At 45.9% G+C, this 72,089-nt stretch overlaps 1 protein-coding gene across 1 annotated transcript; it reads right to left on the bottom strand.

Moving 5' to 3' along the window:
• Window positions 1-18,049: 18,049 nt before the first annotated feature.
• Window positions 18,050-42,604, bottom strand: moxd1 (monooxygenase, DBH-like 1). Its single transcript, XM_077016394.1, has 12 exons — window positions 41,982-42,604; window positions 39,294-39,440; window positions 38,478-38,645; window positions 38,096-38,179; window positions 35,403-35,579; window positions 35,184-35,286; window positions 34,305-34,471; window positions 33,529-33,720; window positions 31,125-31,184; window positions 24,145-24,287; window positions 19,409-19,577; window positions 18,050-19,182 (listed from the first exon to the last, which is right to left on the bottom strand). Exons 1-12 carry the CDS (start codon window positions 42,447-42,449, stop codon window positions 19,030-19,032), a joined length of 2,031 nt encoding a protein of 676 aa, XP_076872509.1. The 5' UTR covers window positions 42,450-42,604; the 3' UTR covers window positions 18,050-19,029.
• Between the last annotated feature and the right edge of the window lie 29,485 nt (window positions 42,605-72,089).

Consider the following 72,089-nt stretch of genomic DNA (forward strand, 5'->3'; position numbering starts at 1 on the left):
ACTGGAGGAATTTCCTCTCTAGCGAAGATCGTACAACCACACTCCCCCCTGGTCACTCGTCACATAGCCCCCCCATGTCCCCCATGCTTGGGCTTATAGGAACACGTAGGATCTCACATTTAATTCAGGGTCAGAGGTCAGGAGTACACACACCTGGAGTCCACGGATGGACATATATTTCAGCCTTCACGACAGCAATCACACAGTTTTATGTCATCATTTCGCTTCAAATGAAACCTGTACTGCACATAACACGATGTTGCACTATTGCGCTACTTTGGTATTCGAAGAGGATGGTGGTGCGTTGGCTTCAGTGTTAAACGCTGATGAAGGTCTCAGCCTTAGGAGATCCTGCACAGGTCTCTGGGGCGACTACTGTGGGCTCCTGAATGAAGTTCTCACTCTCTCAGTCCAGCTCAAAGGAACTCAGCTTATGGGACATTCAGTACATACAGACCTGCATGGTGTGTGAGTTTGTGTATGTGTGTCTGTGTGTGTGTATGAGTGTGTGTGTGTTTATGTGGTGGCTGTTACAAAGCCCAGGTTTGGTGAGGCTTGAGGTTTGTGACATTAGAACACAGGCGTAAGTGAATGTGTCCATGAAGGTGGTGTAAATATATGTATATATAGAATATGTGAGAGTATATGTGTACTGTTCTGTTGGGGAGGGGGAAGTTCATTGTTGAAGACACCAAGTAAAGCAGAAAGAATTAGAATAAACCAGGGCCTGTAAAATCGCCCGAGTGTGACCACCGCCGCTAACACCAGCACCATCAAACTAGCCTTTCCATCATCTGTCCTGCCGCACCGTGCAGCCGTATCTAAGCAACAGCTCCAACAAAGCCCTGGCGGTCCAGAGGACTCGGAGGTCGCCCAGAGCCACACACGTCGGCGGGCGAGTGGGAGGAACCCGCCCAGCTGACCCTGCTTCTCAGACGCAAGGTCGTGAGCCAGGCCACAGAGTGCACGCAAGCGCCCCCACCTCCTCCACCTCCTTCCTGCACGCAATAGAAAGTCGCTCTGCATAAGCTGGCAACAGATTTAGCTCCTCCTGACAGATGACTGCAAGAAATGTTTATGACATCATGTAGGTCAGACCGCCAGATAAGGCCCGAGACTGACCTTTGCGTGTGGGGAGCACTGGTTGGGGTGAGCATTGCAAGACTGTGATGTCGTTTGTCAGTTTTCAGGCCAGCTATCTTGGACACTGCCTGTTTCTACGTTGGCCAGGCACTTGTGCTAACTTTGTGAAAAACAGCAACATGTTTTGACAGTGTCTGGCAGAGACAAAGTGAATGCAAAAGTAGGCCAAACTACCAGAGTCAAGAATGCTGATGACTTTAGCCAGAAATGCAATGTCATGCTTTTCCTTGGTTTCATCACTGATCTGGAATGTGTTTATGACATCACTGAGCAGGAATGTGTTTATGACATCACTGAGCAGGAATGTGTTTATGACATCAATGATCAAGGACGTGTTTGTGACATCACTGCTCATCACATCACTGCACGATCTCCTCTTCCTCCAGTTGGAGTTCCTCAGGGGGTGGATTGTGTTCTCAGTGCTTGAATATGAACAAGAGGTCATATCATTATCTGTATTCCATATTTATATTCATCTAGTGAATACTGAGTGGCAAGGCATGTAACTGTTCATGCAACATGGCTGTTATGGTTTCTGCATGGTTTCTACATCTTGTGCAGTTGGAAAGTTGTGGCATTCTCTTTGGCAGGGGAAATCCCATGTAGTAGGTTAGAACAAAAGTGCTAGACCAGGGAGAATTCTCCATTGGTGAGGGTCGCTGCAAATCTCCTCACAGTTTGACGGTTCCCATTGTTTGGGTGGAGTGAGTGAGTCATTAGGTGTGGGTTCTCCCGGCTCCTTTTTGAAATTCCACTTCTCATTAGTCTGGCTGAGGCGTGTGGTAATCGGCCCGCAAATCTGCTAACCCGACACTTTTTGCCCTCTCGGAGGCACCGCAGGGGCAGTTGGGTAGGGCTATAGAATGTTCCCATTAGTGCATGCATGTCTATGTGTGTGTGTGTGTGTGTGTGTGTGTGTGTGTGCATGCCTCTGTGGTGATGTCACTGACCCATAGGTGGGCACCTCGAGCTGAGATCAGCAGGAATGCTGGGAAATACCCTCTTGCTTTCCACTGTGGTTGGGGGTTTCAGGTTGATCTAAATCAATAGCAGAGGGTTGGAAGAAACTAGGTCTCACTCACACTTGCACGTTTTGGGGCTTTAATAGCTGCGGCTCCTGGGAAAGTCATCAGAAGCGTGAAAACAGTGAAATTGTTCTGACAGTGAATTTTTATTGTGACTAGTCCCACATCACCTGATGGCCGAAACGATCAAACCCAGCTCAACTCACCTCATGGAATACATCAGTACACACCTCAGTGAAAGCTCAGTGTTCTGTGAAAACACACACACACACACACACACACACACACACACACACACACACACACACTACTCTGAAAGCCTTCTGAGTGGTCACACTTTGCTCTCCTGCGTCAGAGGCTGTCTGTTGGCTGTGCGCACGACCTCCCCATGCTGGGTACACTATGCTCCATGCTGCTGCAGTAAATCAGGCACTGTCTTATGACCCACTCCTCCCAGTCAAGGCCCTCAATCAAACCGCTTTGGGTGCGATTATTCCGGGCGGGCCCAGGAGAGATTTTTTTGCGATTATGGGGTGCTGGTGATTAGAATCACAGTACACTTTTATACATGAGTCCTTACACAGTGTTCTATGTTAAGAGTTATGCTCACAACACGCTTCGCATGAATGCTCAGAGCTAAGCATAATTTGTAATATTTATTTAAAGCAACCTATATGGTAACTTCACCACTGCCAGTTTTACTCATTATCACGTCCATCCTGCTTGGAGCTTGCAGAGGTAGATTCTTCTCAAATGAAAGTCAGTGGGATATTCCTGGTCTTGCTAAAGTCCTAGTTTTAGTAACCAGCAAAAGCAATAAGATGCTTATTAGGGAATATCTGGGGTTTGGATTTTTGTAAAAAAAAAATGCTCAGTGGAGACACTTAAGCTCCAGTCTCAGGCCAAACCTGGGCCAAACACAGGCCAAACCTAGGCCAGACCCAGGCAGATTTTCCGATGCGTCTGATTAAGGTATGTGCTGGGTAAATAGTGACTCTGGAACTAACGGGTGTGTTTTGACTATGACTTTTTCGCTTTTGGGGCTCGGGGAGGATTGGGGGTGGGCGTGGGATACCTCACTGAAGGGCAGAGGTGTTTGTGCTGTAGCAAGCGCCACTGGTGCTGCTCCTCGAGCTGTTTGAGCCAAGGGCGGACATTCCAGCTTAGCCCACGTGATTTATGCTGGTTTTCCTCGGGCTGAGGGCCCGAGAGGAGAAAAACAAGCCTCAGATGGAACTTCACCTCCTCCAAAAACACATCCTCAGGCCACAGACTGCACATACCACCATCAGGGGGCGGGGCCTCTTTTTCTCAAAGTACTGAGTGGGCCCAAAATCAGACTGATGTTTGGGGTTCGTTGCAGATAATCAGAAGACTTTGCTCACCACAAGCTTTCCTGACCACTTTCTTTTTTCGCCCCCCCCCCCCCCCCCCCCCCCCCGTTCAGCCGATTCGTCACGGCCGGGTTCTCCTCGTGCAGAGGCCATGATGCTGCCTAGCTGGGGAATGCAGACGTAGCACTAGCGGGCTTCGCTAGCTCAGATGTCAAGCATTCCTTCATCACACCTCAGTAAGCTCTTAAGGCCAAGACTTTGATGTTAAAAATTGTCTGAAATATATAGCCTTCACCCCCATCCCTTTCTAACACACACACACACACACACACACACACACACACACACACACACACACACACACACACACACACACACACACACACACACACACACACACACACACACACACACCTCCTGAAGCACAGGAGAAAGGGGTGAAGTCATTGTAATTGTTTGGGACAGCCTGCCAAAGATGAGCTTAGCACGTGTGGTATGTAGCCGCGGCCGCGTTTATCACAAACAGAGTTTTTCCGGAGCGTTTACGTCGGTGCAGCCTTTGTTGCATCTTGCTGGCACCTGAAATAACTGTGGCCCCTCGGTCATGTAGCCAGGCCTCCATCCAGCTCTCAGACAGAGACCCATGTCACCCAAGACAGCTGTGTGTGTGTGTGTGTGTGTGTGTGTGTGTGTGTGTGTGTGTGTGTGTGTGTGTGTGTGTGTGTGTGTGTGTGTGTGTGTGTGTATATGTGTGTGTGTGTATATGTGTCCCTCTGCTCTGGCAGGTGACACAATATTTCATCACAGCTCCGTCTTTCCGGGGGATGATCCCCATTCAGATTGGGAACCTCTAATCGAGTTCTCGTGGCTGGGATTTCCTGTGTTCAGCATTAAGAGGCCCTCTAAGGAAAAACAGCACTGTTCACTCCTGGCAGGTGGGAAAACTCTGTGGAGCGGCTTCACTATAGAGAGCAGAAGCAGAATTTCTGGTTGTCCTTGGGCCACGGTGTGGGATCTGCTCAGAAAACACCCTCAGTGTCAGAAAACACCCTCAGATTGTGTGTGCACACACACACAATGTCTTCTGAGAAGAGAAAACTGTGAAAAACCACCTGACTAACCAGCTGAAGCTTGTAAAACTGACGCGCCACCCAACATTCAGACTTTATTCAGTTTAAAATAAGTTTGTCTGTCAGGAGGGGTCAAAATGACATGCTGGCAAACATGTTCAAAAAGCACATTTACTGAAGATCACTAACATTTCATTTATTAGTATTTCAACATCTTATAAGAGCCTCAATCTCAAAACTCAATCTCAAAGCTCGATCTCAAAGCTCGATCTCAAAGCTCGATCTCAAAACTCGATCTCAAAGCTCGATCTCAAAACTCGATCTCAATCTCAAAACTCGATCTCAAATCTCGATCTCAAAGATCGATCTCAAAGCTTGATCTCAAAGCTCGATCTCAACGCTCATCCTTTGAATTGTATTTATTTAGTATGCAGGGTAAACACTGACAGAATTTCACTTATTCACTTTGAAAGCTGTTTCATGTTTTCCTTATGCTGAAAACAGCATTTAATAATGAAAGATAAACAGTTGTCTAACATATTTGAGGAAGCTGATTAATTGATCTATTTTACTTTTTAAGGTTCATAGGGCATACTTTAGCAAGTAAAGTGACCCATACATCCACACACACACACACACACACACACACACACACACACACACACACACACACACACACACACACACACACACACACACACACACACACACACACACACACACACACACACACACACACACACACACACACACACACACACACACACACACACACACACACAGGGTGAAATATTTAAAAGAAAATAAACAGGTTCTGTATGCTACAAGTTAAACAGGCTTAGAATTCCAAAGTAGTTCGATGTACCATGTGGTCAGTGAGTGGTTACAAAGAACTCCTGTGTGTGTGTGTGTGTGTGTGTGTGTGTAAGCGTGTGTGTGTATGAGAGTGTGGAGACTGGACCTAGTGAACATTCCACTGGACATAAGAAGGCCTCTCTCTCTCTCTCTCTCTCTCTCTCTCTCTCTCTATCTATCTCTCTCTCTCTCCCTCACTCTCTCCCTTGGTCTAGAGCCTGTTTTCATAAGCTACTTTCGAGTGTTTGCGCAGCCAACCATTGACCGCTGCATTACAAATATCTTTTGAAGCTGGTGCTATGTACAGCAGTGCGTTGGCTCAAACTGGTTCGAGAAGAGAGGCGACATTTTCCGATGCGGAATAAACAAAACAGCAGCAAATAACCTCGGGTTACGGCTCAAAGGCTGAGTCTTTTCCAGCTCTGCAAAACCAGCCAGGACTGGTGTAGAGCCTCTAGAAGGAGCTTTGAGAAAGGGTCAGGACCCCCCTGCCCACGTGATAGCATACGTTAGGTGATGACAGGTACATACTGATCCAGGATCAGGAGTTTCACATCTGAGGCATCCACAGTACAGTGTACAGGGAGTCCAGCAGACAGTGGAGGCTGCACACAGTGTATCCACATTTCAAGTGTTTGCTGGTGATCTCCTAGTCTGCTTTGCCTATAGAGAGAGAGAGAGAGAGAGAGAGAGAGAGAGAGAGAGAGAGAGAGAGATAGCTGGAATAAAGGAGAAACGGAAGCAAGGTAGTCTGCATTAGTAAGTGGGCTTTACATGACGAAAGTAACAAGTAAGCGTCAGTAAATATGGCTAGTACTACCGGCAGGGTGTGTGGGCGTGTATACGTCAGGAAAGAGTGTGTGGGCATGTATACGTCAGGAAAGAGTGTGTGGGCGTGTATACGTCAGGAAAGAGTGTGTGAACGAGGAGTGTTCGCGTGTGAGAGCAGAATTTACACAATCCGTTTGCACATGTGAGAGACGGAAGGAGAGAGAGAGTGACTAACCTTCTGGGGCTTGTCTCTGCTACACTCTGGCTCTTGACCCCTAACCCTTAAACTCTCACCCTTGACCCCCAGCTGTTCAAGTTAGCACACCTGCAGTAGAGGCTCGTGCTCAACACCAGCCATATCTCCCCTGTTCAGGATGTGTGTGTGGGTGTGTTGGGAGACGTGGGGGTTTGGGGACAGGCTCGATCTGTTTCTCTTTGCTTTGCTTGCAGTGGTGTTCCTTTATGACTCCAAGCACAAGCTTAGCAGTGCCACGGCAACCAGTGCTGTCCAGTCAACGGTCATGTGACCCTGGTAACGAGTGAATGGAATGCTGTTGTCATGACTTACCTGCTGTTTGGTACAGGTGTCAGGTGGGTGGACCACCTGAATGGGATTAGTTGTTGGGGCCTAAAATGCTTATGACTGATCTGAGAGCAGGCTTTGGCCTTCTCTCCTAGCGGACGAAATGTGAGGAGCACTGATCCCAGATCCTGATCAAAGCCACTCTGTGTTTCAACCCTGCAGCGAACCATCTAATTTGAACAACAAACAGTGTCTGTTGTCAGGGAGACCGATGCAGTAATGGTCTTGGGCAGAGGAAAGATGATTTCACTCTCTGGGCAGAGCGTGTGTTTACCTCGTCACCCCTGTCCCCTTTCTGCCGGGGTTGTGGGGGCTCTTTTTCCTACGTTTCCTTTTCATGCCATTCAGCGTGACATCATGGCGGTGGGGATCCATCTCCAGTGTGTTTGGCAGAAGAAACGTGACAGTTGTTTTGAGTCACTGGTTGCTCCTCCGTTTCACACGTCCATAAAGGACTCAGTGTGAGTGTTTTAACTGCTGCACGCTGCAGTGGACTGATGGCGGTGCAGGATAGGTGTGTGTGTGTGTGTGTGTGTGTGTGTGTGTGTGTGTACTGTACATGGTGAGGGGAAATGAGGGTTTTTCTTCGTCTGCTCCTGGACTTGTGCGTCAGTAACGCTGGCCCCCCCGAATCCGTTACATTCCACACCAACGAGAGAGGAATCCTCACCACACTGAACAACACCACCACCCCCACCCCACACCCCCACCCTGCTCTTCCCCTCGCTCGCTGTTGTCCGCAGTGACCTGACCTTAACCCTCACACCTAACCCCACCTCCCCCACGCCCTGCACGCTGTCGTACAGAAATCACACACATCCTTTACGTACTGCCCCAGGAAGACGTACTAGCACACCTAAATGATGAACTGCTTCACCTCCCGTGTTAAAGCATAATAATATATTCTGGTCTTACAGTAATCAGAAAACTGACTTTTAGGTGTAACAGTAGAGAAACAGTGTGTGTTTTTGTTTTAAGGACTGTTGCTTTAAACGATGCACCAGTCAAAAATGTGTTTAGCAGTACACGTAGTGCCCAAACTATGAAACAAAGATGAAAGAAAAGTGAGATGAAATAAATTAGTAACAATATAACACCAGTCACCATCCACCACAGAATTTCAAGCACAGCGTAAACAGATGAAGGCTAGCTGAGTGTTTCCAAACGACGCCAGGGCCCAAAATGTCCTGCGACTGAGGAAAGGTGTCAAAGGAAGAATCGTCCTGTCTGGCAGGACTACGGCATCCATCACAGGACCCCAGGACCTGGCGACAGGCCTGCAAGGTAACCGGGCGGTGCTGAACAACATCGCTGGTAGTGCGGGCTGTTTATGTGGGGTATTTTTTACTCTGCTTGTAGATTATGACCGTTCCTAAACACACAAACACATTGCGCAATCCTGCAGGTCCTGCACACGCAAACTCACACATGCAGGCACACCGTGGATCAGTTAAAACACACAACGCATGCATGTGTGTTTGTTTTCAAGTTTTGTCGGGCGAATATTAGAGGCCAGTGTGTTTTTTTTACTGGAAGGGAGAGGAGAGCACCTCTCTGATACTGGTCTGTCCTCTATGATACTGGTATGTCCTCTCTGATACTGGAATGTCTTCTCTGATACTGGTATGTCCTCTCTGATACTGGTATGTCCTCTCTGATACTGGTCTGTCCTCTCTGATACTGGTATGTCCTTTCTGATACTGGTATGTCCTCTCTGATACTGGTCTGTCCTCTATGATACTGGTCTGTCCTCTCTGATACTGGTATGTCCTTTCTGATACTGGTATGTCCTCTCTGATACTGGTATGTCCTTTCTGATACTGGTATGTCCTCTCTGATACTGGTATGTCCTCTATGATACTGGTCTGTCCTCTATGATACTGGTATGTCCTCTCTGATACTGGTATGTCCTCTCTGATACTGGTCTGTCCTTTCTGATACTGGTATGTCCTCTATGATACTGGTCTGTCCTCTATGATACTGATATGTCCTCTATGATACTGATATGTCCTCTATGATACTGGTATGTCCTCTATGATACTGATATGTCCTCTATGATACTGGTCTGTCCTCTATGATACTGATATGTCCTCTATGATACTGGTCTGTCCTCTCTGATACTGGTATGTCCTCTATGATACTGATATGTCCTCTATGATACTGGTCTGTCCTCTATGATACTGATATGTCCTCTATGATACTGGTCTGTCCTCTCTGATACTGGTATGTCCTCTCTGATACTGGTATGTCCACTCTGATACTGGAATGTCCTCTCTGATACTGGTCTGTCCTCTCTGATACTGGTATGTCCTCTCTGATACTGGTCTGTCCTCTCTGATACTGGTATGTCCTCTCTGATACTGGTCTGTCCTCTCTGATACTGGTATGTCCTCTCTGATACTGGTCTGTCCTCTATGATACTGATATGTCCTCTATGATACTGGTATGTCCTCTCTGATACTGGTATGTCCTCTCTGATGCTGGTATGTCCTCTCTGATACCAGTATGTCCTCTATGATACTGATATGTCCTCTATGATACTGGTCTGTCCTCTCTGATACTGGTATGTCCTCTATGATACTGGTCTGTCCTCTCTGATACTGGTATGTCCTCTCTGATACTGGTATGTCCTCTCTGATACTGGAATGTCTTCTCTGCTACTGGTATGTCCTCTCTGATACGTCCTCTCTGATACTGGTATGTCCTCTCTGATACTGGTATGTTCTCTCTTATACTGGTATGTCCTCTCTGATACCGGTATGTCCTCTTTGATACCGGCATGTCCTCTCTGATACTGGTATGTCCTCTCTGATACTGGAATGTCTTCTCTGATACTGGAATGTCCTCTCTGATACTGGTATGTCCTCTCTGATACTGGTATGTCTTCTCTGATACTGGTATGTCCTCTCTGATACTGGAATGTCTTCTCTGATACTGGAATGTCCTCTCTGATACTGGTATGTCCTCTCTGATACCGGTATGTCCTCTCTGATACTGGTATGTCCTCTCTGATACCGGTATGTCCTCTTTGATACCGGCATGTCATCTCTGATACTGGTATGTCCTCTCTGATACTGGTATGTCTTCTCTGATACTGGTATGTCCTCTCTGATACTGGAATGTCTTCTCTGATACTGGAATGTCCTCTCTGATACTGGTATGTCCTCTCTGATACCGGTATGTCCTCTCTGATACCGGTATGTCCTCTCTGATACTGGTATGTCCTCTCTGATACCAGTATGTCCTCTTTGATACCGGCATGTCATCTCTGATACTGGTATGTCTTCTCTGATACTGGTATGTCCTCTCTGATACTGGTATGTCCTCTCTGATACTGGTCTGTCCTCTCTGATACTGGTATGTCCTCTCTGATACTGGTCTGTCCTCTATGATACTGATATGTCCTCTATGATACTGGTATGTCCTCTCTGATACTGGTATGTCCTCTCTGATACTGGTATGTCCTCTCTGATACCAGTATGTCCTCTATGATACTGATATGTCCTCTATGATACTGGTCTGTCCTCTCTGATACTGGTATGTCCTCTATGATACTGGTCTGTCCTCTCTGATACTGGTATGTCCTCTCTGATACTGGTATGTCCTCTCTGATACTGGAATGTCTTCTCTGCTACTGGTATGTCCTCTCTGATACTGGTATGTCCTCTCTGATACTGGTATGTTCTCTCTTATACTGGTATGTCCTCTCTGATACCGGTATGTCCTCTTTGATACCGGCATGTCCTCTCTGATACTGGTATGTCCTCTCTGATACTGGAATGTCTTCTCTGATACTGGAATGTCCTCTCTGATACTGGTATGTCCTCTCTGATACTGGTATGTCTTCTCTGATACTGGTATGTCCTCTCTGATACTGGAATGTCTTCTCTGATACTGGAATGTCCTCTCTGATACTGGTATGTCCTCTCTGATACCGGTATGTCCTCTCTGATACTGGTATGTCCTCTCTGATACCGGTATGTCCTCTTTGATACCGGCATGTCATCTCTGATACTGGTATGTCCTCTCTGATACTGGTATGTCTTCTCTGATACTGGTATGTCCTCTCTGATACTGGAATGTCTTCTCTGATACTGGAATGTCCTCTCTGATACTGGTATGTCCTCTCTGATACCGGTATGTCCTCTCTGATACCGGTATGTCCTCTCTGATACTGGTATGTCCTCTCTGATACCAGTATGTCCTCTTTGATACCGGCATGTCATCTCTGATACTGGTATGTCTTCTCTGATACTGGTATGTCCTCTCTGATACTGGTATGTCCTCTCTGATACTGGTCTGTCCTCTCTGATACTGGTATGTCCTCTCTGATACTGGTCTGTCCTCTATGATACTGATATGTCCTCTATGATACTGGTATGTCCTCTCTGATACTGGTATGTCCTCTCTGATACTGGTATGTCCTCTCTGATACCAGTATGTCCTCTATGATACTGATATGTCCTCTATGATACTGGTCTGTCCTCTCTGATACTGGTATGTCCTCTATGATACTGGTCTGTCCTCTCTGATACTGGTATGTCCTCTCTGATACTGGTATGTCCTCTCTGATACTGGAATGTCTTCTCTGCTACTGGTATGTCCTCTCTGATACTGGTATGTCCTCTCTGATACTGGTATGTTCTCTCTTATACTGGTATGTCCTCTCTGATACCGGTATGTCCTCTTTGATACCGGCATGTCCTCTCTGATACTGGTATGTCCTCTCTGATACTGGAATGTCTTCTCTGATACTGGAATGTCCTCTCTGATACTGGTATGTCCTCTCTGATACTGGTATGTCTTCTCTGATACTGGTATGTCCTCTCTGATACTGGAATGTCTTCTCTGATACTGGAATGTCCTCTCTGATACTGGTATGTCCTCTCTGATACCGGTATGTCCTCTCTGATACTGGTATGTCCTCTCTGATACCGGTATGTCCTCTTTGATACCGGCATGTCATCTCTGATACTGGTATGTCCTCTCTGATACTGGTATGTCTTCTCTGATACTGGTATGTCCTCTCTGATACTGGAATGTCTTCTCTGATACTGGAATGTCCTCTCTGATACTGGTATGTCCTCTCTGATACCGGTATGTCCTCTCTGATACCGGTATGTCCTCTCTGATACTGGTATGTCCTCTCTGATACCAGTATGTCCTCTTTGATACCGGCATGTCATCTCTGATACTGGTATGTCTTCTCTGATACTGGTATGTCCTCTCTGATACTGGTCTGTCCTCTCTGATACTGGTATGTCCTCTCTGATACTGGTCTGTCCTCTATGATACTGATATGTCCTCTATGATACTGGTATGTCCTCTCTGATACTGGTATGTCCTCTCTGATACCAGTATGTCCTCTATGATACTGATATGTCCTCTATGATACTGGTCTGTCCTCTCTGATACTGGTATGTCCTCTATGATACTGGTCTGTCCTCTCTGATACTGGTATGTCTTCTCTGCTACTGGTATGTCCTCTCTGATACGTCCTCTCTGATACTGGTATGTCCTCTCTGATACTGGTATGTTCTCTCTTATACTGGTATGTCCTCTCTGATACCGGTATGTCCTCTTTGATACCGGCATGTCCTCTCTGATACTGGTATGTCCTCTCTGATACTGGAATGTCTTCTCTGATACTGGAATGTCCTCTCTGATACTGGTATGTCCTCTCTGATACTGGTATGTCTTCTCTGATACTGGTATGTCCTCTCTGATACTGGAATGTCTTCTCTGATACTGGAATGTCCTCTCTGATACTGGTATGTCCTCTCTGATACCGGTATGTCCTCTCTGATACCGGTATGTCCTCTCTGATACCGGTATGTCCTCTTTGATACCGGCATGTCATCTCTGATACTGGTATGTCCTCTCTGATACTGGTATGTCTTCTCTGATACTGGTATGTCCTCTCTGATACTGGAATGTCTTCTCTGATACTGGAATGTCCTCTCTGATACTGGTATGTCCTCTCTGATACCGGTATGTCCTCTCTGATACCGGTATGTCCTCTCTGATACTGGTATGTCCTCTCTGATACCAGTATGTCCTCTTTGATACCGGCATGTCATCTCTGATACTGGTATGTCCTCTCTGATACTGGAATGTCTTCTCTGATACTGGTATGTCCTCTCTGATACTGGAATGTCTTCTCTGATACTGGAATGTCCTCTCTGATACTGGTATGTTCTCTCTGATACCGGTATGTTCTCTCTGATACCGGTATGTCCTCTCTGATACCAGTATGTCCTCTTTGATACCGGCATGTCATCTCTGATACTGGTATGTCCTCTCTGATACTGGAATGTCTTCTCTGATACTGGTATGTCTTCTCTGATACTGGAATGTCTTCTCTGATACTGGAATGTCCTCTCTGATACTGGTATGTTCTCTCTGATACTGGTATGTTCTCTCTGATACCGGTATGTTCTCTCTGATACCGGTATGTCCTCTCTGATACTGGTATGTCCTCTCTGATACCGGTATGTCCTCTTTGATACCGGTATGTCTTCTCTGATACTGGAATGTCCTCTCTGATACTGGTATGTCCTCTCTGATACCGGTATGTCCTCTCTGATACCGGTATATCCTCTCTGATACTGGTATGTCTTCTCTGATACCGGTATGTCCTCTCTGATACTGGAATGTCTTCTCTGATACCGGTATGTTCTCTCTGATACCGGTATGTCCTCTCTGATACCGGTATGTCCTCTCTGATACCGGTATGTCTTCTCTGATACTGGAATGTCCTCTCTGATACTGGTATGTCTTCTCTGATACCGGTATGTCCTCTCTGATACTGGAATGTCTTCTCTGATACTGGAATGTCCTCTCTGATACTGGAATGTCCTCTCTGATACTGGTATGTCCTCTCTGATACTGGTATGTCTTCTCTGATACCGGTATGTACTCTCTGATACTGGTATGTCCTCTCTGATACTGATATGTCTTCTCTGATACCGGTATGTCCTCTCTGATACTGGTATGTCCTCTCTGATACCGATATGTCCTCTCTGATACTGGTATGTCCTCTCTGATACCGGTATGTCTTCTCTGATACTGGAATGTCCTCTCTGATACTGGTATGTCTTCTCTGATACCGGTATGTCCTCTCTGATACTGGTATGTCCTCTCTGATACCGGTATGTCCTCTCTGATACTGGTATGTCCTCTCTGATACTGGTATGTCCTCTCTGCCTCTGCCTGACACTCATGTAAATACTGCAGTTTATTTCTTCTGGGCCATACGCCATAAGCATGCTGAGGAACTGATGCTGGTTCTGATTGTGAGATTTTTATTTATATTCATATATGTAAGATAAGAAACATAAGACACATTAGAGCAGAGACATGAGGACACTGACATCCCTCTAAAACATTTAATTACTAGTTTAATTATATTTAGGGCATCGTCATCTGGACTGATCTGCAAGTATTTGTATATTCCTCTTCACAACACGGATTTGTTTTGTTTCAAGAGTCGTGTTCTCACGGGTCATCTCACCCTGGCCTCATTTCCTGGGATAATCTATTATTCAGATGTCCAGCATCATCTCCAGGAAATTTAGATCATGCACTCCATGTGGACCCCAAGTGTCTCCCTGAACTTCACTCCTCGAGGAGACCCAGCTGCCCTGTCAGCGAGCGTTTGTGAGAGTTAGAGGAGTCTGAGACCCACAGCAGTGCACTGCCACTGATCACAGAGTCAGTTCAACCCCTGGTCCTGGGGAGACAGGGAGATGAGGGTGTGGTTGTAGGACTGGGAGGAGGTGCCGTAGCCCTGAGTGACAGCTGTCACTACACGTGTGGCTACACACTCTGAGGGCCCCGCACTCAAAAATACTGTCATTTGAAAACACAGGAACAAAGTTCTATAAGGTTAGAGGGACACTCAGGTGCCCAGTCGTCCTGCGCGTTCTGATTATGAAAACACTTTAATGACGTTGCTATTTTTCTAAGATCATAAAGATGCTGACGAGAGCCGGTTATATTACACAGGAACTCTTTTGTGGAACTTTTTATGTGTCAGGAGAGATGAGACAGCGGAGAAGAATGAACGTATTCAGGAGAAGAGGTTTCCTGAACAAACGCTCATGACTAACCTGGATTAGAGTGAGTTCATAACACCCTCTCAAAGCTTTCGTTCAACACTGGCGGATTGTGGAGCTCATCGTATGACGATGTTGCTGAGAACTGACTGTGGACCATGACTTCACACAACACGGTGAGGAAGAACCCAGCAGATCCTCCTCCAGGTTCAACCTTCTCCGTCTAGCTGCCATCTGCACCAACCAATCACAGGGGTCTTGCTTTCCCTCACTGACAAACCTGATTGGTCACTCTGGGACCGGTGTCCTCCCTCGAGCAGCACTGTGGTGTGTGCTGAGGAAGAGGAGGATTAGAGAGACAGGACAGAGAGCAAAAAGGAGGACGAAGAACAGGAGAGGCAAGAGAGGAAGACGTGACGTTCTTTGACCACATTCATGACCTTGGACAGCGAGGCACTCCAGATCCTTCAGAACACCACAGTTATATAAGTGAAGACCACAGGTATTTATGCGAGCATCATAGATATTTAGAGGAACTCATAAGTGTTTAGGTGAATACCACAACTTTAAACACACAATATGTGTTTATTCCATATTGGATATCTTACTGTGCAACCTTACAACAAGGATTTGACACAGAGGAAAGACATGGAAGACAACACAACTCTGAGGGAGAATGACTCAGCAAATATGTCTAAACATCCCTGTGTGTGTGTGTGTGTGTGTGTGTGTGTGTGTGTGTGTGTGTGTGAGGGCACTAGTCTGAGTATGTTTGTATAATTTCACAATTTCATGACCAACAAAACAAAAAAAAACAGACAAAACAATTGCTTCTTGCAATGCTCTACTTCATATCTACATTTCAATAATCAATCACATTATTCCTTTAGAAAAGGTCAATCAAAATCACCATTACGTTGCATTACGTCACGGTTTTATAATATACACAGCACGTTTGCAAAATTACTACTCCAACGTCTCAAAACAGCAGAAGAACCGAACCTTTCCTGTTCTGGGTAAACACTGACATCTGCTGGCTGCGTCTGGAACTCAACTCACGCCAACAAAAAGCGACGGTAGCGCTCTCTTTTACTGTAATACTGAACTGCTAGCGTTGTCTTTTAATATATATCTGCTCCTATACAGCCTACACAGCCTTCGGCCCCCATACGGCGGCTCAAATACAAGCCAACAATTGCGACCAAGCAATTGTTTTTCCAGGACCTACTGTAAGATATCTGGCGTCAGCAGTTTTGACCCCCTTTAAAATCACATCTCTGCTCGGTTAAGCCGATAGAATCGAATTTCATGCTGAGATCCCCGCCATGGTTCAACTGTTCAACTGTACAGTAGCACAAACTTGTTCTGAGATAAACATTTCTCAGTATTTCCGAATGTGATTATCAGGGCTCTCAAGTCTCACGCATTGAGCGTGTGACACACGCATTTGACCGTCTTCACGCGCCACACTTCCGATTTCACACGGCGAGAAAAAAAAATCTAGTTTATTTACCTCCGATCCATATCTATGTCGCCCTCCACTGGCGATCGATCGCGATATACAAACCCCCCTCCCCGCTCAACAACTCACGTTCGCCACCCCCCAGACTGAGAGAGAGAGACTGAGAGAGAGACAGAGAGACAACGCGCTACAATGGCAATTGCTATCAGGGCTCCAGTTCAGTCAGGCTACCTGAGAGCCAACAGTAGGCTACGTGTTCAATACACGTGTTACACGCCCAGACACTCACACAGACACAAGGCCTCGTTGTTTTCCACTGATTGACTTCTTGTTATTCTGCTAAACCACAACAAGGTTGCTGTGGTTTCGACTAAGAGTTACTAGGGAGATTTGGCATGAGCGCCCAGGACCGCGAGCCTCTATTCTCCCTCCATCCGTCCGACAGAAAAGGACAAGTGTAGCCAAATTCTGTCCACCTCCTCTGTGGTCCCGCAGGGGCAGCAGCGCTGGTGGCTGGTTAGGACGAACAATCGCGGCGTGATTTAAAGAAGCGTTCTGCTGTTACTATCTACGCTACTGTGAAGGGTAGCCAAACCTCAGGGAACGAAAACAAGCAAACAAAAAAACCCCGCAAAACACTCGCGGCACGATCACACGATGGTTGAGCTGTGGCTTTGACCTCTCAGACTGAAACGTGGGGGGGTGGACAAACCAGAGCTGAAGGGTCAGGGGTTCCTCTCTCCATCTCTGACGGCCGAGACTCCGCAGCCCGAGGTGTCTCCCATCTCTAAAGGCCATGACCCTGCAAATCAGGGTTCTAGATGCTTTTGACTCACTGGATCCAGCTGATGGAAGCAAAGATAGTCAGTGGAGTTGGGTTGGGGCATGTTTGAACCTCCAGGAGCCGAGATCCATCTGGCTACATTAGCCTCACAAGACCATGCAAAGATGGGGAGAGAGAGAGAGAGAGAGAGAGAGAGAGAGAGAGAGAGAGAGAGAGAGAGAGAGAGAGAGAGAGAGAGAGAAATAAAACTCTTACCTCTCTTCCTGCATTCCCACAGACGTCTGTACACATGCACGACCAGGAAAGGCAGAGAGTTCTTTCTATAGCAGCTGTGAGAGGTGTTCAGGCACAGTCTAGGCTGCCCGGTCCAGGCGCTGGGCTGTGGGGGTTGTGGGGGCTGGTACCGAGTCCCTGAGGAGCACCACACCGTACCAGGGACTCCTGGCGCTAACAGGGGTTTTACATAAAACCGCCCTGAGCCTTTGGGATTATCACATCACTCTAAACCATCAGTCGGAAACCCAACAACCCTTTTTTCAGAAAAGCAATAGGGATATATATATATATATATATATATATATATATATATATATATATATATATATATATATATATATATATATATAATCCCTCCTGGAACCCTTTAAAACACCTTTGAACGGCAGTTTCATTTTCAAAACACACACGACCTTCATTGTGACCTTTAGATGGAGTCAAAGGAAAAACTGAAGCTGATTTTCTATGTCATGAGGTTTGGCTACTGAAAGACATTATGCGTGTGAGTCCTGGGAACACACTACACACAACACGATATGTATATAAAGGCAATCCCAGCTGAAATGTAATGCTGTAATAAAATCTCAGCAACATTTAAAACTATTCCACACCGTGATAAACATAGTTCCCAAATGAAAATGCCCTTGCACAGATGATTTAAGAAAGAAATATTTATTGTGTCCATATGATACAAAATACTAAAAAAAGTTTTGCTCTTCAATAGAATCTCACTGATGAGAAACACGTTTCGGTTGTAACAGGAGGTGCCAGCTCTGTTAGGATTATATAAAGTGTATATGCAGGCAGCAATGGATCATGACTGCAGGGTTAACATAATGATCATAACCTTCTGGAGAACTAAACCTTTAGCTAAAATGCGATCTCAGATACGCTGGAAACCATGATTTTGAGTATTTAGCCTTTGTTTGTCACTGTTGTTTCGGCTTTTTACTGCAGGCTTTTACAACATGGCATGAGAGGCTTTGTTACTTTGAAATGGCTGCAGTGTTCTTGCTGTGTCAAAGGTCCAAACAGTTCTCAGTTCTGGATCCACAACCCTGTCACAGCCCTAACGAGCCCACGTCTAAGCTCACGCTTCCAGCCAGGAGTGTGTTGGAGAGAGGGCACCCACGCTGGTCCACGCTGGGGGACAGGAAGAGGGCAGCCAGCGGTGGAGGACTACGCTCAGGGGTTAGTTTTGAAAAAGCGTTCCCAGTGAAGCTGGGTCAGATCCCAGTTGGTCAGGTCCCAGTTGGTCAGGTCCCAGTTGGCGCGGTGACAGAACGCGGCGCTGCTCGCTACGCGGTGAAGAGCGCGGGGACGTGACGGCCCCTCCGAGACGCAGCTCCAGAACCCTCCACAGGTTCCAGCGACAGAGAGGCACGAGTCGTAAATCAGGCTGCGTTTGGCGGCGCGACTCTCGCATATAAACGGCTCTTTGTAGGGAGGGCGGAGGACACGGGGGACGGCTCTTTGGGGCGTTATTAAAGCTGAGGGTGTTCGTCAGTGCAGGCTCGCACGGGGACGCACGGGGCCACAGGGTTCACCCTGGAGCTTGGGGAAGCCTCGGGAGATCTGCAAAAGAAGTGCGGAAGCATGTGCCGAAGGGCAGGAGCGTGTGCTGGGGGGAGGGGCAGGGGGCGGGGCTTGGCTACAGCATGGGTGGCGGTTAGAGCCACCAGAGGGCGTACACCAACAGCACGAGCATGATGATGACGAAAAGCGCACCCTGGTGGTGGGATCCGGAGGTGTCTGGGCACACAGCAGCAGTGGGCGGAGCCCCAGACTTTGGCTTCGGGGGAGTGACGATCACACCCTGGATCTGGGACGAGAAGAGAGGAATCAGTTCTTATTAGAGTGTGTTACGGCATGAAAGAAGGCCCAAAATACATATAAAACATGGCGCTGGATTGTCTGGTTTTAGTTACATTATACGACTGGGTTTGGAGCTAAACTGTAAGTATGCGCAAGAGAAAGGCAAGACCTGGCGCACAACGATGACCTGCACGTACTGAAGCCCCGCCCACCGCCCCTGATTGGCCACTCACCGACCACTCCTCCTGTCCTGTCTTTGAGCAGCGCACATTTATGGGGAGGGTCAGCACCAGCTCGTTGAAGGCCTTCCCACGTTTCTTGGTCCAGCGGAACCTGTCCATGGCTTCAGTGAAAGAAAGGTTGCTGTATCTCTTGGGACTCTTAATCATGAAAGGCCAGGTGCTGCACAGAAGATAGTGGACCTGTTTTTAAAACTTCAAACTGAAAATGAACAGCAAAATCAATAAAAAATATAATAACAAGCAAAGTGTTCATAAGAATACGTCATATGTATCCTTATATTAAAAAAAACAAAAAAACATTTGCTCCTTAAAATAAGAAAGGTATTCCCAAACTTTTGGGTAATTTTAATGGAATTACAATGACGTTCTCATTCGGCCCCAGGATTAAACATGAATGTGAGAACTGAAAACTACTTACTAAGCAGTTGGTATTAAGTAGAAAAAAAATCCATATATGACAAACCTACATAAACTATTAAAATAACGACCCTGGTCTTCATTAGCAGGTTTGAAAGCCTAGTTGAAAGCCTTATAATGGATGTAGCACATGAGCCTATATTGTTCTTAAAAAGTTATTTTTCTTCTTTCATATACTGTCTCAGACTTGCACTTACCTGATATAATTTTACATGATATAATTATATAATTATATTTTTAACTGGTTCAGTAATGCAAAATGGAAGAATAACCTACAGATGATTTAAGAAACTTATTTAGACTAAGACATAAATGAAACCGGCACGTTCATCCTCACATTCTAGGTCTGCGTGTTATTGGCTGACGGTTGCCATGGTGTCCCCTTCGGTGAGCTTCCGCTGGTTGAGAAGGTTACAGCCCCGCCCTTACCCGCCCTTACCATCTTATTCAATTTACACCGACTTCCTGTTCAGTGACCACAGTGACTTTAAGTCTTGGCGTGCTTATGATATTTAAAGTTCTCTAGACTCCAGCTCTGATATTCCCTGGAGCGTTACCCCTCATCCCTGTGCCCAGCTAAGTCGGGATTACTGCTAATCAGAGGTGGGACCAAGTCAGTGTTTTGCAAGTCTCAAGTAAGTCCAAGTCTTTATACCTCAAGTCCCGAGTCAAGTCTCAAGCAAAGACACTCAAGTCAAGTCAAGTCTCGAGTCAAGACAGGCAATAGTCAAGTCAAGTCCCAAGTCTGAAACTTGGAATTTCAAGTCCTTTCGAGTCTTTTTTTTTTTTTTTTACCAATGTTGCAGGTATATTTTAAATGTAAATAACAGACATGCGTTCTTTTTTAAATCTGTATTCTCCTCAAATCTTGATAAAACATGTGCAACTGAAAACATGAAGTATAAAAAAAATTAAAATTACACCTCTTTATTGCACAATTCAATTTGTTAAACTTAGCTGCAAAAATATTCATACTTTAAACTACAATTTTCCAGAAATAAATATTCTGTGAAAAAGTCATAAGTAGAACTCCATGTTCAAATAAAAAGTGCTGATATTTTCACAGTACAATACAAAGAACCATTTTCAATACAACAGCATTTTCCCTCTCTTCTCTTATCTGGTTTCTTGGAGAACATGTGTGAGTGACACAAGACAAACAAATGTAAGAACTGAACAATTAACAGGAATCTGCAACTTTAGACATTTCAGTAAACTATTCTGCATTGCATTTGCTGGCCAAAAGTCTGTATGTCATTTGTGCACGATGAATGATGTCCCCATGGCTGAAAACTCGCTCCACTTTTGTCAATATATTTTTTTCTCGACGTAGATGTCTTCAAATACTCAATCCATGCTGAGATAGAAATGGATATTATGATGGTGACAGAGAGGCGCTCTCTTCCCCGAGTTCAGATACAGAACCCAGGGTTGCCAACTCACGCATTGAGCGTGAGACACACGCATTTGACCGTCTTCACACGCTCTCACGCCACACATCCGATTTCTCACGCCGGAAAAAAATCTAGTTTATTTACCTCTGATCCACATCTATGATTCAATGAGTTACTAGTTCGCTCTGGCACCAACCACTGGCGATCGATCGATCGCGATATAATACTTAATTTGTGTCCATTTTACACCCCGCCCGGTAAAAATTTACGTTCGCCAACCCCCCATTTGATTGGTTGTGCTGCAGCTCATGCACACACACACGTACAGAGTGTGGAAAAGCAGAGGACTGGTCTGCGTCAGAAGGACGGAAATGAAATTAATGGGGCGCACTTTATAAATATTACTATGCGTTTTAAAATTTAGATTTGGGATTAAAAAAAAATCAAGTCTTTGCAAGTAAACAGGTTCAAGTCCAATTCAAGTCCCAAGTTATTGGTGTAAAAGTCCAAGTCAAGTCTAAGTCTCTGAATATTTTTTCAAGTCAAGTCAAAAGTCTTAATATTAATGACTCGAGTCTGACTCGAGTCCAAGTCATGTGACTCGAGTCCCCACCTCTGCTGCTAATCCCCACGGATCACCTATAAGTGTGGTGGGGAGTGTTATGGGAGGACATTATGGGGGGGCAGGAAGGTGAGTGCTTTTAAATTCAGACTGAAAACATACTGGGTTCGGCCATCTGAAATGTATTCTACTGTATCCTCATGTTGGATATCATAGCTTGTGTTGTTACTTTCTGCATTGTTGTCGTCAGCTTTACGATGGCGCGTGTGAAGTGCCGTACCATTCCATGGGGCAAAAGCGAAAAGTAACAATTAAAACGATTAAAACTGTTGTAGCAGTCATATGTAGCTCAAAAAACCCCCAACCCTAGGGCTCTGATGGTGAAGGGAAGTGATGATGATGATGATGATGATGATGACAGTGAAACGCCACTGCTGCACTGTCAAGGACGAGATCCCAGTTTAGGTCTAAACGCACCATGAGAGGGGGAGCAGAAACCCCGCCCCGATCTATCACCACGGAAACCCCGCCCCGATCTATCACCACGGAAACCCCGCCCCGATCTGCCATCACAGTGGCGGCTGTGGTGTGGGGACACATGGTTTCATGTAATGTTTATATTAACGACTTTAAAAACACTTCAGTGGCGTCTGTGTGTGTTGGTGAGAAGCAAAAATAAGCAACTTTGAATGATCTCTGGCAGACATCATGTGAATCTGTGTTAGAAGTTTGGTTTGTTGTTGAACATATGTCTTTTTACATGTTGTTTTATATGTTAAATGTGTGGGATAGTTAAACCAACTTACGAATGAACTGTATGACGTGTGTGGGTGTATGCACAATATGTGAGTGTGTGTGAGTGTGTGTGGGTATATGTTTGTGTGTGTTGGGGGGGGGTTAGAACTTTGAAATTAAATCTGAAGAGTTGCTTTGCTCTAAGCTCTGAAAATACTCTTCTGTCCTGCAACAGAGCACAAACAGCTCAGGGCAGCAGGAGGGAGTGTAAACAGTGGGACCATCAGATGGTTCCCATTTCAGAGACAACCCGCCATGCACACATCACACATCTCACATCCACCCGATTCGTGCACCCCACACACACACACACACACACACTCACACACACACACACACACACACACACACACACACACACACACACACACACACACACACACACACACACACACACACACACACACACACACAGAGGCATCTGAACAAAAGTGTTTCCCGTGTTTGTCCCTCTCTCTCTCAGACCTCAGTGAACTGATTCTTTGGTTAAATCACAAGCACTGAAATGTGTATAAATATGTATTAGCAGACTCTGATATGCCTCTGAAATACTTATCTTTCTAACGATAATATTATCAGATGTCCAGATTATACAATGTTTTCAAGTAAGACTGATTCTAATCTATTTCTTCCATGACATAATGAGTTTAATACTAATTAGACTGTCTGAGTGTGCATGTGCAATGGAGTGTGTGTGTGTAATGGAGTGTGTGTGTGTGTGTGTGTGTGTGTAATGGAGTGTGTGTGTAGCTATGGTGTTTCTATCTGTTTTTCTGCTCCACTGTGTTTATTAGCACCAGACTCAAGCAGACTTTACAAGACTAGACCAGATGTGCCGGTCATCCAGGCAGCCAGCCTGTCTCTGCCCTCGAAACTGCAACAAAGCAGCCTTGTGATTCGCCCACAAGCAGCCCAGTGTGGTGAGCAGAACTGAGTCGTGGAAGAAGGGCCTCAGGCCCTGGTGTCGCATGGAGCTGACCCGGGGCGACTCCGTGATCGGTGGGCTGACAGCACCCTGACAATCTCTCACCTAAAGAGCTCACACCAAAAAAAAGTTACTGTACAAGTTTTTCGCTTCAGTGGTACCTGCCTCTTGGCTTCTGGGGCTCCATAAAGATTTGAGTTTATTTGCAGGAATTTGGAGACTATTTATAACTGACACATCAGTTCACGCAAACAGCTGCACTGGAGCCCATCTGGATGGCCAGCAAGCAGTAGATAGAGCGGCCAGCTGGAGAGAGGCTAGTCAGGCATCCTAGCCCTGCTCAAAGGCCTTCAGAAGAGCTGACGCCCAGACGCCAGGGCAGGTGAACAAACCCCGTCGTGTTACATCCTTCAGATCACTCTCCTTCATCAGCTCTCCAAGCTGGGGCAACTCTGCCTGTTTTGCATCAGTAATAAAGTGTGCTTACGCGTTGGAGAGATATATATATTTCTCCTGATTTGACACACTGAAAGCTGCACACAGCGTCTGGTCACGAGTAGTAGAGAAGTGGACCTACAGCTCAGGAAGTGCAGCGTCTGGATCACACACAGGGAGGAGGAAGCCCAACGCTTACGTGAGGGGGCTCTGAATCTGTTTGACTCCGATGAACTTGAGCTGCCCGTTGATTTCTGGAAGGCTCTCGCACCTGGCCAGGTTCACGCGGGGGTAGTAGAGCAGGTAAGACAGGCACATCTCATCCCTGGTGCTCAGGCCGCCCTGCAGGAGACAACAGTCATGATGAAGAACCTCTGGGCCCGTGATCACCCTGGAGCTCCATCAGCACCGCCAGCCTTACGTTCAGATTAAAGGTGCCCTAAGTGCAGATTAAAGGTGCCCTAAGTGCAGATTAAAGGTGCCCTAAGTGCAGATTAAAGGTGCCCTAAGCAATTCCACAGTTCCTGCTAACCTCTGGCGCACTTTGTCATTCCAGCTGCCATTCTAGGTGCTAACCCTAACCCTAGATTACGAATCATTTTCCCTCCGTATACAAAGTCAAAGACCAGAAAGACTAACCGGTGGAACTCAGATGTTTGATAGCCAAAGCTATTTCATGACGTTACACTTTTACTATACATTACTTTTTAACTATACCCATGGCCATATTCAAGCCAAAGCTATCAAACAACACATGGGCTGTCCTGCAGACACAACCTCAAACAACCTCAAACTCCATGTTTTAAAATGTGGGTTCTCAAACGCCTCACAACACAGGATGGTTTGCCAGGATTCGTTACTTTCTTTGCTGATCAGATCTGCGTGTGAGTGGATGCTGGCGGTTTGGTCCACCTGCTCAAGCGTGGTCGTGCTCAGATTTGAGAGTGCTCAGATATGAGAGTGCTCAGATTTGAGAGTGCTTGGATATGAGAGTGCTCGGATATGAGATCAGTCTTTAGCACACCGGTCTAAACCCACGCCGGTCTAAACCCACTCCAGTCTAAACCCACTCCGGTCTAAACCCACACCGGTCTAAACCCGGTCCAAACCCTCTCCCCCCCAAAACCCAGAGGTATCATTTTTCTCCCATAATTCACATAATTAGAGAGATAATTATGGGCAGATGGTGCCCAAGAATCATCTTCAGTAACATGAGGTAGTGGTTTTGTTGGTGATATTTAGATTAATATTCTGTCCTGCTGGATTATAATATGAGATGTTTGCACTTAAATGATTATGGATGAGGATTACTTTAATTATCATTTCTATGGCATGTACACATGGCTTATATATTTATTTCCAATGGTAAACTTCTTTTTTGTCATCATGCCTATAAACAAGAGATTCAAGGATCTTCGTGTTTAACTTCGCCTGTGACTTGACAACTAATATTTTGCTAACCATTTCAGCAGATTAGCTATCATATTAGCAGTGCTCTGGATTATCTTCCTCAGACACAGGAAATCACTTCATTTCTCTCAGACAGATAACCACTCAAATTCCATTTGCTTCTGAGATTTCCAAACCATTCACATACATTGTACTTTTGATACTTGAAACATACTGTGCTGTAAATGGCACTCTGATAGAACTAGGCCTGTTATCTTTATACTAAAGCAAAAGATTTTCAGCAAACTGTAGTATAAGTAGAGACAAGAACCAGATTTTAGTTGATTCTGAGAAACATCCTTCCTATGAAATACAGCACTCCATAATGGTCCTTCATTTCAACACTAATAATGCAGTAACGTCTGGGATTCAAGCCAATTAGCAACCAATTTGTTCACTGACATTTTGCAATTCATAGTCCGCTTCCATCATTAACTTTGCTCATCACATTTAATTGTACACAGTCCTGTATGGAGCTATTATAGTGTCACCAGAACCTGAACCTGAAATCATTATTACTTGAAAAAACAGTCTGTAAAATCCTCGCAGGTATGCAAAAATTCGAGTTAAAATTCAGGTTCAGGTCGAAATTCAGGTTCGGGTCGCAATTCAGGTTCGGGTCGCAATTCAGGTTCGGGTCAAAATTCAGGTTCGGGTCGTAATTCAGGTTCGGGTCGAAATTCAGGTTCGGGTTGTAATTCAGGTTCAGGTCGAAATTCAGGTTCGGGTTGAAATTCAGGTTCAGGTTGAAATGCGGTTCATCCGGGATACGTAGGATGAGCAAACAAACTCAGAGCTAATCGAACTGCATCTGGCCAATCACAAAACATATCAGAGGTCATTAAGAGGCGCGTCTTTCTGCTAAATTTCCTGTAAGAGTGCGGTCCCTGTTTGGCGTGTAAGTAGCATGTAAGCAGCACGAAAGTGACCACTGTGCCACCCAGAAATGGCACCTTGTGGCAGCTGCCACATAATCGTGGCACTTAGTGTGACCAGTGCTGCGTGACTGTGGTCTCCGTTGTCCAGAAACGCCGCCTGCCTCTGCTGACAGACATCTAAAGACTCTTGGGTGACTCTGCGTATCGGCCACTCGCTTAAAATCATCCCGACGAGCTCCGAATCGCCATTTGTTGAAATGAAGATGGTTCATAACTTTTGTTTAAAAATTATGTTGAGTGAAATACTAGCCGACATCCAGCTAGACAGCTCTATATTACTAGTTCAGAATACTGTTTAGCGATAACGTCGAATTAAGATTATAGGAGGGTACGTGAATCTACAGTGGTAGACCGTTAACGACAGCACTAAATTTAAAGGGTTTATTATTATAGTTGTATGGTTATCAGTGAATGTTCCTACACGCCATCAGCGTCATTTAAACCTCTGCGAGCGAATGGCATCGCATTTAGTATTTGTGCAATTTGTAGTATATTTCGCTTTGTATTGGTTTATATTGTTAGTCTAGATTGTCAGCCGAGCGGCTCCCGACATAATCGTTAAACAGCATCCTGAACTCGTAGTTTGGAGCTGTCGGTCAGCTCCGAATCGTTCACCCAACATAAATTAACAAACAAAAAATATAAACCATCTTCATTTCCACGAATACTACAAATGCGATGCCACTCGCTCGCAGTGGTTTAAATGACGCTGATGGCGTGATGAACGTTCACTGATGAACAATCTGTAATAAATCTGTTTTATGTTGTGACGTGGGGGTGAAGTGTTATCAGTGGGAGGACACTTGATGAGAAGAGCATTTTATATAAGGGGTTTCACATTTAACATTAAATTAACTACGTTAATATAATAGAAGACACACGGACAGCACGATCATGATGAAGCATGACTAAACTAGACGACACCACAAACCACTACAGCGACACAACACGGATTGTAAATGACAGCCTTATGTTTATTTATTTGTTTATTATTGAATATTTGATTATTCTGCTACCTCCTGTTATCGCTGAACTAAACTTTCGGCACGAGACTTTCAGCGCGAGCTCTTCAGCGCGAGTTCTTCTGTGCGCGTTCGATGTACGTTGCTCCAGAGTTTGAAAAAACACAAGAACAAACGAATTACTTGTTATATTCCTTGTTGACACTTGTGGAAGATATTTTACTGTAGTTGGCTTCGTTTTTTTGTGTTGTTGTATGTCAAATGTAAAACAAAGTTCAAACTTAGCGCCCTTGGAAGCAGAAGGAGGTAGGAAGAAAAATTGTATTAATCCAAAAGAGTGATTTATTTAATTTGAAACGAAGGGAGATGTGATTGTTGTTTTGTTTTCAGTAAGAGCTGCGGCTCATAACATAAAGTTGAGTTCATGTGCAAGTTTGCTAGGAGTGACGCATTTAAAGTTTGGACCCTGTTCTACACATTATCTATGAGGTATGGTGCTAGGGCATTTGTGTTTATTTTTTATTTTTTGCCACATTTTGTAGTTTTCACGGTGTCAAATGTCAGTGGCGAAAGGAGGAGAGAATAAAGATACACCAGTCGAAGCTCCGAGCATTGTTTGTGTGATTAATCCAAGTGGTCCGCTACACGGATGACTAAAGCGAACATACCAGAGAACGAGTACAGATAAACACGAAAACACTCAAACTTACCCATGCACAGTGGCGTGCACAATTAGACCCCAACTCTGCCCTTTATCAACGAAAGTGCCCTTTTGAAACTTCGTTTTTTATTATTATCATTTTACTGAGGTCGGTTTGAAATGATCTTTTGAAAACCTGAGCGATTAAAAACAATGCCCTGAAATGCGCCACCACCTCGCACACACCCGACCTCTCTCTTCCTTTAACATCAGATGCGCTGCAGCAGCAGTTCAGTTCAGCGAGTGGAAGGAAGCGTCTTCAGCACAGCACACACGCTCACATAGACTTCTTCTCCCGTCCCCACCAGCCAGGTCACATACACATCAAGTCAAATCGTACCGTTTGTCCTCTAAGCCCAACGTGAAATCATTTTGTTGTGCAGTAAAATGTCTCATACAGCACCAAACTACTAAGCATTTTTAGCCGATGGTCACCTGATAAACTAGTCGCACTAGCCCAAATCAGTGATAGATAACGTGAGGACGACCACATACAAATAATTAAGGTAGAGTTTGCAAATCTATGTGTTAAGCTGAACGTTTTCTGTTGTATACGTTTTGTTAGGCAACATAAATTAACACATTCGTTTGTGAAAGAAGAAACGGGAAGTTCCCCATTACCTGTGAAAAATGTCCATCTGCATTCGTGTAATGACAACAGTCAGTAGCCTATAACTCATTCTCGTACTTTTTGGTCTTTTTACTGTCTTAATTGTAAGCCTATATTGATTTACTAATTGCAAAATATATGCAACAATGCCTGCAGACAGTGGAGGGTAAACAGAAGTTAACTGAAGGACAATGACTATAGTTAATATTGGATATGGATTTTATCAGTTGGCGGTGTGACTTTTTCCATTGAAAACTCACGTTTAGAGAATGTTACTAATAAAAGTCAAATTTCATTCAACATGCGCTTGTAATTTTTTTATAATGAATTGTTCCACGTGCGCTAAAAAGTGCCCCCCCCCTTCCCCCCAGCACTTGCCCCCCAAAATGTCTGTGCACGCCACTGCCCATGCACACACCACATACTCTCATACAGAACACATACTCTTTAACGATAATGTCGAATTTAGATTAGTGGTAGACAATGAGTGGCAGTAGCCGCTCGGTGGTTGATGGCTGATGCTGCGGTGTTACGTGAACTGTGGATTTTGGGGAGGTTGTTTTCTCTTTCGGTTAATTTTGGTTTAACAGGTGGATTGCCTCGGTACGGGTGGATTATGTCGGCCAATCGAAGATCGTGATTTGGATGAGGGGGAGGATATTCGGCTTCATAATCTGCATGACGGAGTTGCTGGAAGTTGCCGGGAGGCGACGCGAGCATTTATTGCCTTTACGGTTGTGTGTGACTTTTGAGAAACTGTAGCTCATGATTCTCATGTGAGAGGTGAGGGTTTGTGCGATAGCTTTTGTCATGAATAGCGTTGTGAAAATCGCCACCATGGAGTAAGAACGTAGTAGCATGTGCACAATTATATAGACACCCATGCAGGGATATTTTATAAGAAACACCAGTATAGAGGCGGGCACCGTGTATGTATATTTGTTTGAGATTATCGTCGTAGATATATTTTCTTTATTTATGTTAGTAAGGTGTGAGTCTTGCTTTGTTAACTTAGTGTAGTATATTTTGTTTGTTTCTTTTCTTTGGTGCCGTCTACTGCTCCTTTCCTTGGTTGGTTTATGGTCAATCGTGTATTTTTGTACGTACGTGTCTGTTCAGTGTTTTGCTGCGTAGAAAAGGCTCTTCTACCCATTACCACTCTGCAGTAAAGCGTTTTCTTACGTATCCGTCTGGTTTTCGCGTTCTTCTTTAATTTCATCTTGTCCACTACGCACATGCTACTACCCCACACCCCAAACCTAGACCCATGACATCGTGGGGTCGTAACATACGTAATCTAGACTAACAATATAAACCAATACAAAGCGAAATATACTACAAATTGCACAAATACTAAATGCGATGCCATTCGCTCGCAGAGGTTTAAATGACGCTGACGGCGTGTAGGAACATTCACTGATAACCATACATCTATAATAATAAACCCTTTAAATTTAGTGCTGTCGTTAACGGTCTACCACTGTAGATTCACGTACCCTCCTATAATCTTAATTCGACGTTATCGCTAAACAGTATTCTGAACTAGTAATATAGAGCTGTCTAGCTGGATGTCGGCTAGTATTTCACTCAACATAATTTTTAAACAAAAGTTATGAACCATCTTCATTTCAACAAATGGCGATTCGGAGCTCGTCGGGATGATTTTAAGCGAGTGGCCGATACGCAGAGTCACCCAAGAGTCTTTAGATGTCTGTCAGCAGAGGCAGGCGGCGTTTCTGGACAACGGAGACCACAGTCACGCAGCACTGGTCACACTAAGTGCCACGATTATGTGGCAGCTGCCACAAGGTGCCATTTCTGGGTGGCACAGTGGTCACTTTCGTGCTGCTTACATGCTACTTACACGCCAAACAGGGACCGCACTCTTACAGGAAATTTAGCAGAAAGACGCGCCTCTTAATGACCTCTGATATGTTTTGTGATTGGCCAGATGCAGTTCGATTAGCTCTGAGTTTGTTTGCTCATCCTACGTATCCCGGATGAACCGCATTTCAACCTGAACCTGAATTTCAACCCGAACCTGAATTTCGACCTGAACCTGAATTACAACCCGAACCTGAATTTCGACCCGAACCTGAATTACGACCCGAACCTGAATTTTGACCCGAACCTGAATTGCGACCCGAACCTGAATTGCGACCCGAACCTGAATTTCGACCTGAACCTGAATTTTAACTCGAATTTTTGCATACCTGCGAGGATTTTACAGACTGTTTTTTCAAGTAATAATGATTTCAGGTTCAGGTTCTGGTGACACTATAATAGCTCCATAGTCCTGCTCTGTTTTAGCTCACACGGATGGCCAATTCCCAAAAGAAAAGAAAATGAAAGATGGGAGAGATAGAGAGAGAGAGAGAGAGAGAGAGAGAGAGAGAGACCTCAAAGTCTACACACCAGATGCCATTTCTTAGCTCTTCAGATATGAGAAATCTTTGGACTACAAATCATAGCTGGTCTAATTTAATCAGCAGCAAAACCAATATGTGCCAAACATCTCACCCAGGTCATGTTCTCCCTCGCCTTGGTGTTATATGTGCACTCAGTGATTAGGGAGTCACCCTGGGGAAAGAAACTCAGATTCAAAACACAGATAGGCACAAATGAAAATGACAAAACTAGCATATCCTACTGGATTGTACAGATTAATGAAAATAAAGACTGAAACACACATGCACACACGTATGCACGCACACGCACGCACGCGCACGCACACACACACACACATGCTCACACACGCACACACACACACACACACACACACACACACACACACACACACACACACACACACACACACGTTTGATGCCAAAAGTTTACATACACTTAAGATACTCTGTATTACACAAAACCCCAGACATTACATGTTACACACGTTATACTTTCGTTTCGATTGTGGGATTTTCTTTGTTCAAATTAGAGGCCATTTTACAGTAAAACAGCTGATTAAAGTTATTATTTCAGCTTTAAATCTATATCTGGTTTACCATGGATCAAAAGTTCACATGCAGCAAGTTGTCTTTTTAACCAGTATGGAACAGAGGTGTATAATCCAGGTTCAGAAAGTAAAAGTCCTCACCAGGATTTTACTCAGGCTTCCTAGATTGTGTTGATTCCACTCATTTTACCTTGATTGCACTAATTAGAATCCAGCAAGCTTGAGCAAAATCCTGGTGAGGACTTTTACTTTCTGAACCTGGATTATACACCTCTGGTATGGAAGACTTCAGATATGCATGCAATGACGTAAATGTAATTTGAGCTTCTGATTGGCCAGTTGTTATAATTTCTAATTACTCCCAAAATTCATGGGAGATCTTCATGGCATGAAAAAATCGCTCCAGCCAGAGTTTAGAAACAACTGTTGATATACCCAAGACCAGAAACAACTGTTGATATACCCAAGACCAGAAACAACTGTTGATATACCCAAGACCAGACACAACTGTTGATATACCGAAGACCAGACACAACTGTTGATATACCCAAGATCAGAAACAACTGTTGATATACCCAAGATCAGCTCCTCCTTATGAGCAACTTCCAACCATCCAGAGTTTCCAAGAGCATCTGTGCAAACAATTGTATGAAAAAATAAAGACCTCCGGACCACACAGACTGCACTGTTCAGGAAAGAGCCAAAATTGAACTCCCAGGGCTTAAAGACATTTGATGCAAAAGGAACTGGTGGAGGATTTGGAGACATCTGGCATCAACATATCATTGTCCATCGGTAAGAGTCCTACATATATAACGTAGTCTTTACCGCACATAAGAGTCCTACATATATAACGTAGTCTTGACTACACATAAGAGTCCTACATATATAATGTAGTCTTGACTACACATAAGAGTCCTACATATATACCGTAGTCCTGACTACACATAAGAGTCCTACATATATACCGTAGTCTTGACTACACATAAGAGTCCTACATATACCGTAGTCTTGACTACACGTAAGAGTCCTACATATATAATGTAGTCTTGACTACACATAAGAGTCCTACATATATAACGTAGTCTTGACTGCACATAAGAGTCCTACATATATACCGTAGTCTTGACTGCACGTAAGAGTCTATACATAGATAATGTTCACAAGAAATCTAGACTGACCTTTGCGCTCGGTTCCAAAGACCTACTGGATGATTGTTCTTTTTTCAGATAAAGCAAAAATTGTTTTGACCATTATGATCAGCACTGGGTACAGTGGGACGAGGACGAGGTTTGTCCCCTAAATGGCACCATCCCAGCTGTGGAGCACAGGATTAGTCCTGGGCCGATTGGCCAGAAATGCGACTGGTGCAATTCAGGAAGCACGCAACATCGTGAAGGAATCTAACAAATACCGAAGCAACACCTCGAGAAATCAGCTAGACAGTTCAGACTTGGTTACAACTGGGTGTTCCTGCAAGACAGACATCCTAAACCATCCACCAAAGTTGTGATGAAGTGTCATAAAGGAATCAGGGTGAAGGTATCGGCCATAGTGAAGCCATGGCCTGGATTCAAATGGAAAATGAGAACTGCATAGGGATGCTACAGCGGGGTAGCCCAGCTGACGACATACACCAATGGGCAAAATGGACAAAAAGTCGACACAAAGCATTTGATCCAAGACAAACAATTAAAAGACGCCGTCACCAAATGCAAAGTGTATGTAAACTTTAAACCCACTGAAAATCTGATATTGTAACTAAGACCTGAAATAAATTTAGCTTACGGGAACAAAAAAAGTATAAAGCCTAATTCATTTATTAAAGCAAATGTGATACAGTATAATTAAATATCTGTCTATATATGTAAATAAGAGTCCGTATATCTTTGGCTTGGATATAGCTTGGCTGTAGATGAATACATGATGAATACACAAAATATCTGTGTACAGATGCGAGACACGTACGGGCAGGAGGAGACGCTCGGGACCGACAGGCTGGAACTCCTGGAAGTTGAAGTCAAAGTTGTCGTCCGAGGCCAAGGGAGGCAGCTCAACCACGCCCCGGAAGTGCCTGGTCCGGACGGCCCTGCCGGCCAGGTGGGCGTGGAGGAGGACGGCAAACACCCTCACACCACTGGGCATCTCCGTGTCCAGAGACTGGGGGGCACGAGGGAGATCAGAGCCAGTTAGGAGGGCGATCTTACAGCTGCAGTCAGTAGTGTAAATCTGATGTGTTTTTACACGCTGAAAACTGACACTACGATAGTTGCTCCTACACAGAAATGGTCTGTGTGTTGGATTTGGGGTCTGTTATCTGCCAATAAGGCAGAGGATCTGGAGATCTGGGGATCTGGAGATCTGAGCACTCTGAAGAGAAGGAAATGGGCTCCTTTGGTGAAGTTATGGAAGAGCCGTGACATCGATGACAGCTTTAACTGTTACAGCGTCACTGTTACAAAGCTTCACTAAATCCACCTTACAGTGTCACATATTAAGTGATAACCTTCAGTGAAATTCCACTTGAAGCGCTTTAATAATATACAGAGAAATTTAAATTTTCAGGTCTTCTCAAAAGCTGTTGTATAACAAAGCACAGTTCCCATACATCCACACTTAATTTCTCCACCCTCAACAGGACTGTGGTGTAGACTGTAATCTGTGTAAACAGTTTGATGTTTCATAACACAATGTGTGGTTCACAAGCGTAGCGGTTTAAGACGTTATTGGGAATGTGTTGCTACCTCCTGCAGACACTCCTGGGTGCAGTGTCCCTCGGTGACGTAGTTCTGCATACCCGGGGGCAGCATGTGGTAGAGGCTGACCCACACCCCCGTCTCCATCACCCCAGCGTCGTAGCTCCTCAGACGGGGCGTGTAGTAGAGCCGCAGGCCAGAGCTGTCCAGCAGTCCTGAGAGACACGCGGGGACAGAGCCACGTGAGACCCACGTCAGGTTTACACACGTCACCAACGAAACGTTAGCTATGTTTCATTTACATCTGGCCACAATCATGACCGAATGTCTGACAACATGCACGGCTGGCACAATTTCCAACGCACCTCCAACCATTTTCACCTGTAGGTCTAATCAAACAGGAAACCTTCTCCACTGTATCTCACATGCATTTAGCTCAATATTCATGAACTTCGACCAGAAGGGGGCGTCTTGGTCCACGTTGCCAGTGAAGTGTGTGACCAGTATATACAGGGTTGCCAACTTTTGAAGATCGCTTGGAGTGAGATTTGAACCTGGAGGAGGTGGTGAGTGTAAATTGTTGATGGGGGTGGGGTGGGGCGAACGTAAGTTGTCGACGGGGGGGGTGGCGGCGAACGTAAAATGCACACAAATTAAGTGTTATATCGTGATCTATCAATCGCCGGTGGTTGGTGCCAGAGCGAACTAGTAACTCATTGAATCATAGATGTAGATCAGAGGTAAATAAACTAGATTTTTTTTCCGGCGTGAAATATCGCAAGTGTGGCTTAAGAGCGTGTGAAAACGGTCAAATGCGTGTGTCTCACGCACAATGCGTGAGAGTTGGCAACCCTGTATATAGACACTGCAGTGAAGCCAGCGTGTGGGTGCTGCACCTGTGTGTAAGACGGGGTTATCGTAGTGCACCTGTGTGTAAGGCGGGGTTATCGTAGTGCACCTCCAGTAGTACATAGACCGGATCAGCCGCCGTTCCTATGGACATTCCCACGTGGGGGGGGTAGGTGTATCCCTGGAAGAGCAGAGCAACGGCGTCTCACTCCTCGAAGCTCGGCTACGAATAACGTTACCGAGCGAAAACGTCGATGTTTGAACCTACGGCCGACGCAAGACACGAGCGGCACTCACGTCTCCGCCGATGGCCCAGGCGAAGATGACGGTCTCGCAGGTGAGGAAGGAGTCGGGCATGTTGGGGTGGAAGCACTCGTGGCTGGCGTGCAGCTCGCCGTCGCTCAGCTCGCTGGAGCACTGGTACAGCAGCATGTGGTGGACCACGCCCGGCTGGCCCTGGAGCAGGGGCTCGATCTGGGCACAGGCGGCCGGGCCGTGAGAGTAGAACTTGTGGGGGGAGCATGCAGCAGTTAGGCAGGGCCGTCCTTCTCCTATATGGCCTCCTTTAGCACCTCCTATGTGCCTCCCACAGGACCTCCTATGGGCTTCCTATGGACCTCTTATGGGCCTCCTATGGACCTAATATGGACCTCCTATAGGACCTCCTATGGACCTCCTATATGGCTTCCTATGGACCTCCTATGGACCTCCTATGGACCTCCTATGAACCTCCTATGAAGCCCCTATGGGCCTCCTATGGACCGCCTATAGGGCCTCCTGTGGGCCTCCTATGGATGACAGTCTGGATGATTTGAAAGTGCTTTACTGCTGAGAAACAACAAAACATTCACTTTATTAAAGGAACTGATCATTTCAATGAATAAATGTACATATATTTATACTTCGGATTCATCACTTTCAACAAATGTTAAAACAAAGCTTAAATAATAGTGCAACAATCATCGCGGAACAACATACAGGCAGTAATCACCACTCAGACTTACAGCTGTTCTGCATAGGAACTTCCCCATGCATGACAAGCCGTACACAAGGCACCTCGATCCCACCAGTATATTCACCACATGGGCTGAGAGTGTGTGTGTGTTCTGGTGGAAGACAAAGGCCGAGTGTGTGCGCTGTAGTCGGCCCTCAGAGCTCAGGGACAGGAAGTGCTGGATTTTGTAATCGGCTTCCTCATCCCAGCGGGGGTAAAAGCAGGAATTCTTAATAAAAGCCTCAGTAGCAGGTGGATTCGCCTGTTCCTACTCCAGAGGGCACACACGGCGGCAGCAGGATAAATATTTCGGCATCGTGTTTATTTCCTTTGCTCTTGTCGTGCTTAAGCGTGGGGAGTTGACGAATCAGAGGGGGCAAACGTGCGTCTGGAGTGTGATGAAAGCCACACACATCACACACGGAGCTGGTGTCCTCGCAGGATGTCCGTTCTGTTCACGGCGCGCTAATTACCCCGACGTGCTACGTCAGGGTTGTTCCAACATGAAGCGCAGGGTATTTTTTTCTGAAACCCGAGACTTGAACATGGTGTTTAATGAAATAAAAGGATGAGATGTAATTATAACAGCAAAAGGAATATCTATAATCCTGTAGTAACATTACCAACTTTGACAAACCATCATATTATGTGGTACAGAGGTAAAGCTAGTCAGTAATGCCAAAGTAGTGAGGGATGAACTGTGCTAAAAGTAAAGTGTAGGAGCAGATTTCTTTACCAGTTCTTGCACTATAAACTTGGCCAATTTTGAGTCAAATGTGTTCAGTTACACCGTGATATTTGTGGAGACCGGGGGGCACTGCAGCTTGGAATACACACATCTGTTTGTTGGACAACAAGTAACAGGATAGCCAGGAACCGCTGACAGCAGACCATGGTACAGAGGACCTGCTACTTTAGCCATTAGCTTACTGTACACTCTGGGGTTGGTTTTGGGAGAGGGGCCATACCCCCCATTCATTAATAGCAAAATAGCTTGTGTTTACTACCTTAAAAGCTAAATATAATGGATTTACAATGACATAAGTGAGTTTAGAAGTGCTTAGAAGTTCAGAAGCCTCCCTATCACACAGCCCGTTAGCAACTGAATGGGTCTCAGTTATGGTGCCTACAGCACACTACTGTACTCTACTGTACACTCATAGCTAAAGTTCTGGGTAATGTTCTAATAATAAGTGACTATAGGCATGGTAACGCTGAGGAATTCTGTCACAAATGCTTTAGTCTCGAAGACGATGGCGTAAAAGGGATATAAACATGACTGAATGTCTGAAAGGAAAAACCGAAACTTTAAAGTCTATTTCCTTTCATTTAAGTTGTCTGATGAAAATATCTCTGCTTTTTAATTATTAATTTTGAAAGGTTCCTTGCTTCAGGACAGACTGTGTAATCATGATGGAAATGTATATTTTGAGTGATGCTTGATCTAAAAGTAGCAACTCCTGAAGTTCTAATAAGCAGGTGAGATTCTTCCGAACACATAAATGAAAGAAAAAGAGAGAGGGACAGAGAGGGAGAGAAAGAGGTAGAGGGATAGAAAAGGGAGATAGAGGAATAGAGGTAGAGAGAGGGAGGGAGATAAAGACAGAGATTATAGGGCAAATTCTAATTCAAAAGCCACTGAATAGCATCCTGAAATCCAATAAAAATGTAGTTTTGACGCTCTTCTGAAATTCTCCTGAACAGACACAGAGTTTCGTCTACATTGGTGTGTACACACTGAGCTCCATCTACAGCTGGTGCGGTTAGCTTTTTGAGACTCTGCATGCTTCAGAGAATTCTGACAGTGATGAAAATGGCAGGCAGCAGAATTTAATGCTCTCTTTTATTCAGTGGGAGAGTGAGACATCCATTTTAACTCAAAGGAACTTCTGTCTTTCAGATGTTTGGGAAAAGGGCCAGCAAACAGGAGCTATGCATTCAGTATTATTACCTCGGGAATGTGAACGTGTTCACATGACGTAACCGGAATACTTACTCTAATTATGTGGTGCTTGGTGTGTACCTCTGGCATTTTAAACATCCGACACCAGTAAGTTGTGTCCTTATGAGGCACTGGGACCTGTCTTAGGTGGAAAACAGATTACGTAATTAGAACAGATTACCTGTAATTAGAACAGATTACCTGTAATTACAAACATTTAATCTTCAAGCTACTTTTAAGAACAAAACTCTGCATATTTGAGGAACATTTTGATGTTTTTTTTTTTGTTGAAAAATGATTAGACTTTGTTGTGGTACTTTTCAAAGTCATTGATGTAAGGTAAACATGACATTAAAAGTGTATCTCCCCCCACCACTCCAACATCTTCTCTTTCAGTTCCCAACACCTTCCATGTAACCTCGTTCACATAACTCACGTTAACGTTTCGTAGGTCAAAGGTTGCGGTTCCAGAGGGAACAGCTGTGTTTGTGGCAGGGTTGAGCAAGCGTAAACTCTTCCTCCCTCGGTTTGCGCCGTGATACGCTGGCCCCGATGGCCCGAGGTCTTCGTCGTGGTATGCCCAGATCACCCGTACCGTACTGTCCTGGGGAGCACAACCACTTTCTCGATTTGAAGTGTGTTGATCACGCCCTGATACAGACAAACCAGAGCACACTACCTCTTTTCCTGACACAGTCACTTCGCCATGTTGGGCACAGATATATTCCATTTGTGTAACAACAACTCCCTGGTTTGAATCCTCAATAGTGCCACACTGTCTCCCATAACAAGTAAAGGAACAGTTCATCCAGACAGGCAGAAAATGGACTCTTGTACATTCAACTGAGTGCAAATTATTCCCACCGAGGGCCAGTTGGAAAATGTTACTGCATGCGTCACAGAAGTAACGACGCTAAGCTCTCACCGACTTCATCTGGAAAGAGACTAAAGGCGCGAGACGGAGCCGTGTGAGCAGTCTAAAGGCTAATGTAGCTCTGGCGATTCAGCTGTGAGAAGCAATTTACAATATTAACTCACACGCCGACCCGATTTCAAGATGAATTCATAGGAATAATAATGAATGAGAGATTTGGTAGGCGTTCATATGAATGAAGTCATTAGAAAAGCTGTGTGTATGGAACTGAACCCCTCAGCCTCAACACCCATCTTAATCACGCCCAACGTGACGTACAAACGGGCGAAAAGGTTCTCAGCCGGTGGTTCGGCTTTTCCGGGGCGAGCCTCCACCCACCGTGATGGCTCTATCGTTGGGGTCACAGGTCTGCAGCTGCCTGCTGAAGCCCAGCACCGTGTGTGTGCGGTTCTCTCTCCCGTACAGCAGCCTGTAGCTCTGGACTGGGTCTTCGTGGACGCCCCTGTTCTGGTCAACAAAGTAGTCCTGGAAGATGAGGCACAAAGGTTTAATGCAGTAGGAACTACACTACCCAGAAATCCCGCACCCACTCTCTAGTCCAGTCCGGAGTGATGTAAAAGTCGTCTGCTTTCATTTAAATCTATTTATATGCACTTTAAATAAATTGTATAAGAAGCGGGCGCTGAATGTTTCGTATGCCTGGCTTGGAATCATATCTGAACACTTCACAGCTGCTCTGTTAAGCAGGTGTGATCCAAGATGAGCCAGGACAGTCTCAGAGTGATCGTCGTCTTCATCGTTGTCTTCATTCGAGACTCCAGTTGTGTGTCTGGAGCGTGTTGTTGCCGTCGGACACCACGATGATCGGCTCAAGCTGAGCAGTTTTCATTAGGCCAAAACCCTCACGAGAAAATCGTTCGTAGGCAGATCAAACACCACTGTTTGGCGCACCGTTAAAAAGAAATTAAAGCACTTCAGAGCTTCAGAGTCGACCAGACTGAGGAAGACCGCCATGGTCAATGATCAAAGAATCACTCCATTCTAAGCAAGAAAATAAAAAAAATACCTTAAGCGATGTTGCGACAAGCCAAGTTACAGACTGCAGAGTCTGGGCAGAGATGTGTGAAAAATCCACAGAAACCAACAGTCACTGAGCTTTAGGAGAAACTCCAGGAAATCTCAGAACAGTGAGGCCCAGCAGTTTGGTAAAAAGCTCCCCACAGAGCATGTTTAGTTCATACAAAGTTTTGGAGTTCATGGTACATGTCCATATTTGTCCAGATTGCAGCATATTATGACAGATATGGACATGTCCCAGAGCGGCGGAGAATGAGAAAGGCACATGTGAATATATCAGACCAGATCATGTGTGTTCCTTCATCCTCTTAATGAAGTAGTCATTTGATTGTTTGGGCTGTTAAACCAATACTAATGAATCGGGACCATTTCCAGTATTCCAGCTTTAACGCTCATGGTAGGAGAACGAGCCGATGACTTCTCATCTGAGAACATGGATTTCTTGTCAGGGAAACAACATGGGAGGCTATAGGAAATGCACACGGTGTAATCTGAGACAGATTATTTAATCTTTGAGGGACCGGAGTGGCCACGTGCCATTTTCAAGCGGCTGTTATATTCAACAAACGACGCAGCCACGAACAGTAGCGGCAGGGAAGAATTTAGAAGCCGACTGAAAAATCTTCTGTCTGCTCAGATTCTGTCTGCTCACACTCCCAAACTCTCTGGCAGAACGCACAAACACAGTTGCAGGACCGAGGAGACACCACTGTGCTTAGCGAATAGCTCTTCAGCGCAACCTTGTTAAGTTTACCACCCAATAAAAACCATTAAAGCTAATGGTTAAGTGTCTGTGAAAATCTGCTGTGTGTTCTCCAGGGACACGAGCTGAAGACCTGGGAGACGAGATCGAGACGCACACACCGCGAGACAATGCGCATACATATGGGAGCTTCCTCTGACGTTAAGGGGTCTTTATACTTTGGCTGGAGAAAAGCGGTGTTGAAACGCCACTGTTCGGCCACGGATTTGGGTGCTGTGACTGCTTCAAACACCCAGGAGGCCCGGAGGAAGGTCTGGAAGGTTCGAGCAGGTCGCAGCAGAAAGACGGAGGGACACTACAGTTCGAGACCATTACGCAGAGCGCAGGGTCCCATTTCCAGTATCACAGCTTTTACGGTCACGGTAGGAGGATGGTAACGTGAGACGTGAGGAACCGGAATGGTGCGTTTGTCACAGCTGGCATGGTAACAACGGTGCGACATGGTAACGACGGGCTTCCTTGGAAAACGAACCAAAATCACACTGTGTATTTTCTTACATCAATATCAACAGACCCCACCCCCCACCAACAAACACAACACTGGGAGCATCTCCAGCGACGCTAGCAGGACAACAACAGATGCTGCTGGAACATGTGGAGATGAGCGTGGGTTCTGACTGGGCCCGCCGGCGGAGAGAGGTGGCAGCGCTTCAAGGCGACGCCGGCTGTAATCCTCAGGCGTTCACGCCAGTCCAGATCGCGACGGGCTGCCTTCCCAGTTTCGATGAGGGCAACGAGGAAGACGCTGTTGGAAAGGCTGCTTCGACCGTCTCCTGGAGGGCTCTCCGAAAGACAGAAGGCGAACGACTGAAAACTACGACTGCCTGAAAGGCATTGGCTCCTCTTAATGCCATAGGCTGAGGAAAAAGTGGGATTAAACGACACCGCAGAGATGCTGAGGTACTATAAACTTGCTTTGAAAAAATACGAGGGAGCCGGTTTTACTTCCACACACACAGAACTGAAGCTCTTTAATTATAGTGCGTTTCATCTCTTTGGTCTTGGTTTCTGGGTGACACCTGTATTTGCATATTTAAAAAAAATTGCTGTATGAGATTAAGGAGACCTACTTCTGTGGAATACAAGTCATCTTTATATTGTTTCAAGATGATTTAACAGTAGCATTGAATACAAATACGATGAAAAACGTGATAAAACATCCTCGCAAATATAATTATGTGTAACTAGGAATGCACAAAGGTGGCGCAGATGACGCTCGAGCTTACGCGCAGGTAAGGTTCCCCGCGCGCGACGCCTCCTATCAGAAGGTCTGAAGAAGCCATCGCGCCGTTGGGAGAGATGCCAAATCCCACGGATCCCGTCGTTTCCGCCTCGATCTCCAACGTGATGGTCGTTTCATCAAACCTCCACTTAATTACGTATTTCCCACTCGCATCCAATACAGCGGCGTGGTCAAACCCGCTGGCCCGAGCACCAGCTGCCCAAAGCGCCGAGGTGAAGAACACCAGAGAGCCCAGAACCTTCTTTACGGACATGTTCCCCAACCTAACGCGCTTCAGGAAGAGTGAAACAAAGAGGACAAAACTCTCCAGCCATAAAGCAGCTTTGTGTCCGACTGCTCGTGTGTTTGTTTGTGTTGGAGAGGAGTGGTCCTGATCCAAGCCTGGAGAACCGCGCTTCCTCCCGCCGAGCCGTCGGACCTGGTGCTGCGTCCCTGTGATGTGTGGAGGCATGTCTGCATGTGGTCAGCACACACCACTCGTTTATTTACCCCGTTTGTGATATTTACACCGATATCGGCGCGCCTTGAATTTCCAGTTTCAAGTTCAGGGTCGAAACAAGTTCAGACTGCTCGCGTGTTTCTGTGAATCACCGACGAGACGCGAGTGGTCCAGTGGAAGTCAAATACGGATTACAATAAACAAGGTTTAAATGTGTTATTGGTTATAACAATCTTTGATAGAATCATATTGCTAAAAAAAAACTTTGTTTCAATGTTTTGAACTTTCGTTCTTTAAAAAATGTTTTAAAAGTTTTTTTTTTTTTTTTTAAGTTTTTAAAGAAGTTCTTAAATGAAAGTTTTAAGGATAGAGATACAAATCAAAACTTTGACACCCTGCCGTCACTGGGTGGCGCTATTTCTCTTCAGGTTTAGACTGTAACGTCTGCACCAGGACACATGGCGTTTAGCAGAACTCCACTGAAAAGTGCGCTGCTTTTAAGATAGTGTTGCAAATGAATACAATACAGTTAATAATGAATACTGACCCCAGCTCCATACTAAGACTTTTAAAATTGAAAACACGCCTGGCTGGGAATTGATGTGTATCTCTGTTCAACTAACTGTATATTCACTGCGATTTTATTTGATTAAGTGGGTGATGGGTATAGCTGATTTTAAAAAGCATATCTAAAGTAGAATTGAAAATATGTTTTCTAAAACAGCACGATTTGTTAAAATCATGAAACAATCTTATCTCCCTTTGACAAAAACTAGAATCTCCTCTGCAGTAGGTGGTGAATTTGCTGAAGCAGACAGACTCCACCGTGAAGGTCAGGTTTATTTTGTGCTTCTGTGGTGGACATGTATTCGTTAGTGATGGATTGTCAGAGACAACATCACTTAGAAAGCCAATCATGATTACACCATAACAAAGAGAGTTGTAAGACAGTGTTAGATGAGAAGAAATATCTCAAACCTTTTTTGTTTTCCTATTTAATGCTGGTGACAAAGTGACACTTCATAGTTTTAGCAATGAATTGAAAATGTTTTACACAAAAACAATGGAGTAAAAACGTGAGGAGAGGGACCTGTGGTCTCACCCTGACTCAAAATGGCCTCCATTTCAAACATCACTAAATGGCCACAGCGGAGAGAGGAGAGAAGACAAGAATATATTGTGAGCACAACTATATTATTATATCTATCAATCAACTGTCGCTGCACAGAAGACCCAAAGCAGCTGGCAGTGGCTTAGCAGGTCACACAAACGTCCCATAGATCCAGAGAACCCCTGGTTTAATCTCCTAGTCTCCTTGGGTTCTTGACCCGGGGCTCAAGGCCTTGATAGGTTCAAGGGTCCTTCCTCTGATCACCATGTCCCCCTCTGAGGCATTAAACCCCACAATGACTCAGGGATGGGCGTGGCCTGACACCAGCTGTTCCCCTCTTCCTCACTGACCCCTCATCCTCACTTGCGTCAGGCCTGTGATGCAGGGCACGAGCATCACAACACCATCACAACGCCATCTGAGCACCACCAACATATCAGCCCCTCTCCTGCTCTTTGTCCCATCTTATGGTTATTCATAAAGTATCCATGTTCATAAAATGTAATATCAGTGGACTAAATGTCACGTAGCCGTCACGCTATTGCACCACTCTCCGGCCTGCGCTGTGTGGTCCGTAACTACCATATCATTAAAACACTGTATTGTACCCCGCCAGCAGGAGGCAGCATCTCAACGCTTTCATACCATCTGCGGGTCTGCGTTTCTCAGTTTCCGTCTCCCTCATCCCACCCACCAACCCTACTCTCTGGTGCTGGATACTGTAGCTCTTGTGTTTAATAAAGTGCCTTCAAGGACACAGAGTGATGCTTGGTCAGTCTTTGAGCTCGTTGATGAGTGGTTCTCTCATTACAGACCTGCTACATGGGAGTTAGCCATGACAAGCCCCCTGACTGCTCCCATAGTATTCCTCACGCTCAAAGAATAAAAAATTGCAAACATTAATTAATTAGCAATTAATTAAAAGTGATTAATTCTGAACCTGGACTGTAAATGTGTGTCCCTGGAAATGATCCCCACAAGACAGCATAAATGACAAGAAGTAATATGTGTCTGGAAAAATGTCTCTTACTGTCCTGTGAGCAGTGATGGGATATAGCCTGAGTTAGTAATGCCAGCGTTGCAGCTCGTTTTCTTACCAGAAGAGGGCAGTAAAGTATAAGTTATGAATATATAAACGTCGCGCTGAACACTGGGGACTTCCTGTTTCTTTCTCTTTTGCTTAAGGCCAAATTCTTCAAAATAATATCTAATAATGACACTCTTAACCAAGGTACACAACACTCTCAAAGGACGTGTGGCATTTAAAAACACATTCTCGTGTTATGCAGGCTCATGCTACGTTTTTCCCCATGACGATTTGGCAAGTGCCAAAGAATTAATTAGTGATTAAGTGAAGTGCTTGCAGTTTCATTGACAAAGTACTGATTCTGGTGGAGTGGAGATTGGTATTGAAAGCACACACACACACACACACACACACACACACACACACACACACACACACACACACACACACACACACACACACACACACACACACACGTAGGCCTACGCACTGAGCACACACATACATTTTGGCACTTGTGGCCTGCAGCTGACACACAGATGATCTGTGGCCCAAAAGGTCTCTCTGAACTCTGAGCAGCCACTTCAGACAGCTCTGATGGCCCTGTGTCCTGTGGTCTGAATAGCGCTCTCTCTCTCTCTCTCTCTCTCTCTCTCTCTCTCTCTCTCTCTCTCTCATTAACCCCAGGCCTCTGCTGAGCTGACAGCCAGACGCGGCCATTTAATTTTCACTCGCATCTTTTTCATCAGGGTGTTCCAGGTCCTTCATTACTTCCACACTGGATCACACGCGACGGGGGACACTCCGCGAGGGCCGCTGGCCCCGCCCCTTCCCTACCGCACGCACGGATGGGTGTGGTCACGTCCACGTGACGCTCGACTCTTCTTCAACCACGTGACCAATTACATGCCCGACGTGCAGGACCGATGTGTAAAATATCGGGTGACATAAAAGTAAACTTCTGACGACTGGCCTCGTGCCACACTACGTCCTGTGAGTGGCGTCTGACTGGATTCGGTTTCTCGGCAGTTACACACGTTTGCCTTACAACAAAAGAGCAATCATAACTTTCAGAAAGCGATTTTTCTAGTATGGAATTGGTTTGGAATGCCACATGCCATGACACAAATCCACACAAACAATTGTGGACATGCTGAAAGAGAAGTAAAAAAAGAAGAAGATTGGTCTACCATGTGGCAAAACACCCCGCCAGAAGCGGCAGAATAAGTGGGCTCACTGTCTCCCTCTGCAGGCGTCTTGATGCATTGCGCGCAACACGGAACAACAGTCAAAAGCAGCTGGAGGCGGTCAGAAAATTAACACTCTGTATCAAAACTGTGATGCGGAGTTCTCAGCTTTCATCGTTTAGAGGTAATTATATAACAATTATGTACTGAACACAGCAAACAGAATCCTCCCTCACCGCTGTCTGCTTGATTCACTCTGTTGCCTTTTACCACAGGGTAAAAGTTTAGAGTTTGCAAGTTTATAGTTTGCAAAATATGAAGTAACTTTAGGCAAAACTTTTTATACAAAAATTTATTACTTCCTACAAGGATATCTCTGTGCTTAAAAAAAGAGATACATCGCTCTGTCAGTATTATAAACTTGTATTATAAATTTATCCATCCATCCATCCATCCATCCATCCATCCACCCACCCATACATACTCACACATCATGCCTGATGATCAGTGAACATGCACTCACCCTCCTGTCTAGTTTACTTTAAACTTTCTGATGGTGAATTGTTGATGTGTGTGCGTGTGTGCGTGTGCGTGTGTGTGTGTGTGTGTGTGTGTGTGTGTGTGCGGTGTGTTATGTTAAATTGTTTGTGTATGAGTGTCAGTATGTGTGTGTTTCTATGTGTATATGCAGTCAGCAACATTTTTATTGATTTTTGTTTGATTTTATCAGAAGCGGCATGTTTACAGTCAGCATATATATATATATATATATATATATATATATATATATATATATATATATATATATATATATATATCATGATATATATATGGTATATAAAAGGGATGTAAAATGTTTAAAGAGAAAAGGAAACTTAACTTTCCTTATTTAATGTTTTAAATACAATTACACTCTTCTCAATACAATTATCCACCTAGTTACAATTCTTAATGGTCTCCATCCATCTATCCATTCATCACTACATCACTGTAGACATTTGTGAAGTGCACATATGTGAGGTGTGTATGGGTGTGTCTGGGCGTGTGCTGACGTGTGCGTGTGCCTGTGCATTACGTGTGATGGTGAATAAGCCAGTGTGCGCTCTGTAGAGGGTCGCTGTGACCCCACTGTGACTCGCTGTTCTAATGGAAAAATAAACTGTGTTTTTGAATGAGCCTCCGGGCGATAATTGCAACGTTTCACCTACCTGCTGTCTCCTTTGAGGGCCTCCAAGTACAATCTGACTCACAGAATGCTTTTGTACTCTATTTTAAGGTCTGTGCTGACATATTTTATGGCAGTGAAGCGTTCAACTACAGAAATTCAAATGAAACCGCACCATAATGCACGGATCTTATTCCAGGCAGAATAATCGGCTATGATTGAGACAATATTCAAATTAAAACAAAAAAAAAACCCTCTCTCTTCATCCTTGGACACGTAATTCCCCCATGCGGGTCTCACGAGAAGAACTGGCCGAAAGAACGGAGCCTGTATGCGTTTAAGATAATGTGTAGCAGAGTGCGGGGCCGTAAAGATTTGGACGCCGCTGCAATTTGCAGTTCTGGCTCAGTGTTCCGACACATTGGATTTCAAATGAAACCCTGACTACAAAGGTAAAGGGCAGTCTGCCAGCTTTAACGTGAGTGCACGCATGTCCATGGCAGGTGAACCATGCAGGAACCGGAGTCTTTTTTAAACACAGTCCTCCCATTTTACGGGGCCATAAGTAATCAGACAATTGCCTGGCCCAGCTGTATCTCTGCCGGCTGTCGTCTCATTAGTTTATGCAGAAGAAAGATTGAAGACCAGCGCAGTGGGAGATGATCGGAGAACATTTTAAATCGTGAAGGTAAACTGCTCGAGAGGGGGATGCACGTGCCAGGGTAAAACCTCAGAGGAACCAAACCGCTGGCGAACCTCTAAAACCAACCAAAAAGAAGCGTGTAGATTTTATGAGACAAGCATCTTGTGAGTAGAAGAGAGAGAGAGAGAGAGAGAGAGAGAGAGAGAGAGAGAGAGAGAGAGAGATGAGGATTGCCAGTGACGAGAAGAACGTGGGGGAGATTTTTTCCCCCCTGATCCAAAGCATGCCACCTCTTCTGTGAAGCAGGGCTCCAGCGTCACACGTGGAAATAGGTCACACGTCTGTGGCGATGATGCCACTGCCTCAGAGGCACTGAGGGGAATTCTCGAGTGTACACACGGCTCTCGACTGCTCTGATCCAGCCGAACCGGGAGAAACAATTAGACTTTTTGTTAACGTGACTTTTCCTCTTTTGTCAAAACAACTTAGACTCACAAGCACTGTTCAGATGACACTGTAATCTGTACTTACACTGCATTAACTTGCAATTTAAGGTTGAATTCACTGAAATTCACAAAAAAAAATTTAAGATTACTTTAAATGTCTGGAAGCTCACTGAATGGTGCTTCATCTTGTAGTAACTGTGAAATCTTTCAAGACCACAGAGGGGATTATTCTTGTCTGACTAAGACAGTCAGTCCAAATCAGTGCCCCAGTGAGTGTGGATCTCAAGGAAAAAAACTGTAAAAAATGAGGCCTGATGAACCAGAACCCAGGAGTCAGTGCTCAGGGTCTGGTACCCAGGGGCCAGTGCTCAGGGTCTGGTACCCAGGGACCAGTGCTCAGGGTCTGGTTCCCAGGGGCCAGTGCTCAGGGTCTGGTTCCCAGGGGCCAGTGCTCAGGGTCTGGTACCCAGGGGCCAGTGCTCAGGGTCTGGTACCCAGGGGCCAGTGCTCAGGGTCTGGTTCCCAGGGGCCAGTGCTCAGGGTCAGGTACCCAGGGGCCAGTGCTCAGGGTCTGGTACCCAGGGACTTCAGTGTATGTGTGTGTGTTTGTGTGTGTGTGTGTGTCACAGGAATCAGGCAGTCACAGATGGCAAATAATTGGCAGCCAAGTAGACCTACAAATTGTAACAATTTTTATTTTCGGGTTAATTTGAACAATAATTTTTGCATCTCCTGGAATATGTGTTTGAAAAACAATTTTGGCTTAGATGTGCTGGAGAGAACAAAAACGACAACGTATTCTGTTAAGCTTAAGAATACTTTGGCACCTGCAGGCAAGGAGATCTGAAACTGTCAGAAATCAGAAATCAGTCTCTGCCTGCTTACGCCGTCTTGGCAAACACAGTCTTTACATCGAAACAGACAAGTAACAGATGTATCCAAGCAAAGCATACCAGGAAACCAGAATGTTTATCAGTGATAAGATACACCAGGAGGCCACAAAAGCCTTCAAAGCAGACGTTTGCCAAACAAAACACGTCTTCGATGAAACAGCATCTTTCTTTAGAGCGAGGTCAAATGTTGGTTACTCCAGTTCGAAATCTTAAAGAAGCTCTTGGCTCTTTTATGCTAAGACTGTGTTTCAGAGAAATCGGGTCACGATTCACACGCGGTTCGAACATTAATGCAGCGTCTCGTCTAATCACGTTGAAGAGGAACGTGAGTGAGTATGCAGCATTCACGTTTCTGTCTTTATTTCCCTCCAAGCACAATGGTAGGAGCAAGACGCATGTTTGCGTGACCCAAGGAAACGAAGGCGGACCCGGATCGTGAACAAAGACAAACGTGCTGGTGCACTCAACTAAAGACGATGCTCTGTGGCCAACACTCTCCGTCATGACTAGCCCGTGTCTCACGTGACCCACCTGTCTTTGTCTAAATCTATGTTGATGTCTCAAACGCTCAGACGTTCTCTCTCTTCTGAAGATGCTCCTATGCCCGAGTAGGAATCAACCTCAGGCATTTTTACTGTGTTTTACTCTCTGTCAAGGGGGAACTGCACTCTCTTCTTCTCCTTCTTCTTCTTCTTTTTCTTCTTCTTAATAATAATAATATTAATAATAATAATAATGGGAGCCTGTGTCAGCAGTGATGAAGGCCTTGTCATCCTGATCTGCTCAGGGTCAGAAGACCTACAATGTCTTCCACCTGTGGAGCGGAGACAGGCAGCAGTGGCATCGTTCATCCTCGCCTCGTCCTTTTCTCCCACTCTGACCGCACGAGGTCCCTCCTCCGGGAGCCCGGGGGGCGCGGGAGGGAGATAAGTCACACCGGCGGAGAGCGCTGTCCCGGGTGAGACACGGGACTGAGGGTGGGAGGAGCACGGCCTCACTGCTGCGGCGGAGACGCTTGAGAGCGCCTCGGAGACATGGCGAGCACGCCTGTGTGCTCATGTGTGCTCACGTGTGCTCACGGGCGGCTCTCACGTAATCGCAAAGCCTTCTCATTAGTCCGGTCCTGGAAACACAGCTGTCGGCGTGATACGTGCCTGCCCCACCAAATGTTGATACCTTCCGATCTTACAGGTTGAATGTAAGCGGGCCTTTCTCATCGCATGGCAAAATATTAACCTTTTTTTGGCAGAAATAATTGAAATAATCCTGCAGCCTGTCTCGCTGTGTCCTCCATAGGGTCTGCGAACTGCCAACCCAGAGGGGGAAAGGCAGAAAAAAAACAAGGTAGACCTTGAAAAAACGCAGGAGCCAGAGTTGTGCATTCACCTCCACACCCCCACCTGTCCTGTCTGCCTGTCAGAAACATTCTCTCCTCGACTCTCTTTACATACGACCCACAATGCAATGCAGTTTCGGGTGCCTCACGCTACCGCGGCAAATGAGGACATATACAGCCTCCATAACGTGCCCCTGCGCATATTTAGACATTAAGTGACAGTGGCGAAGTCAAGCAGCGATAAGATCGGCGTTCGGAGCCCAAGGGAGTGGTGTGGACAGCGCGGCGTGTCCTTACGGCGGGTTAAAGATGTTGGCAGGCTGGAGTTGATGCGGTTCGCGCGGAGACACTTCCTTTACACAGGAAGCTCTCACACCAGTGTGCTGTCCTGTAGCCAGACAGCAGCCTTGCTCTGTTTTCATGTAGGCAGTGTCCCTTCGGGGACCCGGGCAGTTGTCAACTTAACACTAGACTCTCAGCTCCCCGGCCAGGGGAGACACTCCTCCTGCCTTTTTCATTTTCACACTTCTTTTCGTCCATCCGTTTTCCTTCCTTCGCTCTCTCTCTCTCTCTCTCTCTCTCTCTCTCTCTCTCTCTCTCTCTCTCTCTCTCTCTCTCTAGCCCTGTCTCTCCGTCTTCACCCCAAGTACAGTCTCGCCTCTTTCTCGCCGCCTGTGTATCGATCGTGCTCCAGGGCTTTGGCAGGAGCCGATATGAGGGGACGACTCTCACAGCCTCCAGGGAGGGCAAGCAGCACGGGACACCGGCAAGGCCAACCGCCCCTCTGGCCTGGGCAACGCAGCGTTGGGGGTTTTGTCGTCAAACCTAGCTGGAAAACACACTCAGACACTTCCTAGGGAAAGAGGCAATTTGTTTATCTGGAACAGCAGTCAATATCTGTGCTGTTGACATAGTAACGAAAGCGTGCTCATGGGGAGGCACCTACCTGCACTGCTGGGTCCATCCCACTTCTAACACACCTGAGTTTTTGCAAACCCATGATTACTTGGATCAGGTGGGGTGGGTGTGGCCAGCCATACCTCTGGAGGGAGCAGCTGTAGGATAGCAGCTGTGTTCATATCTTCTCTATTGTGTTTAAAGGTAAAAACTGATCCCAGATCATCACCTGTTCTTGCAGATGTGACGCTACATGTCCCTGTTCTCTATGCCACCACGTGTCCCTGTTCTCTGTGCCACCACGTGTCCCTGTTCTCTGTGCTGCCACGTGTCTCTGTTCTCTGTGCTGCCACGTGTCCCTGTTCTCTGAGCCACCATGTGTCCCTGTTCTCTATGCCACCACGTGTCTCTGTTCTCTGTGCCACCACGTGTCTCTGTTCTCTGTGCCACCACGTGTCTCTGTTCTCCGTGCCACCACGTGTCCCTGTTCTCCGTGCCACCACGTGTCCCTGTTCTCTGTGCCGCCACGTGTCTCTATTCTCTGTGCCGCCACGTGTCCCTGTTCTCTGTGCCGCCACGTGTCCCTGTTCTCTGTGCCACCACGTGTCCCTGTTCTCTGTGCCACCACGTGTCCCTGTTCTCTGTGCCACCACGTGTCCCTGTTCTCTGTGCCGCCACGTGTCTCTGTTCTCTGTGCCACCACGTGTCTCTGTTCTCTGTGCCGCCACGTGTCTCTGTTCTGTGCCGCCACGTGTCTCTGTTCTCTGTGCCGCCACGTGTCTCTGTTCTCTGTGCCACCACGTGTCTCTGTTCTCTGTGCCGCCACGTGTCTCTGTTCTCTGTGCCACCACGTGTCTCTGTTCTCTGTGCTGCCACGTGTCTCTGTTCTCTGTGCCACCACGTGTCACTGTTCTCTGTGCCGCCATGTGTCTCTGTTCTCTATGCCACCACGTGTCTCTGTTCTCTGTGCCACCACATGTCTCTGTTCTCTGTGCCACCACGTGTCTCTGTTCTCTATGCCACCACGTGTCTCTGTTCTCTGTGCCACCACGTGTCTCTGTTCTCTGTGCCACCACGTGTCTCTGTTCTCTGTGCCGCCACGTGTCTCTGTTCTCTGTGCTGCCACGTGTCCCTGTTCTCTGTGCTGCCACGTGTCCCTGTTCTCTGTGCCACCACGTGTCCCTGTTCTCTGTGCCACCACGTGTCTCTGTTCTCTGTGCCACCACGTGTCTCTGTTCTCTGTGCCGCCATGTGTCTCTGTTCTCTGTGCCGCCACGTGTCTCTGTTCTCTGTGCCGCCACGTGTCTCTGTTCTCTGTGCCGCCATGTGTCTCTGTCCTCTCTGCCACCACGAGCTCCTCACTCTGTCTTCTCAGGTAGCCCAACTTTCCATCCTGGAGGCAATCTAGCAAGAACATGAGAGTCTTCTCAGCATCAAGCGGGAGACAGCATCTCCTGTGGGGCTTCCGGTCCACGGGGTTTCCCCGGCTGGCCGTCCCAACCCGTGGGAAGCGGCGCCGGCCGTGTGCTGCAACACGGCGGGTCGCAGGGCTCCTCCTGCAGAGAAAACAGGAAGAGTGGAGGATGAGGGGGGATCTTGTCTTCCGTGTGGTGTGTCTGTGTGTGCTTGGGTCTGTTTTCCCCTACACCTACTGTTCGGTTCAGGTATGCACCGTGTGTTGGGTGAAGCAGTTTGGAGTGAAACTGATGGAAAGAAATGTGTGCGTATATGAGTGTGTATGTTTGTGGGTGTGTATGTGTGTGTGTGTGTGTGTGTTTGTGAGTGTGTGCTGACAAATTCACAGCTGCATGCTTAATATTTTGTTGTTGTCTGTGATATGATATATCTTGACAGAAAATAACAATCTCATATAATAAACAATACATACAACTGTTCTTGGCATTCTCTCAGAATCTCTATTTAAACCGACAGATTAATAACCTCACATTGCTTATAGTGTCCAATGAATGAGAGGAAATATGACTAAATAATTTACTGACTAATATCATGTTCTTTTACATTGCAGGCGTTATGACGAGAGAGAGTAAGTTAGAAAGAGAGAGAGAGGGAGAGAGAGATAGACAAAGAAAGAGAGGGAGAGCGATAGAGGAAAAACAGAGAGGGACAGAGAGAAAGAGAGAGAGGGAGAGAGATAGAGAGGGACAGAGAGAGATGGAGAGAGAGAAGGAGAGATATAGATAGAGGGAGAGAGATAGAGAGGGACAGATAGAGGGAGAGAGAAAGAGAGGGGGAGGTGGGAGGGAGGGAATGGTCAAAGCTGACATGTGTGAGAATCTTTTACATTCTTTGTTCGTGTTGGGCTGTGGAGATGAATATTAACTCCGACACTGAATTAATAAGAAATTCTGGGTCACACTCTTTTCCTCTAAAGATACTGTGCTAAGAGCCCCATTTTCCAGCCACTGCTGGATCACTCTACTGTTATGCACCATTCGGCCAAAAAGGAAATTCAGTGAGGTGATGAAGGCGCTTAACTTACTCTTCCCCCCATGAAGAGCAGGACCTACACCACGGTGTGGGTGAAGCTCATCTCAGACCTACACCACGGTGTGGGTGAAGCTCATCTCAGACCTACACCACGGTGTGGGTGAAGCTCATCTCAGACCTACACCACGGTGTGGATGAAGGTCATCTCAGACCTACACCTCGGTGTGGGTGAAGCTCATCTCAGACCTACACCACGGTGTGGGTGAAGCTCATCTCAGACCTACACCACGGTGTGGGTGAAGGTCATCTCAGACCTACACCTCGGTGTGGGTGAAGTTAATCTCAGACCTACACCACGGTGCGGGTGAAGTTAATCTCAGACCTACACCTCGGTGCGGGTGAAGTTAATCTCAGACCTACACCTCGGTGTGGGTGAAGCTCATCTCAGACCTACACCACGGTGTGGGTGAAGGTCATCTCAGACCTACACCACGGTGTGGGTGAAACTCATCTCAGACCTACACCACGGTGCGGGTGAAGTTAATCTCAGACCTACACCACGGTGCGGGTGAAGTTAATCTCAGACCTACACCTCGGTGTGGGTGAAGTTAATCTCAGACCTACACCACAGTGCGGGTGAAGTTAATCTCAGACCTACACCACGGTGCGGATGAAGCTCATCTCAGACCTACACCACGGTGCGGGTGAAACTCATCTCGGAGCTGATGTGATTGTAGTTTCTGTGATTCTGTTCAGGTAATGAACAGAGAACTGACAAGCACGCAAAAGCTTTAGACAATGAGTGAAAACATTTGAAGAGTTAAAGGTATTTTTGTTGCCTTGTGAGAGGGGTTGTGTGAAGGCCCCACTGACGGGAGAGCCTTGGCCGGCCTCAGGCCTCTGTGCGTCCATACGGAACAATCATATAATCGTCCTTGAAAAGTGTATAAATTTAATTCCTCTGAGGCCCTCGGACCTTCTCCGGACGGTGCCACACCTGTGCCACTGCTGACCTGTAAATAAAGACCAAAAAAAAAAGACCAATAAATAAAGATACTCTATCACATCAGAGTAGAAGCTGCTACATTGATATCATTCCATGTACATCACAGTCAGTCGGAGTAGGTCTTTACTTATTTGTTTCTTTTTTTATCAGAATAGGGACCAGTTTTTCTCTTTAACTAATTATTGCGCTTGCATGTTAATTTTATAATTATGATGCTGAACTACCAGTGAATGTTTTTACTCCAATGCTGGCGTAGTGTGGGATTTAGGAACCACACCGTGACTGTCGTTTGTCATCAAGGCATTCATGCTGTAGTCACCTTTCAGTTTGATTGCTAACATCGTGTCAGCACAGTGTTTCCTAATACAGAGATAAGAGAGACAGGGCCTTCAATACGCATGTTGATTTAAGAGACGTCAGGTGGTCCTCTGCAGTATCGGCTGAGCGTGCTAAAACAACGCCAGGAGCTCTTGCGTTCTGACCAACCATTGTGCCTTGGGTCGGCTGGTGAGGATGGAGAGGCGGAGGGTGGGGGGGAGGGGTGTGGGAGGTGTGGCCTGCCCAAGACAGCCAACCAGGCCGAGTTATACGCAGCCTTTATGACATCGTTAATCACTGCCTCGCATGCTGCAGGAGGCTTCCACATCAGCCAGAGACCCCAGAGGGTGCAGGACCGGTTCTCACTGTTCTCAGTACTGCACGGACTGATCCACACAGCAAACGGGGTTCATTCCACCGGCGGCCTGGTGGATCAGAATCACTGTTACGTTGTGGCTGATTATTGACGATCGTGAGATGAATCTGTAGTTTTCAACGAGGGAGATGAACACATCTTCAGCACGTGGAAGCTGTGTCCATAGAAGTATTTATAGATGCATAACACTCAAAAGTACAGAAGAGCTGAAACGAGTTCTTTGGTGATACTTCAAGGAAACAGAAAGTCTTACTCTTGGAGAACAGCACTTATGATCTTGGAGAGCAGACAGCATAATCTTGGAGAACAGGACTCTTAATCTTGGAGAACAGGACTCTTAATCTTGGAGAACAGGGCTCTTAATCTTGGAGAACAGGACTCTTAATCTTGGAGAACAGGACTTAATCTTGGAGAACAGGGCTCTTAATCTTGGAGAACAGGACTCTTAATCTTGGAGAACAGGGCTCTTAATCTTGGAGAACAGGACTCTTAATCTTGGAGAACAGGACTCTTAATCTTGGAGAACAGGGCTCTTAATCTTGGAGAACGGGACTCTTAATCTTGGAGAACAGGGCTCTTAATCTTGGAGAACAGGACTCTTAATCTTGGAGAACAGGACTCTTAATCTTGGAGAACAGGGCTCTTAATCTTGGAGAACAGGGCTCTTAATCTTGGAGAACAGGACTCTTAATCTTGGAGAACAGGACTCTTAATCTTGGAGAACAGGGCTCTTAATCTTGGAGAACAGGACTCTTAATCTTGGAGAACAGGACTCTTAATCTTGGAGAACAGGGCTCTTGGAGAACAGGACTCTTAATCTTGGAGAACAGGACTCTTAATCTGGGAGAACAGGGCTCTTGGAGAACAGGACTCTTAATCTTGGAGAACAGGACTCTTAATCTTGGAGAACAGGGCTCTTGGATAACAGGACTCCTCTTGGGTGCCTTATTTTTTTTTGCTTCCGGGTCATGCTTCAGATGTGGCAGCTGTGGTTTGTGTGGTCTTATCAGCCTTCAAATCAATAAAAAATAACATAGAAGGTATAATAAAGTTGTGAACACGTACCGCAGAAGAAATATTACATTTCCAGCAGTAAGTTCTCACGATCAGCACCCTCGCGATCATCCGCATCGCTCCGGCTCACGCAGACATATTGCAGGTTCCTGCTGATCATTGAGATCATTGGGGAGTTCTTACACGAACAAAGCAGACCCGATAACAGAATCCAGCACCAGCGGGGCTGATGTGATCCTGTGAATGCAGCAACCCCTCCAACCCGCCGTGAAAACAGACCCTTTACATCACCATCTCGTACACCTCCTGACGGGCTAAGCGCTCGCCGTTTTTACATCACCCAAATTGGCCACGCAACACAGAGACTCAGAAACAGTTGGCACAGTTTGACAAAGTGAACCATTCACAGGCTAAATGGGGGGTAGGGCGGATGGGGGAGGGCGGGGCCATTTTTAAGCTCATGTTTATGCATAAGCTTGGCTTTAGGTAGCCACATTATCCCGCCTACTCCTGGATATGAGAATGGACGCGAGGGTTAAAAGGCCCCTAGGGAGAATTCCTGGCTTTGTTGGATGGAACTGAAGCGGATCGTCTGGAGAATCGAAGAGTTGAAGTGGATCGTCTGGGCTGTAAAGGAATGTCAAACGAAAAGAATGTCTTCAAGTACACCTGATTCATATTATGGGCCATTATCTCTGCCTGTTCACTCAGCAGACATATCTGATATCTCTCTTAAAGCTGTGAGCTCTCCATTGAGAGAAAAAAAAAAACGAAATCCTGGCAGCAGCTGAAAAGCATTGACCTGCAGCGTGGCCCAACAGCCAATATTCCGCTAGCGTTACAGGCTGAGCCATGATCTGACTTTTTCCTTATTAGATCCCAAGTAGATACAGATATACGGACAAAGAGGCCCCTAGAAGAACCTAGATTATGACAAGATGAAGTAATAGAATGCGGTATTATGATCTATAAATAAACCTCTTTTAACGAGGGCTACGAGATCTCATGGTAACAAAGTCCTGTGTGCACTTTAGTGTCGAGTACAGTGAAGGTCGTTCCCTTGTCGCCTGTCAGGAGCCACGTGAACCTTGTAACCCAATTTGCAACGTGTCAGAGCAAACGAAGTGTGCCGCGACACTCTGCAAGCTATCTCACCACGCTGACGACAATCCATTGACGTGCCACCTCGTCGCGTCAAATTCCGTCCTACAGGCAGTACACGCCAGGCTATCGGTTCGTTACTGCACATTTATTTTACAGAGCGGCAATCCATTTACAAAGAATTACGTCGCATGTGGCTGAGAAGGCCTGCAACCTGTTCTCAATTCATTCCAATTAGTCTCAAAGCTCCCGGTAACTTAATTAATGATAACTCGATATTAATACATGTTCAGGCAACATGCTACAAGAGTTAACTCTACACAAGTGCGTTTGTGCGCGTGATACGCGCACCCACACACGCGCTCGCCGCAGATGTGCGGACCGGTTTTGACTCCCCCTCTCTCTGCTCTGAACAGGGTCTGCAGAGGGAGGGTGAAAAGTTCATTTAGATTTATCAAGAAAAAAAAGGGGGGATTTCAGAAGAAAGTGTGAGGCAACACGGCCTCCTCGGGGACGCCACGCCCCCCTCTCGATTTGCATAAGGGCCTGTGCATCAAAAGTAGCGCGTGGCCTTTTTAAAATATTAATGCTGCTGCTAGTTCCAGGCTCCCTGCCTGCTTTGTAACACCCTCAATCAGAAAGGAGAAGGGAGGCGGAGCCATGACAGCCCTGCCAGAGCAGCATGTGCTTGCGGGTGTGGGCGTGGCTGTGTCTCCTTGGCCCCGCCTCCCTTTGATTTTGTCCAGCTCAACCTCGTTTATTGCTTCCGGCGCTGACGTGCTCATCGATACACATTTGCCTCTGTCACACTCTGTAGACTTTTGCCCCAGGGGTAATGGAGGGGCATTGAGAATTTACCCGAAGGAGCCTGCCTCCATGAGAGGGTGAACGGGGAAAACCTCCTGTGAATGGATGAGTGTCTCACCTACAGTCACGCCCCTACACACACACACACACACACACACACACACACACAAAAGATTACTGCTTACGCTGTCCTTTTCACTATGTCCCTATAGATGAGTAGTTCAGTCTGTCACTGTGGACCTAAAGCAATATAACTTATGACAGCACTTTCTGCATAGTGTAGATTACACCTAAGTGGAGAGAGACTGTTGCGAAGTCACTAATGACAGAAGCTTCCTTCCACTAACCACAATAATCCCCCCCCCCCACACACACACACACACCGCACACACAAGACATCTCACACTTCTGTACCCACCCAGCTGTACAAGACGTCGAGCTCAGGTTAGATCCTCTGGAAGGCTTGTTGTGTCCTTATTATCATTTCCCCCATATGCTCAGAGGGAATAGCAATAAATCAAATTAAAAAGTAATTTCTCCCCAGTGTTTCTCAGCAAAGTCATTTTTCCTTCATTTATCATCACATTACCTTTAGTCATTCATCAAGTTTTTCTGTAGCTTGAAGTCCCGAATTCCCAAATGTCAAAGGAAATGTTTAGAAAAGGTGCATCCAAAGGTCTGGCTCATTACAGTCAATAATATGTTTACATGGCCATTTATCTGCTTACTTATCTATTTGATTTAATGAATCTAAACACGTTTTAACGGCGTATCTGATTCTTCTGGACTTTATACTTTCCTTTGGATCTCAATCCTTTGGAATACGGGACCCCAGTTTTAATTCCACTCTAGTATTTCAGCCATAATAATCCCTACTGTGCGTGTGTTCTGATGTCTCCCTCTAATTAGTGGCCTCGTCCCTCACCCCACTCTGCTCGGCTAGTGTATATGGCATCGGCTCTGGCATCAAGAGGAGTTTGTGCACTCTGCAGAAAAATCGTCCAAATTTTCAAAGGCAACCGGTTCAGGTCATGTTTGGCTTGGGCCAGCACGCTGGCGCCACATGTCAGAGTCCTAGAGTCCTACCCGGCTCTGAGAGTCCAGTCCTAGCCCGGTTCTGAGTCAAAGCCATCGCCCCCTCCTCTTCCACCCCCCACCCCCAACTCTGTCCCACCCCCCACCGCTGCCCCACCGGAAAACAGAGTTTTAATTTTGAAAATGTAAATGACTGTGAAGGACACTGACTGACACCCAGAAACAAAGGCACCTACATTCACGGCCGTCTCAGCTGTGTAATTCTTTGCTCAAGAGACCGAATCTAAATAGGGCAGTTTGTATGTGACTTTCTCGTAGATTTACTGTCGTGCTTTAGAGTAGCATACTTATCTGATTATTAATGAACATATCCTGAGAGAATTAAAACCAAAATAGCGCCAAGATTTGTTTACCGCAAAGCCTTAAGATATATTCATCCCCAGACCAGGGTGTAAGGGATTGCAACACTTTACCAGGACAAATTGTGCCCTGGTAAATTCCGCTAACCACCTCGATCAGTACTGCTGTTGTCTGTGCTCAGCGTGCACTGGCATAGCTGAGGTCTTTACTGTAGCCTCTGTGAGTTCCTCTGTGACTTCCTCACAGATGTCTGGATTTTGTGGATCTGGTTCTGTTTTTCTTTCAGCTTCCGACCAGTTCCAACCAGCCTGGCTGTGCGCTGGAACTCGAAAACCGCTCGGCAAACACCTCCTTCTCAACTGCGCGGAATATTCACGACCTCAGAGGTTCCCCTGCAATTAACAAAGCAATTAGCTAAAGTAAAGCTGGCTGTTTTCATGCAAAATACACAGAGATGATGAGTCATGCTGAGACATTTTCAATCAAGTGTCCAGAGACAAAGATCTGAATGACGTCACCACCTCATCGGAGGAGACCTGCCAGGCCTGCGCCACAGACAGACGACACTTTGCTTGAGAATCACGGAGAGTAAAACGCTCTGAGAATGCACTGCTGCGATTCTGTGCTCTTTCACCATTTGGCGATGTACGATAAAGTCCTCGCTTGCAAGATATTAATAGTGTTGTGGTTAGATCATGTGCTGAGGATCCAGGGCCTCTCTAGTGCTTATGCTAGCAGTTGTCTTAGTAAGCTATTGACTCATCCTACTTATTGACTTGTTAGATCTGTAGTGGTGCCTCTGGCCTCCGGGCACAGAGAGAAGGCTGAGTGCTATGTCACCGTGCCCCAATTACCTCCACGGCCTTAGTTTCAAATGAGAAGTACAATCCTTTATAGTTAAAGTGTACCACCGCTGCTATGGGAGTGCCTCACTGGTCTGACCGTTTTCATGTTTTACATAAATTGAACGCTGACTTGTCCTGTACGTGCAGTATAGAGTTCTGGGTAAAATAAAAAAAGTGAATCCTATACACATCTTGATGCTGCTTGATAATTAGGGCAAAATTGGGGGAAATAAAAGCCTGAGAAAAACTTCCCCTCTCTGGAGGAGATGGAGGACTGGAGATCTCCTCACAGCAGCAACACAGGGAGTCCCTACGGGCTGATGTTTGAGGAGCAGGAGAACTATCACGCTTTGAAACTAGATAAGAAAACACACTCTGTAAAAGAGCTGCTTCTGCCATTGCCCCAATAATTTTACAAGCTCAAAAGCTCGACATGCTGTGCGTACCCATTCGGTTTTAAGAGACTACATAGATACACACACACACACACACACACACACACACACACACACACACACACACACACACACACACACACACACACACACTAACACATTACACAAGCATCAGGGTCTGAATATGGAGTAAAACCACTGTTGGTGTGAGTTTGGCGATGCTCGGGTCCGGCCGTGTCCGGCCAGCTCACGGCGTCCCCCGTGCCCTGAGAGCCCCAGAAGTGAACCTGAGAGAAGGTGGAGACCGTGATCCTCACGAGCAGACCTCCAGTCGTGCTTCGCAGTCAGGTCTGCTGGGAATCCCAATCAGAGCTGCTCACGGAGGAATCGAGGTCAGGGAATGTGAAGGAGACTCGGAACAGAAGACGTGGAGGAAAGAAACTCCTGTGCCAAGGTGAAGAGGCTCTTCGCTGCTCAACCCTGGCCGGCCCCCGCAGACCCGAGGCACCTCGTTATGTGGTTCATCTCCTGCACAGTTAGCCCGCCACCATGTTTGCTGTCTAGGTGGAATCTGAAAACCTGAATATGCTGATTCGGACGCCATCTTACTTCATCCGAAATATGTCAAAAAAAGAGAGAGGTCTTTGAAACATACTGGCTCTGTAAAAACCTCCGAGTAGACATCCCGTGAGAGCCCCGCAGTGCGGCTGGTGTCGACTTACAATGACGTACTCTATCAAAGTAGAAAGAACAGCTTATTCCATGTTTTGCCTCGAAGTCCACCACAGTTTTCTTTAGAGTCCATTACAAGGTCCTGGGACTTAGGCTAACGTTAGACCATTTTTTAAAAAGTCATCAATCAGCATGAGGTTTACATTAGCTATCGGTACATGCTATGCAACCCATTCCAGACAACTTTCTCCACAGTCCTTCATGATTGGATAGACCTGCATCTCCACTTTAAAGCCCTGGATATTGGGTAAATTCACCACATTTCCTGTTGGAACTGAGACCCTTCCTGGGACTTCAGGAGGGTAGCAATTAGATACAAAATAATGCAAATAGCAGCGTTTGGGAAGGAGCTCTAAGACAGGAGAATGTTACCTGCTTAACATGAAGGCAAAAATAATAATCCATCTGGGGGCTGCGTATGCATTATCATGTCATTTTATTCCGTAATTTATCTGAATGTTTAAACATTTTGTTAATTTAAATGTGTCTTTAGAGATGTTCTCAGATCTTGAATCTTTGAATTTTGACACAATAATGTCATGTAACGCAACACTATCAAGAGCACTTTAATCCATTCATTTTGTTTTTCCGTTTCAGAATGACTCTTCCGTAATCAAGGTCGTGCTAAATAAAATGGCCACCGGCTCACGACATCATTTGTGCCTCCCCCGGAGCCTGAGACGGCTGTAAATCTGTGCGGCCACGCGTCTGCGAAGCGGCGATTGCTTCCCGTCAATATGGCCCCTACAGCACGCGCACCTCGGTTCCAACTTCCCGCTGCACGTTAGCGCTTTCGGCAGCTCGCGCTCATATCCTCATTTACTGTGGCCATAGCAACCAAGTGGAAAAGCGCAGCGGGTTACGTGCTAAAAATACGTAGAGTAGCTGAAAGTGCTCGGGATTAAAATATGAGGGGAGAAAATAGGGTGAAAAGAGAAAACGAAACATGTAACACTTGGAAAAAGGACGTTTAAGTTAAGTATAGATGTGTTCCACCTCAACCACCCCCCCCCCCCCCCCCCCCCCGCATTTCTTCTGAGGAGCGCAAATCAATCTACGTCCCCAAACTTACCCTGGAATTGACTGTCTGATGAAAGGGAATTGAGTTCCTATCATCCTTCACTGCACCGAGTTTTCATGTATTATTTACTTTGATAGGCTTTGTGTTTTTATGGGACCTTGACAAGAGTAAGTACATTAACCTTGGGAGAGAGAGAGAGAGAGAGAGAGAGAGAGAGAGAGAGAGAGAGAGAGAGAGAGAGAGAGAGAGAGAGAGAGAGAGAGAGAGAGAGAGAGAGAGAGAGAGAGAGAGAGAGAGAGAGAGAGAGAGAGAGAGAGAGAGAGAGAGAGAGAGAGAGCACATACTGTTATTTTACTGTAATGAGACTTTTCTCTCTACATGAAACATGAGCATGGCAAATCGGGCTAGTGACATGTCATGCCTGTTACGGAAATATGAAAACCACTATTTCTGTAGCAGTGCACATAACAACATGTAACACGCATATAACAACATGTAGCGTCCGGCGTGGAGGAATGTTGTACAAATTCTACGACTCTTGAACGCAGATAAGGGCGGAAGGTGTTCGCTTGGGATGCAGAGAGGAACGCCAAGCCAGACCAAGCAGGAAATGTGCGTAATTGAATATGTTGTCTTCGTCTTAAGCGCAAGCTATGAGTAAGACCCCCTCTGGGCAAGATCTATGAAACTGACATTAATGAGTGTGCAGTGTAAAGGAGAGATAGGGAGATATGGTACCTCAGGTGAACTTCCTATCACACTGAGAAAAAAGTTTTACAATACATAATTATATATACAGTATATACAATTATATACACACACACACACACACACACACACACACACACACACACACACACACACACAGCATACACACACGAAGCAGTGATAGTGGTAGTGATCTGATGAGGAACATTGTCTTACAGTTGACACCAGGATCAATATTTATGCGCCGTTCGTTTCCATGGTTAAGTCAGATTCACTTGCTCCATTGGTGTGTTTAAGCATGCAAGACGAGCGTGCGTTTTCACGCCACTCACCGTCCTGCACGGGGGAACACCTGTACAGGAAATGACTACAGCCTGATGTAAATAGCATTTCCTCCTTAAACGATACCCTAGGTGTCCATAGTTTTCAAAACTAAAATGCGTTGCCGATTCATTATAGATGGCATTTCACAATATGCCTAGCCGTGTAACTTTTTGTGCATAAATTACTGTGAGAAACCTGAGTGTTTGAGGATACATGTATTTTTTTAATGGAACGTACAAGGCTAATAGAGTTTTGCAGCGTGGGCGATTTTTGGATGTTCGCAGGGTTCTGCGACTCACCTCTCTCTGCTGCTGAAAAAGAGCAAAGTTAGCACAGGGAGACGGCGTGAGAAATGTGATATGTAGGAGGGCTCTAATGATAATCGCTGGCTTAGGGCTGTGGTATATAGGCTCAAATAGCGCTCACCTGCCCACTGTCTCTATATAGGCTCGAATCAAGCTCACTGTCTCTATTCACAAATAGATATCTCAACTTGTTAGTCTGACATTTGAAAGCCGGCTTCCTCTCGGGATTAAAATGAACGTGATAAACCAACTAGTGTCCATGTCTCATCAGCGAATGTAACTACTCCTACTCTATGTCCATATTTAGCTCTCTCTCTCCCTCTCTTTCTACTTTCTCGGTCCCTCTCTTCTTCTGGTATCGTAACCCTGCCTGTATCACACATACCCGACATCCTCCCTCGGTTCGGCACGTAGTGACTATCTGGGTAAATGTTTGCCAAAAGTGCCCACACGTTTATTGTTGGCTCAATCACCCCCCCAGTGAGAAGGGAGGCACTTCAGGAGCTGTAACTCACACATTTGGTGAGGCGGATTTCTCTGTTGCCTTAGTCAGGGCCTACAGTGTTTGAAACCATCGAATGAAGCTGTCCAGAATGTGAGATTGCCAATGAAACATAGTTTGGTAACATGTTTGGTAACACTGGTAAGAGGGACTTTAGATTTGGGTCTGTGCATGATGTGACACTAGTAGCAAGATAAAAGTCCTCATAAATGTCAGTCCTTTAAATGACTTGTCAGGCCCTCTCCATCTTCTTTATGAGGACTCTGTTACTCTTTTGTCATTAGTTTGAAAGCTTTTACTTCATATCCTGATTTATGGAACTTTGTTATCCGCATACTAATTCTTTGAATTAATTCTGAGATTTTGGGTGTCAGAATAATGATATTTAATAATTGCTCTGGTGGGTAAATAAAACAATGAAAGTCACACAACTGTTCTGGTTCTGTTGTCTGTAGTCTAAGGCCAGTTTAAACGATCACAAGCTGTTCTTATCGAGGTTCCCCAGGCAACGTTAACATGGGAGTAATCTACAGTATTGACAGGGAATTGACAGGACCAGGATGTTTGATTCTATTACCTGATACAGAGTGGAGCGCTTGTTGGGTGGGCGGCTCGAGTGTAGCCGAGCGGATGGTCCCGACCCAGCTGTCCCGGTTGCTGATTGGGTAATGAATAGGTGTGGCACCCTGGGAGGTGTGTGTTGTTGGGGGGGGGTACACAGTGCACAAAATCATCACCACTCATGCGCCTAATTACCGAGTGTCCGAGGTGAAGTGACGTGCATCTCTATGCTGAAAATATATCTTGGCAAGGGGCGATGTGAGTGTGTGTGTGTGTGTGTGTGTGTGTGTGTGTGTGTGTGTGTGTGTGTGTGTGTGTGTGTGTGTGTGTGCATGTTTGTGTTTGTGTTTGTGTGTGTGTAAGCAAATGGTGAACCCCCACATCTTCTGATCTAGACTCTAAACCAAAGACACCTTCCTTTGGTGCCCAACAGGGCCTCTCTTTCTAATGCCATGGAATCACGGGAGAAGCTTTAATTCTCTGCTGGTTCCTCCTACTTGTGTAGCTCAGAATGCCTCCCCTCCCCTGTGGCTTTCTGGGCAGCTTAAGAGAAGGGAGGAGCTCGGTGTGGGTCCGCTACAGGAAGATGATGAAAGCAGCTTACCATTTACCTTACAGCTTTGGCAGTGTGTGTTTGATCCCTGTGACATACTGTTGGGGCTTGCCACGCCAAGGTGTCCTTTCATTGGCTGGTACGGCTTTAAAACGGCAGCCCGAGGGGGTCCGGGGAAAGGCCGACCGGCTGGTGGCATCAGCCTTTTTGGAGGTTTAAGTGTGTCCCCTGTGACTCCAAACAGCTACTTAACTCAATAAGCTCTACAGCTATGGGGGACGGTGGGGTGATGCAGCTTTGATGGGCTGAAGGGGTAAGCTTGGTACAGCTTTGAGTTTCAAAGGAGCTCGTTTGACATGGTACAGTGTGATGATTGTATCTACCTGGGACAAACAGTGTTTTTGCTTAAATACTGAAACGTTCAAGAGCCAACTGTCTTGTTTTCATTACCTATATTACTGAAGCGAAATCTGACAATGTGAAATATCTTAAAACATCACAACAACCAATAACCTTTTTGCCCCAAGAGTACAGTAATACTATACAAGCCCAACATTTTCTTTGTACATCACCTTGTTGATTTATATATCTAGGCTGTATATAAGCAGTGTAAACTGTTTTGTATTCCGTAACAGAGAGTGTGATTTCATGTGTTGGATTGTAGATCTGTAAAGAATGTCTTGAGTTCACCTCATTTATTACACACTATGGTCAATAATGCCACAAATGGAAAAATCCATCAGCACCAAAGTGATGTTGTGAATGTCAATAAGCTCCACACTGAAACACCTCTGGTCATCTCCGCAACCCATAGAGTACAACAGCAGTTCTGAGACTGAAATACCTTCACTACTGTATACCAGGGTACACTAGTATACTGTACTAGCACACTGTACTAGTATACTGTACTAGTATACTATACTAGTATACTGTACTAGTATACTCTTCTAGTTCCACATACTATTTTATGTCAGGCCAACATTATTAAAAAGTTGTTTAAACAATAAATAGTAGCAGGGTTGCCAACTTTTCAAGATCACTTGGAGTGAGATTTGAACCTGGGGGGAATGTAAATTATTGACGGGGGGTAAATGGACACAAATTAAATATTATATCGCGATCAGTGGTTGGTGCCAGAGCAAACTAGTAACTCATTGAATCATAGATGTGGATCAGAGGTAAATAAACTGGATTTTTTTTTTTCGGCGTGAGAAATCGGATGTGTGGCGTGAGAGCGTGTGAAGACAGTCAAATGCGTGTGTCTCACACTCAATGCGTGAGAGTTGGCAACCCTGTAGTAGCAGTAAATAAATTTTTTTTCCTGATGTAAAGCTGTTTTAAAATGTGCAATCAGTAAGCTAATAAAAAAATTATATGCGGAATTATCTGAAGTTTAATGAACCAAAATTGTAGAATTGTTGAGCTTTTTAAAGTTAAAGGGACAGATACGTATGTTTTTACAGAGACTGCACTGAGGTCAGTTTCAGGTCAGTTACTGTAGGAAGATCCTTCTCGTGTACTGCACTAATATTTACATTAGTTAGGTATATTGTGTCACACATGAATAGGGCCCTAAAGGGTCTGGGGCCTCAAAGGGTCTATTTTGTGCTATTATCTTTATAAGTGGCATGTACAGCATGCATCTGTAGTGTAGTCACACTTAAGTTCAGTGTAAAGTAGGCCCAAAAGGCCATGCGTTTGTTAATGATGACAGATGTTGGAGTGTCTGTAAGTGGGCGAATTATGGAGGGAGAGAAAGACCCTCTCGGGGGAAATTATACCCCTGTCTCACTCATTAACTGACTCACCCTGTGTGGCCCAGCGGGGTCTCACATGTCAACGAGGAACAGCTGAGACAAGAGCCAAGACGCTCGAACCGGGGCAGGAAGTCCAGTCCAGGTGGGCTGTTTACACGGGTTTGTGAGGTCGTGTATAACGGGGACACGGAACGCCGGGGTTCACTAATCCCAGGCCCAGATCACTAATCCCAGTCGCGGAGTACTAATCCCAGACTGAAAGTAAGCTTTCTCTTCATAGGTTATTGTTTTCCATCAATGCTCTAGGTCACAAGGGGGCATGTTAATTAACTCATCCTGTTAATCCTGTGTGTCACATCAGATAAGTGAAAAAGAGATTTTGATTGGAGACAATCTATTGATTGTCTAAATACCAACTTTTAGAGTTTATTGGGATCGGTTTAGTTCTCCTCTTGAAAACCACCCCCCCCCCCTGCATGTATCACACCACACTCAAAACTGTCTCACCAGTTCTCACCAATCAAAGCCAAGAATCAGATGGCTCAGATGTGGCACATCAAGCTTTGGACGGCAGCGCTACAGGGCTGCCCAGTGCCAGGAGCAGGGGTCGAGGACCGCTGATCTAGGGCAACCGTCAGTGCAGCCGCCTACGAACGCAAAGTGTCAAAGCCGTCAGAGGGGGTGCTGGGTAAAAACGCAGCGCCCGCCCTGCCAGACTGGCCCGGGCCGCTTCCGTCTGTGGATGGGGGAAAGATCTGGATCTGCTTCACGGGCAAGATCCTCTGCCCGCTATCAGCAGGCAGCAGGGCGCCTTAATCCCCTGCCGGGCATGGGGCCGCTGCCCTCTGGCAGAGAGGAGATGGCGGGCTGGCACTGCTGGCAACCCATCACAGGTCCAGCTCTGGTCCGGCTGGGAGGGAAGCCGGCACCCCTGGGCAGCGGTGAACTTCTGACCCTAGTCCGTCCTGGAGAAGAGTGCTAGTGCTGGTCTAATCCTTTAATCTCTCCCACAAATAAGCTATCTGAATAAAAGAGAGGGGGGGGGGGGGGGAGTGAGAGAGTGAGAGAGCTCTCCTCATCATCTTCAACGTGGCACCAGAAGAAAGCATGATCGATGCAAAATGTGCGAAACAGAAGAGTGTAGGGAGGAGTGTGTGTCACTTAGGTTGGCTGTTATGGTCTGTCATGTTTGACAGAGGGAGAGAGAAGTGTGAGTGGAGAGAGAGAGAGAGGGAGAGAGAGAGAGGGAGAGAGAAGTGTGAGTGGAGAGAGAGAGAGAGAGAGAGAGAGGGAGAGGGAGAGAGACGAGAGTAATAGAGGCAGTATATCATGGTGAGACAGAAAGGGAAGAAAAGAATGTGGGAAGGAGGAGAACAAGTGGAGGAGTGAAAGTAAAAGTGCTTTAACTGTGATCATTTGCCATCTGCTCCTTTGTCATCGTCCAATTGCCGCCATGTTGTGTATAATAAGCTCATTGCCACTGGGAGCTGAGCAAGACTGTGAAGCGTTGACTTAAGATACTCATCAGTCTCGAATGCACTCACATACAGTATATGAACACATGCTTATACCCACTAGTGGATTCTGAACTAGTTTGTGCAGTGCCACCCGTGCCACAGGGTTTAATGTGTGGCTTTTAGGTAGGACACAGAGCGCTAATATGCTAACCGCTACGTTCTTCATTAGACAACCACTTCTCGGTCTAGTTTCTAGCTCCATACATGGTCATACAGTTCAGCGGTGTCTGCATGGCTCCTAACACAATAGAGCAACACCTCTGTAGACCCGGCACAGATTTAGAGAAGGAAATTTTATATATAAAATTTTCCCTTTCTTTTCTCTTCCTAGGTCCTCCCTGTCTCTATCTTGACATATTCATTGAATCCTCTCTCAGAAACCGGGAAGGCAGAAAAAGAGATTATGCCGGTTCCTCCGAGGCCGCTCCCCCTGCCAAAAAGTGCTCTCTTCCCGTCTTTTCCCTGGCCAGACAGTGGCTCGCCTCTCAGACATATTTTCACACATCTCAATTTGCAAATTAGAGAATCTCTGCCATGCACATGCACACAACGCCCCGGCCAGATGTAAGCTAATCTCCCAATCAGTACCGGACTTGTTTATTCTGATTCGGGCAAGGCTTTGTCCGGAGAATCACAGCGTGTCGGTTCATATGCGGAACCTACCATCATCACTGGAAATGGAGACCGAGGAATCGACTTGGCAGTTTGGTATTCTCGGTTTTTTATTTAAAGCCTAAAGAGGAGGCCAAGCAGTGATTGTGTGGATCGGAGATTCTTTCTCTGTAATCTTTAAAACCACATCGATACCATTCTATGTGGAAGAAATACTCAGCTTTGTAGCATTGCTTTGAGCTAAAACAAACGGCCATTTATCTTCTATCTGTGATCTATTCGTTGTAATTCGCGACACTTCTCAACTCGGTGCCAGATTGTTTACGTAGATACTCATGTCATTGGCTGATGTATAAAGATGTGTTTAATGTTACTTTGAAATTTCTGATTGATGAAACATGGGCTAATGAGTGGACCAGCACTTCCCAGAATTCCGTGCACCATTATGTCAACGTCTCGGATGCGGAGGACGGTTCGCTGAAACGTTTGCCTGATGTTACGAACAAATAACGAATGTGACGCCCAGAGCACGATCCTGAAACTGAGCGAATTCCCACAGCATTTTATGCATATAAATGTGAAGAATTCACACAGCCTCAAGACGTCCTCCTATCCTGCACATTATTCAGCTAATTTGCAGTTATTGGCCACTGAAGACTGTGGATGCTGGAAACCTGTGTTTGTGCCATCCCTTAGGATGAAAAGGAAATACAGCAAGTCAGCATCAAAGATGCAGACAACCGTGAGTCACTTCAGTCTCTTCGAAACCATCTTCACAAACAGCGTTTGTCACTCCTGTTTTTTTTTTTTTTTTTTTTTTTTTTTGAGGGGTTGTGGGTAATTGGATGCATGTTCCATTCTCTGTAGATAATTGTTTAAAAGATGGAGAAGAGAAAGAAAGGGGGGGGGCAGGGAAACTCATTTAGAGGTGTTTCTGCCAGCGATTCATCTCTTAAATCCCTGTGTTGGAACTTGATGAATAGAAGAAGAAATGTGGACTATAGATTAAAGTATGGTGGCCTTCGAGCCACGCTATAGAGGAGAGGAGACGTGGTCCAGGCCCAATCGCTCCCTTTTAAAGTCACTGTGGCTTACAAAACAAAGCATTCAACTTAAACACAATGTAGGTCATTTCGTTTAACAAATACACCCTCGGATCCAACCAAAAACCATTTGTGAGTTAAGACTAGACCTGTAAGATTAAGTCATATAGGATTTAGTTGAATAACACTTTGATGCAAATGCTTTTGAGCTCCGGACCCTGTTTGAGGACACGGGGCCTTTTATTTTGATAGATGTAAACAGGCTGCAATGTTCCTGACCTATTAAATTTCCATGGACACAAAATGGGTCATATTACAAAAAAGGGAAAAAAAAGATGAAAAAAAAGACAGATGCAACAAATAAATCAGACCAAACATCAAATTCATATACTTCTACCCTTGTTCTCAGGTGCACCAGGAAGTATCCCTCTTTCAGGGTTGACGTTAAACCTGAAGTATATCAACATACTCCAACTTCAGTGCACTCTGTTGAAGGGAGAAGACTCTCGAGTTTCTCTGACCCCTGGATGAACTCTGTTTGTCTGTTATGTAAAAGCGCGCGGTGTGCTAATTCGAAAACGCGCGGATGCCGGCGTCGGCATCGCCGGTGGTGATAAGCTGTCGCACTTCTCCTGTCTGCGTTCAAAGGGCCTGCGTCGGCCGAGCCGAGCCACAGGGGAGCAGGCACAGACAGTTCCCCACTATCAGTGCGCTTCAACACTGCAGAGATGAAAGCTTCTCATTAATGGAAAACAAGGGGGAAAAGGATTAATTATTAAGGGAGAATGTCTCAAAACAAACAGGGACAAAGCAGAGGGGATCGAAGAGACAGTTCATGCAGAAACTCCTCGGCTGGCTAACAGCAAACGGAAGCATAACTCCATCCTAGTCGTTCGGAGTGGCTCTGCACTTGTGTTTGAACATTACTGGCAAGATTAGCAAGGCTGGCAAACGCTTGGCGTTTGTGTTTCCACTGCTGGCCAAGGCTGCCTTCAGCATTTTGGGACCCCAAGATCTGAGAAATTGTCTAGGGGTGTATGCAGTTTATGTAAAGCCAAAGCCCCTGCGTGTTTTTAAGTTCTGAAACGTCAAACCGAGAGCCCTCCTATGCATTCTCACCATACGCTTTATTAAAAACACCTGGCTTGTGTACACACACACAGGCACACAGGTTTATTAGCCGCACCTCTCCTGTGGGTGAATTTAGGGGTGTACGATTTCATGCTGCAGTTCATCTGACATGAACGGCCTGTCAGCCACCTTACATGCAGTTTATCGCCGGTCGGGTCCTGACCAAAGGCTCACCTCTTGACCACAGGTTCACCTCCTGAACGGATCGTTTTTTGTTTTGGGGGGGGGGGATCGGACCACATTTTAGAGGAACTGGAGCTGTCTTTGGAAGGGTGTCTCAAGCAGAGTGGTTAAGCAAGGGTTTTTACACTTGTCAGTGTTAATACTGGGTTTGTAGCGATCCGCCATCTGAGATACGACCACGATTGGTCCTGTGGCCAAGATCTGACGACAGACGAACAGTTGGTGGATAGTTAAGACAACTCGGGCATGGTAACAAATGGATCATAATCGCTCACTCAGCCTGTCTGTGCTGT

The sequence above is a fragment of the Brachyhypopomus gauderio genome, chromosome 9 (genome assembly GCF_052324685.1).
Source record: "Brachyhypopomus gauderio isolate BG-103 chromosome 9, BGAUD_0.2, whole genome shotgun sequence".
Classification (NCBI taxonomy): Eukaryota; Metazoa; Chordata; class Actinopteri; order Gymnotiformes; family Hypopomidae; genus Brachyhypopomus; species Brachyhypopomus gauderio.

Excerpts from the sequence above, each read along its gene's own strand:
- moxd1 (XM_077016394.1), bottom strand. The coding sequence starts at position 42,449 with ATGCCTCCACACATCACAGGGACGCAGCACCAGGTCCGACGGCTCGGC. Across the intron at positions 35,287-35,402 it reads CCTGGGCCATCGGCGGAGAC|GGATACACCTACCCCCCCCA; the intron begins GTGAGTGCCGCT and ends CTGCTCTTCCAG. Across the intron at positions 24,288-31,124 it reads CGAGGGAGAACATGACCTGG|GGCGGCCTGAGCACCAGGGA; the intron begins GTGAGATGTTTG and ends TGTCTCCTGCAG.